We start from the raw sequence: 60,948 nt of genomic DNA on the forward strand, positions 1-60,948 counted from the left end.
CTATGGTTTGGGCAAAAAACTATCACTTGCAAAGATCAAATGTGACAGCCAGTTTCAAAATCAGGCCAAGGTTTTCATGAGTAAAGAGCAATCAGTCAATCAATCAATCAATTTTTTTATATAGCGCCAAATCACAACAAACAGTTGCCCCAAGGCGCTTTATATTGTAAGGCAAAGCCATACAATAATTATGTAAAACCCCAACGGTCAAAACGACCCCCTGTGAGCAAGCACTTGGCACAGAGATGAGTCCACTGTCCGAGGCCATAAGAAGATCATTTGTAACCTTCACTAATGCTGTTTCTGTACTATGATGAATTCTAAAACCTGACTGAAACTCTTCAAATAGACCATTCCTCTGCAGATGATCAGTTAGCTGTTTTACAACTACCCTTTCAAGAATTTTTGAGAGAAAAGGAAGGTTGGAGATTGGCCTATAATTAGCTAAGCTAGCTGGGTCAAGTGATGGCTTTTTAAGTAATGGTTTAATTACTGCCACCTTAAAAGCCTGTGGTACATAGCCAACTAACAAAGATAGATTGATCATATTTAAGATCGAAGCATTAAATAATGATAGGGCTTCCTTGAGCAGCCTGGTACGAATGGGGTCTAATAAACATGTTGATGGTTTGGATGAAGTAACTAATGAAAATAACTCAGACAGAACAATCGGAGAGAAAGAGTCTAACCAAATACCGGCATCACTGAAAGCAGCCAAAGATAACGATACGTCTTTGGGATGGTTATGAGTAATTTTTTCTCTAATAGTTAAAATTTTGTTAGCAAAGAAAGTCATGAAATCATTACTAGTTAAAGTTAATGGAATACTCAGCTCAATAGAGCTCTGACTCTTTGTCAGCCTGGCTACAGTGCTGAAAAGAAACCTGGGGTTGTTCTTATTTTCTTCAATTAGTGATGAGTAGAAAGATGTCCTAGCTTTACGGAGGGCTTTTTTATAGAGCAACAGACTCTTTTTCCAGGCTAAGTGAAGATCTTCTAAATTAGTGAGACGCCAATTCCTCTCCAACTTACGGGTTATCTGCTTTAAGCTACGAGTTTGTGAGTTATACCACGGAGTCAGGCACTTCTGATTTAAAGCTCTCTTTTTTAGAGGAGCTACAGCATCCAAAGTTGTCTTCAATGAGGATGTAAAACTATTGACGAGATACTCTATCTCACTTACAGAGTTTAGGTAGCTACTCTGCACTGTGTTGGTATATGGCATTAGAGAACATAAAGAAGGAATCATATCCTTAAACCTAGTTACAGCGCTTTCTGAAAGACTTCTAGTGTAATGAAACTTATTCCCCACTGCTGGGTAGTCCATCAGAGTAAATGTAAATGTTATTAAGAAATGATCAGACAGAAGGGAGTTTTCAGGGAATACTGTTAAGTCTTCTATTTCCATACCATAAGTCAGAACAAGATCTAAGATATGATTAAAGTGGTGAGTGGACTCATTTAATTTTTGAGCAAAGCCAATAGAGTCTAATAATAGATTAAATGCAGTGTTGAGGCTGTCGTTCTCAGCATCTGTGTGGATGTTAAAATCGCCCACTATAATTATCTTATCTGAGCTAAGCACTAAGTCAGACAAAAGGTCTGAAAATTCACAGAGAAACTCACAGTAACGACCAGGTGGACGATAGATAATAACAAATAAAACTGGTTTTTGAGACTTCCAATTTGGATGGACAAGACTAAGAGACAAGCTTTCAAATGAATTAAAGCTCTGTCTAGGTTTTTGATTAATTAATAAGCTGGAATGGAAGATTGCTGCTAATCCTCCGCCCCGGCCCGTGCTACGAGCATTCTGACAGTTAGTGTGACTCGGGGGTGTTGACTCATTTAAACTAACATATTCATCCTGCTGTAACCAGGTTTCTGTAAGGCAGAATAAATCAATATGTTGATCAATTATTATATCATTTACCAACAGGGACTTAGAAGAGAGAGACCTAATGTTTAATAGACCACATTTAACTGTGGTGCAGTTGAAGGTGCTATTTTATTTTTTCTTTTTGAATTTTTATGCTTAAATAGATTTTTGCTGGTTATTGGTAGTCTGGGAGCAGGCACCGTCTCTACGGGGATGGGGTAATGAGGGGATGGCAGGGGGAGAGAAGCTGCAGAGAGGTGTGTAAGACTACAACTCTGCTTCCTGGTCCCAACCCTGGATAGTCACGGTTTGGAGGATTTAAGAAAATTGGCCAGATTTCTAGAAATGAGAGCTGCTCCATCCAAAGTGGGATGGATGCCGTCTCTCCTAACAAGACCAGGCCTAACAAGAGGCAAACAAAGTCGTCATTCTCTCTGCAGGTGAAGCCGCATGAGTTTACCTGTATAATGGTGAGCCTGATCAGGGAATAGATGTTCTCAGGTATGAGAAATTCTGGGTGAAAGTGGCTACAACCAGAGTAATGGTGCAACCTGGTTCACTGCCTCCTACATCAGCATCACTGAAATACCACAACCTGAGAGTGTATCACCAGATCCAGGGATGACATTGAAATGGCTCCTGTGGGCTGGAAAGTGTTGTGTGGGCCGCTGAAGAGGAGGTACTGCTGGCCCACCACCATCAGAGGGCGCCCTGCCTGGAGTGCGGGCTCCAGGCACCAGAGGGCGCTGCCGCCTTATGGGAGCAGCCTGGGTGACAGCTGTCACCCATCACCGGACACAGCTGTTCCACTCAGCACAGAGGTATATCAGGAGGACGGCGTCTCCACCTGAGTGCCGAGATATCGCCTTTAGACGAAGGTAACGTTCTCTGCATTTATATTCTGACTAAATAGCTAACAGATTTGTTAAACCTTTTCAGGACAGCTGAATTGCTTAGATAAGTACTCACCTGCCTGTCATACTGTAACTGGAGGTGGAGGCGGCTTCTCCCCTCTCCGTTGCTGGGTGCTGTCGCATCCACGCCTGTGTTGTTGCTCTCTCCCGCCAGCAGTACCGGATCCGACGAGCGGAGGCAGTGGCCACCTGGGAATTCGGGACTTGGCGGTTCCAGTATTTCCAGGGTTCGGTGGCAGAGGAGATCTGGGTGGTTTCGGTTCGACTGAGACGGACGTCTCCTACCTTCGAGCCTGCCCACACGACACCAGCGGATTCGACCCCAAATTGTGATTGTTGTATTCATTGTGCTCGTTTCACAATAGTAAACCTTGTTATTCACCTTCCTCCATTGTCCGTTCATTGTGCCCCCTGTTGTGGGTCCGTGTTCCTACACTTTCACAACAGAAAGTTTGTGCAGGGAAGTTACTGCCCATCATGACTGATCTGCAACCTGCTCCTCAGAAAATCCTGGAAGTTATTTGTTGTGGTTGCAGGTCTGGCTTCAATACCCTGCGCTGTTCGCGTCGAAAGCATGGGATGCCCTGTTCTACTGCTTGTTCAGAGTGTAGAGGTGTGTGTGCTCATACAGCAAATGACTTTGACGTTGACTCTAATGAGGATGACTGATACAACTGTACCTTTGAAATTCAGATAAATATGTCATAGCACCTAAGAACACTGCATAGATGACTGTACATATAGATGAAACTTTGCTGATGTAAAAGCTTAAATTCATTACAACTCTCTTGAATAATCTAAAATTGTTACGCACAAATACTAAATGACACAGCTAATGTGACGGGTTTCACAACAGTAATGATGTTAAAGCATTTTGCATTTCATTGTATTCTTTGGAAAAACATTTTGCAGTTCCATTTTGAGTATCTATGTTACTTTCACACTTATGTATATGTACTACATGTATATGACATATACATTTGTCCTGTTTGAATATTGATCACGTGTTTATTATGCAGAGGTGTCAAAATAGGCTTCAGAAAGTAAAAAACCCTCCCATGTGTTGCTTCTATCTGTGCACCTAAAACAGGTCATCTCAATAATTAGCTCATCCACCTGCCTGAAGAGCTGAACTAATTACCTTCAGCTGGTTTACTGGGAAGATGGAACAAATATGTGGCTGGACTTTTACTTTCTGAAGCTGGATTTGACACCTATGCTATTATGTCTCATTTTAGTAAGTAGTGTGTGCCGTGTAAAATTCTTCAGTCTGTGTTTGTAATCAGATATTAATGTGTCATACCTTGGAAATACAAATAATTATCTGTTCTCATGTTGTTCAGTGTTATTTTACAAAATATATCATCAAAGCCCACATAACACTTATTGACATTAAATTAATGTTTATTAAGACAATATCACAGAAATCGCCAGGCATCTGTATACGCAAAGCTGAAACTGTTTCCCCCCTCTAAAAAATGGTGGTCCACTAATTAGATTTTGGGAGATTTTTGATGTGTTATTGAGCTCACTAAGAGCTTTCATTTGGTATATGACTCATTACGACTGCAATTTGTTTTGGGTGCCACCCCCCCCCCATATGGCACAGATTTGCTGGGCTATTTCCTGTCTCCTGTGGTGAATGTCCAGTGTCTCTGTCCATGGTGCTGAAACTGTTTGACTTCAGTCACCTTGTTGCATCAATCTGTACTACAAAACACCAAATGTCTGTCTGATCCTGCATCACGCCAAAACGACTCATTCGATCGCCTTGATTTTCATTGTGTGTCATCTATGTAGACCCTGGAATAACATGGGGGGGGGGGGGTAACTATGTCCCAACTTCATAGTGGAACAAAGGAGGACTGTCAAACAAAAACAGAAAAGTCCAGGCTCGTCGCTCATGTACATTCTGGAAACCGTAACTGAATTTTCATACATTTAAAAAAAAAAAAAGTGCTTGTCTGTTCCCCTTGAGCAGGTGCCCCAGCGGTTATTGCGCTTGGTTTCAGTACAGAAGGTTCTTGGTTCAAAGCCCATTTCTCCATGTAATGTGGAGTCGCATCAGGAAGGGCATCCAGTGTAAAATTTGTGCCAAATCAACATGCAGCTCCACCTCAGACCTGCTGTGTTCCTCAGAACTGAGACACCTGGATCATGTCTCTATCACACATAAGACATGTCAAAAAGTGGGACTAGAAACATTAATTTTAGGATGTGACTGAGCATAAAATCCAAATGAAGCAGCACCGTTTGTCTTCGAACACTTTAAGGGTTCCTGTGATGTTCAAAACTTAACATATATCATATTTACCAACTGTTTTTATTATTTTGTCATTTAACCACTAAAATCTTTTTTAGAGGCCAGTTGTTTTAGTCCCTTTGGCTCATTAAGAAGTGTTTTGTTTCAACACACACATTCTGAACCATTTTAATGACTTTAAAAATGCTTTCTTTGTCCACATTTTTGTTTCCTTATTCTGCTTTTGTCATTCAGTCATTCGTTCATGTCCTAGTCCTTATCTGGGTCCAGGTTGTGGTGGCAGGAGACCAAGCAGCTCATCCCACACTTCCATCAGTCTGTGATGTGGCTTGTTTTCTGAAGCACTGGTGGACGTCCATGTGACACGTCCAAACAAGTCACAGGACGGAGACCTTTCCAGAGAAAAGTGACAGAAGATGAGCAGTAAGGGGCGTGGCCTTTCATGGTCAACAAACACGCTCATTACATTAACCGTCACTGTTCTGCAGTTGAAGTCAGAGTTTCTGTGTCCGTTATAAGATACAGGAAAAAAACAACCAAAAAACAGTCAGTGATGGTCAGAGGGCCTGTTGCCAGGTGACATTTGAAAGACATTTGACATCAAGTTGATAAAAACACAAAAGCTACAAGATCCATGTTTCATTTCAGAATGATTTTATTATTAAACACACAGACACACTCATCTTTAACAACTTATGTAAGATTTGGGCCGCGGGGGGCTGGAGCCTGTCCCATCAGTTGTGGGGCGTGAAGTCGTTTTAAGTCATTTTTTGGGGTTTCCAGCACTGTAGAATGTGGGGGTAAACCTGTGTCACGGCTGTGACCACACTGTCCACACTTGATCCTGAAAGATGTGTCAGAGAGAGAACGAGAGAGAGCATGAGATCAACATGTGAAAACTTTAAAAACCACAAGAAAGCACAGAAATACAAAAACTCAAGCAGATGATTGACAGTGTTTAGCTGATACATTATTTTACTGCGAGTAAAAACATTCCTCAAGGATTTCTTTTCGTCCGATGTCTGAGGGTTGTAAGAGACGACAAAAGTGTCTAACTGTGGCGCCCTCTACAGGAACCTCACTCCTGAACAAATACAGCTGTTTAACATTTCTGTCTTAATGACAAGATAATTATGACAGAACAAGTCACTTAACAGCACATAAAAAGATCAAATGCAAATCAGAGACAAAGTAACTACTCAAGCAAATTAATATAAAACAAAACTTTAGAATGTGGAAACTGTCGAAAAAATGTTTTGTTCCCCCCCAATTCCAATCTGCCTAATTTAATTAATTCAATGATTAATTCAAGTATCCGCTGATACTGAATTTCAATGTTGATGATCTCTGAGTGGATAAGGAGCTGCCTGCCAATATGTAGACCAGGGTTGAAATCCCGCTCACACCACCTGTCTGTGTCCCTGGACAAGACACTTAATCTGCATTCTTTCAATTCCCCCCAGCAGTGAATGGTGCTGGAGAAGTAACCTGCGTTGGACTGGTGTTCCATCCAGGAAAAGTTAGACTCTCGTCCGCTTGAGATAAGCACCGGCACCAACAGGCCTCAGAGTCCACACAGGGCTTAATTTCATCACTTCCACTTACTGCAGTGTTGTAGGAATATTCACTTCAAACAAAGGGGGTGTGATAATGATGTTTTTATTCTAACTACTAGGTGTCAGAAATGATCAGCCGCTAAATGTATGAGAAGACAGAAGAGACAGGAGGACCACACACTCCTATAAACACTACAAAAGAAGGAAAAGGTAACAGCAGAAGACAACTGGCTGAAGACAAATCGACACAGAAACATCAAGGAGTGAAGCACCATGTTTTAAAAATAGGCCCTTTTCATATATGAAGAGAAGAAGAGCGCTGTGGTTTTTAAATCTGCCGTCTCACTACTACAGCACTGAATGGAGACGTGAACATGTTGACATCTCTTCTGACACGGACCACAGACTGATTGGGGCGACTCGTGTTTAATTAACACAGTTATGATCCGTGCATATGTGTTTTGATGTGATTTGATTTTGCTCTTTGATGTCCCAAATTTAAAATAATTAAATGTAAAGCTCATTAATACTACTGTTATATTTATATTGCCATAGCAAGAAAATGTTTTTGGGATTGAATATTTTTGCAGAACGTCAGTTGACACCACGCTGGTTTACAGCCCCAACGTTGTGGAGCAGACGATGAATTAGTGTGTGTGTGTGTGTGTGTGTGTGTGTGTGTGTGTGTGTGTGTGTGTGTGTGTGTGTGTGTGTGTGTGTGTGTGTGTGTGTGTGTGTGTGTGTGTGTGTGTGTGTGTGTGAGTGAGACACACCAGTGACAGTGAGGGAGCCACTGGAGGGGATCCTGAGTGTAGCCCGTAGGTCTTCTATCCTCCACAGAGGCACTTTCCAGAACTCACTGTCATATCTGACAAACAAACATTAAAGAACATGTGAGGAAAAATATTGTATGAAACAGTGAAATCTATCTGAACTCAGAACAGCTGTTGAATAAAAAACTAAAGTATTTCAGACATGATGTCACCTTCAGCCTGTTCTACATCATCATATAAATACAAACTGCACTGTAACAAGCAGCTGTTGTGGTGAAACTGAATCACAGTCAACAAGCACAAGAAATGAAGCAGATGAAGATTCACAGCTGATGTCAAGGTGATCACCAGATTTAACGTCGTGCTGACTTACTTGATCCTGTCGCAGTTCTGCTGGGCAAAAAGAGGGATGTTGATGTCGAAGGGCAGGCGGCACACTGCCATCACATTTACCACCTTGTAGGCTGAGAACGTCACCTGGATAGAGAGAATAAGTGGAAGTCAGCTCCACACCCACTCACACTACAACCACTACAACCCCCTTATGAAGTCATAAAGAACTGAGAACATAAGATCAGGTATAGCTAAAAAAAATCTTCCTTGTCTCTGTGTGATCTCTGAAGTTCCCTGCATGCACTGGTGACACTGAGTATTCAGAATAGGACACACAGGACACACATCAGTGCTCTGACGTCTTTCATGTGAAATGAATTCAGTCCTAATCATGATATCTGAGTCATTATTCTCACCTTAAACCCGACCTTCAGCAGCTCGTAGGCCACTCCTCGAGCCTCCACCTTTGCTTTCTCCTCACTAAAAGAGAGAACATCAGGAATGAGAGAGTGAGATCCACACGGTTCAGCAAATACAAAGAAGATGAAAAAAGTCAGTGTCAGGTCACAAGTCGTTCATGACTCTGAAGCTCGTTGGCACGAGCAAAGATGGTGCTTAAGTCTGGAAATATGCCAACCATAAAATAAAATGTGTGATTATACAACCCCTGGCAAAAATTATGGAATCACCGGCCTCGGAGGATGTTCATTCAGTTGTTTAATTTTGTAGAAAAAAAGCAGATCACAGACATGATACAAACCTAAAGTCATTTCAAATGGCAACTTTCTGGCTTTAAGAAACACTATAAGAAATCAAGTAAAAAAGATTGTGGCAGTCAGTAACGGTTACTTTTTTAGACCAAGCAGAGGAAAAAAATATGGAATCACTCAATTCTGAGGAAAAAATTATGGAATCACCCTGTAAATTTTCATCCCCCAAATTAACACCTGCATCAAATCAGATCTGCTCATTGACATTGACCCTATGTGTCTTTTTGCAAGGAATGTTTTTGCAGTTTTTGCTCTATGGCAAGATGCATTATCATCTTGAAAAATGATTTCATCATCCCCAAACATCCTTTCAATTGTCCAAAATATCAACATAAACTTGTGCATTTATTGATGATGTAATGACAGCCATCTCCCCAGTGCCTTTACCTGACATGCAGCCCCATATCATCAATGACTGTGGAAATTTACATGTTCTCTTCAGGCAGTCATCTTTATAAATCTCATTGGAACGGCACCAAACAAAAGTTCCAGCATCATCACCTTGCCCAGTGCAGATTCGAGATTCATCACTGAATATGACTTTCATCCAGTCATCCACAGTCCACAATTGCTTTTCCTTAGCCCATTGTAACCTTGTTTTTTTCTGTTTAGGTGTTAACGATGGCTTTCGTTTAGCTTTTCTGTATGTAAATCCCATTTCCTTTAGGCGGTTTCTTACAGTTCGGTCACAGATGTTGACTCCAGTTTCCTCCCATTCGTTCCTCATTTGTTTTGTTTACATTTTTGAGACATATTGCTTTAAGTTTTCTGTCTTGACGCTTTGATGTCTTCCTTGGTCTACCAGTATGTTTGCCTTTAACAACCTTCCAATGTTGTTTGTATTTGGTCCAGAGTTTAGACACAGCTGACTGTGAACAACCAACATCTTTTGCAACATTGCGTGATGATTTACTCTCTTTTAAGAGTTTGATAATCCTCTCCTTTGTTTCAATTGACATCTCTCGTGTTGGAGCCATGATTCATGTCAGTCCACTTGCTGCAACAGCTCTCCAAGTGTGTTCACTCCTTTTTAGATGCAGACTAACGAGCAGATCTGATATGATGCAGGTGTTAGTTTTGGGGATGAAAACTTACAGGGTGATTCCATAATTTTTTCTTCAGAATTGAGTGATTCCATATTTTTTTCCTCTGCTTGGTCTAAAAAAGTAACCGTTACTGACTGCCACAATCTTTTTCTTGATTTCTTATACTGTTTCTTAAAGCCAGAAAGTTGCCATTTGAAATGACTTTAGTTTTGTGTCATGTCTGTGATCTGCTTTTTTTCTACAAAATTAAACAACTGAATGAACATCCTCCAAGGCCGGTGATTCCATAATTTTTGCCAGGGGTTGTAGATGTGTACATTGATGGGTTGTGTGGAATGTGAACCTTTTTGCTCTGACACACGTGACCTTCCCAGAGGCGTAGATTTTGGCCAAGATTCTGGGCTTCCTCAGCTGCATTGTGATGTGCTGAAATCAGAGTAAAATATTTACTCATTCAACTGTTAATTACTAAACATGTATTCATTAAAAAACAAGTTACTCAAATTCTGAATAGCAAATAAGGTAAACACATACAACTGTGACAGTGAAGACATTAACAATGCATTTTAGAAAAGCATTTTCATCGGGGGAGATGAAATAAAACTTGAAATGCTGTAAATTTAGGAGCATAAAAAAAGTGCCATATCTTTACTGACAGGTGCACACAGTCTGTATATATAAGTGAGGAACTCTGGTAATAATTACTTTACAACACCTCCCCATTTAAAGCCCAAACTGAAGACTGTATCATCATTCACTCATCTTCAACCCCAGACTTCCCTTTCCCGGGCCACATTGACCACCTCTGACTGGGGGATCCCAAGGCGTTCTCAGGCCAGTGTGGAGATATAACCTCTCCACCTAGTCCAGGGTCTTCCACGTGGTCTCCTCCCAGATGGACGTACCTGGAACACCTCCCTTGGGAGGCGCCCAGGAGGCATCCTTACCAGATGCCCGAACCACGTCAGTTGCCTCCTTTCAACGCGAAGGAGCAGCGACTCTACTCCGAGCTCCCCACGGATGACCGAACGTCTCACCCTATCTCTAAGGGAGACACCAGCCACCCTCCTGAGGAAGCCCATTTCGGCCGCTTGTACCCACGATCTAGTTCTTTCAGTCATGACCCAACACTCATGACCATAGGTGAGAGTAGGAACGAAGACTGACCAGTAGATCGAGAACAGGACTGGTGACAAGGTGCAGCCATGGCGGAGGCCCACCTCCACCTGAAAGGAGTCCGACTTACTGCTGAGCACCCGAACACAGCTCTCGCTTTGCGAGTACAGAGATTGGATGGCCCTGAGAAGGGACCCCCTCACTCCATAGTCCCGCAGCACCTCCCACAGTATCTCCCGGGGTACCCAATCATACGCCTTTTCCAAGTCCACAAAACACATGTAGACTGGGTGGGGATACTCCCAGGCATCCTCCAGGACCCTTGTGAGAGTATAGAGCTCGTCGGTTGTTCCACGACCAAGACGGAACCCACATTGTTCCTCTTCATTCAGAGGTTCGACTATCAGCTGAACCCTTCTTTCCAGCACACTGGAGTAGACTTTACCAGGGAGGCTGAGTAGTGTGATGTCCCTGTAGTTGGCACACACTCTCTGCCCCCCCTTTTTAAATATGGGGACTGTATCATCCAAGCAGTAATTTAATTATATTCGCAGTCGTTATTAAAAGGAACAGTCATGTCAGTGACTTGACATCTGACATCCGTGCTCTGGCACAGTGAGCAGGCACACAACATGTGGAATGTGCCCGAGCTCTGTATGGATCACTCAAACTGCTCAAACTAGACTTTGAGGGTCAAACGTGCTCTGGCACTGTAGGGATCGGTGAGTGTTTGTACACCGTTAGGAAGTCGCTCCATTCGGTGAGTGTTTGTACACCGTTAGGAACTCGCTCCATACTTTGGACTTACTTACCTGAAATTTTTGTTTTTCCTCTACATTCTGTTGTGTGTTGGGGGGGTGTGGCTGGACGTTTTGGTGTTCTTTTCTTTTCTTTGCTCTCCAGGTGGTATGCAAACTGATTTATTGTCTGTGGAGAAGGTGCTGGCAGAAGAGTCCTTCATCCTAATCAACATGATGTGCAGCACCTGTGTATGGTGCTCACGTGCAACCTTAAATACTTTCAGCTGAAGCAGATAATGAGATGGCGTTCTGCATTTAAGTCATGTGTGATTCAAGCAGAATTGCCGGGAACTTGACCTTGTGATGTTCGTTTGTGAGACGCTGAGGACCGCGCCTGGGTTTGACACATCGTGCCTGTGAAGGAGGAAGGGTGAGGGACACATGCTGTCAGCACACATCAGAGGTGATTGATTATCTGAATAATTGTTAACAGTAACTTGGTATTTTGTTACGCAGTATATTTGAACTTTGATGAGAATTGTGCAGCTCGCTTCTCACTGCCGTGGCATGCAGACTGATGATCCTCCACTTGTTGTGAGAAGCTGCTCATTTACATAAAGCTTAAATTCAGACCTGAATGTGTTGCTGATAGTGTGTGTTTTTTGAAGGATATTAGTTGTAGCTGCTGACTTACCTCACCTTTTCTATCCTTCGCAGAGTCGGTTTGTCGTGTCCACCTGGGGGGTGTTTGGCGGTGAACGTGGGTCCAGAAGCGCCGGGCTTCGATCCTTTTGGGCGCTGGAGAGCGTGCCGTTCTTCACTCCGCCAGACCGACGCAGCTTTTGTTTGTACACTTTGTTATGCACCAAAGGGTGGAAAAATAAATTGTTTTGTTATTGGAACCGCTTTCTGGTTGTTTTAGCGCTAGGTTCCGTCAGACGCAGGTCCGCTCCTCAACCCGCGTCGACACATAACAGTAGTTCCCGGCCATTCCATAATGGACCCAGCGGCAGAGGCGGTTCCATTCGCCAAAAGAGTTCAAGAACACTTGGAGAAAATATGGGAGCAATTACAGCATCTCGCAAACCAAATTAAACAAACAGACGCCCGTGTTACGGAGCTTGCAGCGCAAGCCGTTCCGCTTCCTGCTGCTCCAGCTGCGGCACCATCGATACCGGTGCAGATGACTCCGTCACCCAGAGATTCGGCGTCCGAACCGATTATTTGTCATCCGGAGCCTTATGCGGGAGATGTTGAGGCCTGTGCTTCGTTTTTGATGCGATGTTCTCTGGTTTTTGCTCGGCGACCGGCTTCTTTCTCTTCTGGTGGTGGCCATGTTTCATATGTGACAAATTTGCTCCGAGGTGTCGCCTTAGCTTGGGTCACAGCGTTGTGGAGTAATAACTCGCCATTGTTAGGATCCTTTAAGGATTTCTCCCCGGAGTTCCGACTGGTTTTTGACCATCCGGTGAAAACGAACACCGTTGCCCAACGGTTGCTGAATCTCAGGCAGGGGAGGCGGAGTGCGGCGGAGTATTCCGTGGATTTCCGGATTTTTTCTGCTCAGTCAGGTTGGAACGCCGCAGCTTTACGAGGAGTGTTTGTAGATGGGTTAAATGAGTCATTAAAAGACGAGCTAGCAGTCCGTGACGAGCCAAACGATTTAGATGAGCTAATATCGCTGGTGATTCGCCTAGATGATCGGATGAAGGAGCGTGGACGCGAGAGAGGGCGGCCATCAGAACGTTTTTTTTTTGTCTCGGGGCTTTCCCCGACACAGATCTGGGCCGCCTCTTCTTCGCCCCACTGAGGCTCCTCCGACGGGACCTCTGGCTCCTCTTGCAGATGAGCCCATGCAGCTCAGACGAGCTGAGGCCGCTGTATTGCCCCGTCATATAAGCGTCAAGAAAAATAATGGTGACGTATCTCCAGGTGTTCTGGGACAGGCAAAATAATACACACACACACACACACAAAAAAAAAAATTGTATGGGCTAATGTTTTGTTTCTTTGAAAGGGGTTATAACTTGTTTGGGGAGTCAGAGGCGTGTCTGGTGGAGTGAACGACAGGCGGTTAGAAGCCCGTCTGGACTCACTTGATCGTTGTTTTTTTTTTATGTCTTTAGGTATTTTTTGTTGGGTTCTGGGGTCGTTTTGTTTTGTTGTTTTTATTATTTCCCTACTTCCCTAACCCCAACCTCACTCGCCCCAAGACCGTTCGTCTTGTGGGCGGTGGGGTGGTGCAGGTTGGTCACGCTGAGCGTTCTCAGAAGACCTCTGCACCTAGGGGGGGGTTGTTAGGGGCGTTTTTTTCTGGTTTAGTTAGGGCCCGGTTTCACTCCAGCCTCGGTGGGCCTTTGTACCGTTCGTCATTGGTGTTGCCGGGGTGTGGTGCAGCGGGAACATATCTCAGTCGGAGGGGTGGGCCGATCTGTTGCCGTTCGCCATTTTGGTAGTTCCACCCCTCCCGATAGGCTGGGGTATGGTCGGGTTGAGACACCGGACGTATTTCCGGTTTTCCGCTGCGCCTTGGGGTTGGGACCGGGTTAGTTTTTCCTGTTCCCTTCCCCGGCTTGATGTTTTGTGCCGTTTGCCAAAATTGAGCCGCCGAGGGGCTCTGGGAGGGACCTGGGGTCTTTCGGGGTGCCGGGGAGGGTAACAGGGCTTATCGGTTGTTTTATTTGCCCCCGGGGTTGTTTAAGGTAGTCCTCCGGGGGTTGGACTTTGATGTTTTTTGTTTCCTTCCAGGTTCCACCTCCAGGGTTGATGGGACGGTCCTCTGGGGGGGAATTGGCTTGTGGGGCCGCCTAGCCGAGTGTGGCCGGGTCTGGGGTTCCTGGGTTGTGGGGAGGGTGCCTCCTGGGGTTTGATGGTACGGTCCTCTGGGGGGCGCCGTTTGCTCCATGTGTACCTGGGGACCTTTGTGGGATCCCGGTTTTGGCTATTCCTCCTGGAACCGGCGGTATAGGCCTTCTGGGGGGTGTTTGGCTCTGCAAGTCGTTCTGGCGGGGTTGTTTGTTATTTTTCTTTTGTGCATTTGTGTTTGTATTGTGTTTGTGGGGCTGTGTTGGGTTTTTGCATTTGGGAGTTTTTCTTTTCTTCCCGGGGTTGGATGGGACGGTCCCCTGGGGAGGTTTTGGGTGGGTTTTCTGTTTTTTCTTGTATGTTGGGTTGTATTTGGGACTGTTTTGGGGTTTTTGTTTGAAGCCGGCCGGCCTTCCAGCTACGGTGCCCTGTCCTGCTGTCTGTGGTGGACCTTGGGAACGTTACGCTGTCTGCTTCCTGACGTGGACCCCGGAGGGAGGTGCTGTTCTCGGACCTGGTCTGTTCGGTCGCCGGGAGGCTTCCCGTTAAAGGGGGGGTACTGTTGTGTGTTGGGGGGGGGGGTGTGGCTGGACGTTTTGGTGTTCTTTTCTTTTCTTTGCTCTCCAGGTGGTATGCAAACAGATTTATTGTCTGTGGAGAAGGTGCTGGCAGAAGAGTCCTTCATCCTCATCAACATGATGTGCAGCACCTGTGTATGGTGCTCACGTGCAACCTTAAAGACTTTCAGCTGAAGCAGATAATGAGATGCCGTTCTGCATTTAAGTCACGTGTGATTCAAGCAGAATTGCCGGGAACTCGACCTTGTGATGTTCGTTTGTGAGACGCTGAGGACCGCGCCTGGGTTTCACACATCGTGCCTGTGAAGGAGGAAGGGTGAGGGACACATGCTGTCAGCACACATCAGAGGTGATTGATTATCTGAATAACTGTTAACAGTAACTTGGTATTTTGTTACGCAGTATATTTGAACTTTGATGAGAATTGTGCAGCTCGCTTCTCACTGCCGTGGCATGCGGACTGATGATCCTCCACCTGTTGTGAGAAGCTGCTCATTTACATAAAGCTTAAATTCAGACCTGAATGTGTTGCTGATAGTGTGTGTTTTTTGAAGGATATTAGTTGTAGCTGCTGACTTACCTCACCTTTTCTATCCTTCGCAGAGTCGGTTTGTCGTGTCCACCTGGGGGGTGTTTGACGGTGAACATGGGTCCAGAAGCGCCGGGCTTCGATCCTTTTGGGCGCTGGAGAGCGTGCCGTCCTTCACTCCGCCAGACCGACGCAGCTTTTGTTTGTACACTTTGTTATGCACCAAAGGGTGGAAAAATAAATTGTTTTGTTATTGGAACCGCTTTCTGGTTGTTTTAGCGCTGGGTTCCGTCAGACGCAGGTCCACTCCTCAACCCGCGTCGACACATAACACATTCATGCCATTTCACGCAATGAACTTGAGGTCCAACTGGCACCTGGTATTAAAAGTCACCACCACGTTGGTGATGGTGACATCAATCGCCCCCATGGAATAGGCCTCCTCCGTGAGGTATTCCATTGTACTACGGAAGCTGAAAAGAGAAAAAGAAAAATTACTGTACATTCATGTAAAATCAGACACCTGACAGATGTTCTACTCCAGTGTTCTATTAAATTTGACTATTACAACAAGTAATAGGTGACATGAAGGTGATAATCTCATAAGCAAATGTAAAATAGCACCAGACTGACAGGATCTATGATTCAAACACATTATTCACTTCAACATCAATTCCTGAAACTACAATTTCATGTATCATTAAAATGAGGTTGATTTCATTTGTGTTGACCTCTACTTTCAGAAGAGAACAGCTCAACGAGTTATGAAAGAATAAATGTCCACGATGGGATAAAAGCCATTACTGCATGAGTTTGAATATAATTAAATAAATATAAATATAAATAAATATAATTGAATATAATAAAAAATAATATAATTCATCATCATTTCATAACTTTTAAGAAGAATGCAGCTGGACTGCACAGAATATAAAGGGTGGGGGCCGGACACAGCAAGTTCAGACCAGACCAAAGTCACGTGTACAAAGAACCCTAGTTCTTATCCCCAGAACCTTAACTCAAAGATCAAATCCAATATATTAAGAAAACTACCAAACACACTCAGCAACCAGCTTCGCAATGACAAGTTTAACAAACATGACTTATCTGAAGAAAACTGGCTGTGAGTAGAGCTGCAACGATTAACACATTATTAACTGAGTATTATATAAAATGACAACTATTTTAATTATTAACAAATCATTTTGCATCTTTTGATTTAAATAGCCAATCTTATTTGTTACTTTACTTCTATCCAGCAGTGAATTTCATATGTTTGAGCTGGGATCAAAACAAGACATCTGAAGGCATCATTTTTGGATCTGGATATAAATGATAAACTTATTTTCAGCTATTTAAAAAAAATTATGGACAAAACATCCAATTAATTATTTCAGAAAATAAGTGTTTAATCAATAATGAAAATAATAGCTAGTTGCAGGGTTTTGAATTAGGAAAAAAATAATAATGAGGAAAAAAACACCCTTCACCATGCCACATTTAAATTAATAATAATTTTAATAAGTTAAATTCCATTAAAGCTTGATGTCACAGGAGACTGAAAATACAGGTTTGGGGAAAAAATGAGGCAACCCAGTGAAGATAATGTTAGTTTTTTCATCTCAAAATGGAAAATATTAGTTCCAAATCTTACCTCATCAAAATATCAGTTCCTAACTACTCAAAGTTACAATAGTTCTTACAGTATATTGCTGCTTGCTGTTGTACTTGAGTAGAGTGATCTGTTTTAGCAAATAAACTAATGTCAGGCAAGATTGGTTTTAGACACAGAGATCACGATCCCACATCACAGCACCATGGCAACGCACCTAGCAACATAAACAATAAAAAACTAACGCTTCTTAAAATAGATTTCCAACGTGCAATAAAACGCAGCATCACAGACACGAATAAAAGTGTGCAAAAGCTCTTTGTTTACAAATGAAATATTGGTGGCTAAGCTAACTTAGGAGGCTAACTAACAACTCCCAAGTTTAGGGCAGACTTACCTTCACAAGTGGTAAAACTCTTTTATTTTTGGTAAAACTCGGGACTGGATCCACAAAAAATATGTGAGCTATAATTTTTATTGCACAATCTTAATAATTTCTTTGTTACTGTACTGACCAGTAGAATACCACACAGTTACAAATGATCATGCAATGTTAAAATGACTGTAAAATACGATGACTCATACTTTAAGTTGCCTTATCCTGAAAATAGCTTATATACAGGAAAAATCACACACATATCGATCATATCGATTATTATTACAGCTGACAATTCATGACACATTTTATTAAATTATGAGTATTTATTGGGTTTTCATAATTGTAATGTTTTTATGATGCACTAAATGTGCCGAAATCAGTGCTCTCTCTATAAATTTATGCAATCCCAATTCCAATGAAGTTGGGACGTTGTGTAAAATGTAAACAAAAACAGAATACAATGATTTGCAAATCCTTTTATACACCACAACGACAAGATATTTAATGTTCAAACTGATGAACCTTATTTTTGTGCAAATACGAGGTCTATTAGAAAAGTATCCGACCTTATTATTTTTTTCAAAAACCATATGGATTTGAATCACGTGTGATTACATCAGACATGCTTGAACCCTCGTGGGCATGCGAGAGTTTTTTCACGCCTGTCGGTTACGTCATTCTCCTGTGGGCAGTCTTTGAGTGAGGAGTGGCCCACCCGCTCGTCGATTTTTTTCATTGTTTAGGAATGGCTCAGAGACTGTTGCTTTGTTTGATAAAAATTTTTTCAAAACTGTAAGGCACAACTGAGTGGACACCATTCAATAAATTCAGTTGGTTTTCGGTAAAAATTTTAACGGCTGATGAGAGATTTTGGTCTGGTAGTGTCGCTTTAAGGACGGTCCACGGTGCCTGACGGCGATCTGCGCTTCGAGGCGGCAGCGTCTCGCCGTTTCAAGTTGAAAACTTCCACATTTCAGGCTCTGTTGACGCAGTAAGTCGTCAGAGAACAGAGAACTTTCAGAAGAAGTCGGCATGAGGAGTTTATTCGGACATTCCATTGTTAACGGTCATTTTGTAATGAAAGAACGTGCGGGCAGAGTCGCATGTCGGGCCGGACCCGACCGCGGGGGGTCGCGGCAGGAAAAACACCTCCGTTGGAAATCTTAACGGGCAAGTTGGAACATGCCCAAGCTGTTAAACAATTTCTCAGTTACTCACTTGTTGAAAGCCATTAAAAGCCGCCTGAATTCTACAAATGGTTTTCAACACGGAGGTGTTTTTCCTGTCGCGGCGCACACAGATTTGCCGAGTCGTCACGGAAACGACTCGGCGAATTTGCGCGTACGTCTTTCATTAAAATAATGTCCTTAAACAGTGGAATGTCCGCATAAATTCCTCATGCCGGCCTCTTCTGAATCTTCTCTGTTCTCTCACGATGTCCTGGGTGAATTAAGCCTTAAATTAGGATGTTATCAGCTCGAAACAGGCCGACGACAGCGCCTGGAAGCGCTGCAGGACGTCCCGCTCCGTGGGAAGTCCTTACACCGACAGAAACACCCCATAATCTCTCATCAGCCGTTAAACTTTTCACAGAAAACCAGCTTAATTTCTCGAATAGTGTCCACTCGGATATTCCTCACAGGTCCAGAAAAAATTTTGATAAAGCAACGCGCGCCGTCTCGAGCAGCGTGTGAAACAAAGGAATTCAGCCGAGAGGGCGGGACCACATCTCACTCAAGGCCTGCCCACAGGGAAATGACGTCACCGACACGCGTGAAAAAACTCACGCATGCGCACGAGGGTTCAAGCATGATTGGTGTAATCGTATGTCATTCAAATCCATATAGTTAAAAAAAAAAATAAAAGGGTCGGTTTATTATCTAAGAGACCTCGTATTTGCTCATTTTGAAATGGATGCCTGCAACATGTTTCAAAAAAGCTGGGACAGTGGTATGTTTACCACTCACTGTGTTACATCACCTTTTTTCCTTCTAACAACACTCAGTAAGCGTTTGAGAACTGAGGACACTAATTGTTGAAGCTTTGTCAGTGGAATTCTTTCCCATTCTTGCTTGATGTATGACTTCAGTTGTTCAACAGTCCAGGGTCTCCGTTGTTGTATTTTGCGCTTCATAATGAGCCACACATTTTCAATGGGCGACAGGTCTGGACTGCAGGCAGGCCAGTCTAGTACCCGCACTCTTTTACGACGAAGCCACGCTGTTGTAACACGTGCAGAATGTGGCTTGGCTTTGTCTTGCTGAAATAAGCAGGGACGTACCTGAAAAAGACGTTGCTTGGATGGCAGCATATGTTGCTCCAAAACCTGGATGTACCTTTCAGCATTGATGGTACCATCACAGATGTGTAAGTTGTCCATGCCATGGGCACTAACACACCCCCATACCATCACAGATACTGGCTTTTGAAATTTGCGCTGGTAACAATCTGGATGGTCTTTTTCCTTTTTTGTCCAGAGGACACAACATCCAATGATTTCTAAAAACAATTTGAAATGTGGACTCATCAGACCACAGCACACTTTTCCACTTTGCATCTATCCATTTCAAATGAGCTCGGGCCCAGAGAAGGTGGCATTTCTGGATGTTGTTTAACTTGCACTTGTAGATGTAGTGATGAGCTGTGTTAACTGACAATGGTTTTCTGAAGTGTTCCTGAGCCCATGCGGTAAAATCCTTCACACAATGTCAGTTTTTAATGCAGTGCCACCTGAAGGATTGAAGATCACAGGCATTCAAAGTTGGTTTTCAGCCTTGCCACTTACGTGTAGAAAGTTTCTCTGAATCTTCTGATATTATGGACTGCAGATGATGGAATCCTAAATTCCTTGCAACTGAACGTTGAGAAACATTGTTCTTAAACTGTTGAACTATTGGACTATTTTTTCACGCAGTTGTTCACAAAGTGGTGATCCTCGCCCCATCTTTGCTTGTGAATAGCTGAGCCTTTTGGGGATGCTCCTCTTATACCCAGTCATGACACTGACCTGTTTCCAATTAACCTGTTCACCTGTGGAATGTTCCAAACAGGTGTTCTTTGAACATTCATCAACTTTCCCAGTCTTTAGCTGCCCCGTCACAGCTTTTTTGAAATGTGTTGCAGGCATCCATTTCAAAATGAGCAGATATTTGCAAAAAAAACTAAAAAGTCTATCAGTTTGAACATTAATTGATTTTGTTGAACAAATTACAAATGCAGTTGTGAACAAGCAATACACTGGAGGGATTTTCTTTGATTTACAGAAAGCATTTGATACTATAGATCACACTTTAATGTTGGATAAACTACAGAAGTATGGTATTAGAGGACTAGCACATGACTGGATAGTTAGCTATTAACACAACAGGTATGTGTGTCCATATTGGTGGGATAAATTCTGAATTTTTTAACATTACACATGTGGGGTGCCCCAGGGTTCAGTCCTTGGGTTGTTGTTGTTTCTGTTATATAATAATGATATATGTTGGGTTTCAAAGTCTGTGAGTTCTATTTTGTTTGCAGATGATACAACAGTGTTTTGTAGTGCGGATCATTTCGGACAGCTCTTGCACATGATGGAGAGGGAACTATTAAATTTCAAACAATGGTTTGATTCAAACAAATTATTGCTTCATTTTGGTAAAAGAAAGTGTATTATATTTGGAAATAAGGCCAGGAATGTAAGAAGAAATGTATTATTAAATAATGCTGAAATTGAAATTGTAACTGAAACCAAATTTCTTGGAGTTTTTATTGATGATAAATTAAGATGGAAAACTCATATTAATTATATTAAATCTAAAATCTCAAAAGCCATTGCAATCCTGTGTAAAGCACAAGACTTCCTCTCCCAACATCCATTAGTTACTTTATATCATTTATTACTTGTCCCATATATGACCTATTGCATTGAGGTTTGAGGAAACACATACAAATCCAATATTTTTACTACAAAAGAAAGCTATAAGAGTTATCAGTAATAAACCATATCATGAGCCAACAAACCCACTATTTGTCTGTTTACACATGTTGAAATTCTGGGACTTGGATGATTATGTATAATATTCACATATGAAGTTAAAAATAAACTTTTCCTTCAACACATCCAGGATCTGTTTAAAATGAGGGAGTGCACCTGTAACACTGGTATACAAATATTTAGAAGTTGTCTGCTTCAGAAATAAAATGTGCTATTATGCTATGGATCTTGGCATGTTGAATTCAAATATGACAATAACAATGGCTAATTGGCTACTGTTTCCAAGATATACAGGTGCTGGTCATATAATTAGACTATCATGAAAAAGTTTATTTCAGTAATTCTGCTCAAAAAGTGGAGTGTGAGATCGATAGACGGATCGGTGCAGTGTCTGCACTGATGCGGTCACTGTATCGGTCTGTCGTGGTGAAGAGAGAGCTGAGTAGGGGGGCAAAGCTCTCGATTTAACGATCGATCTACGTTCCGATCCTCACCTATGGTCATGAGATGTGGCTCATGACCGAAAGAATACAAGCGAGTACAAGCGGCCGAGATGAGTTTCCTCCGCAGGGTGGCTGGGCGCTCCCTTAGAGATAGGGTGAGGAGCTCGGTCCCTCGGGAGGAGCTCGGAGTCGAGCCGCTGCTCCTCCACGTCGAAAGGAGTCAGTTGAGGTGGCTCGGGCATCTTTTCCGGATGCCCCCTGGATGTCTCGCTGGAGAGGTGTTCCGGGCACATCCCATTGGGAGGAGGCCCCAGGGAAGACCCAGGACACACTGGAGGGACTACATCTCTCAGCTGGCTTGGGAACACCTTGGGGTTCCCCCGGAGGAGCTGGGGGAGGTTTGTGTGGATTGGGAGGTCTGGGCGGCTTTGCTTGAGCTGCTGCCCCCGCGACCTGACTCCGGATAAAGCGGAAGAAAATGGATGGATGCTCAAAAAGTGAAACTTATATGTTATATTCATTCAGTACACACAGACTGATATATTTCAAGTGTTTCTTTTAATTTTGATGATTGTAACTGACAACTAAGAAAAACCCAAAATTCAGTATCTCAGAAAATTAGAATATTGTGAAAAGGTTCAATATTGAAGACACCTGGTGTCACACTCTAATCAGCTAATTAACTCAAAACACCTGCAAAGGCCTTTAACTGGTCTCTTAGTCGAGTTCTGTGGGCTACACAATCATGGGGAAGACTGCTGACTTGACGTCTTGCCTGAGCTAAAGACAAAAAGGACTGGACTGCTGCTGAGTGGTCCAAAGTTTTGTTCTCTGATGAAAGTAAATTTTGCATTTCCTTTGGAAATCAACGTCCCAGAGTCTGGAGAAAGAGAGGAGAGGCACAGAATCCACGTTGCTTGAGGTCCAGTGTAAAGTTTCCACAGTCAGTGATGGTTTGGGGTGCCATGTCATCTGCTGGTGTTGGTCCACTGTGTTTTCTGAGGTCCAAGGTCAACGCAGCTCTCTACCAGGAAGTTGTAGTGCACTTCATGCTTCCTGCTGCTGACCAACTTTATGGAGATGCAGATTTCAATTTGCAGCAGGACTTGGCACCTGCACACAGTGCCAAAGCTACCAGTACCTGGTTTAAGGACCATGGTATCCCTGTTCTTAATTGGCCAGCAAACTCGCCTGACCTTAACTCCAAAGAAACTCTATGAGGTATTGTGAAGAGGAAGATGTGACACGGCAGACCCAACAATGCAGAAGAGCTTAAGGCCACAATCAGAGCAACCTGGGCTCTCATACCACCTGAGCAGTGCCACAGACTGATTGACTCCATGCTACGCCGCATTGCTGCAGTAATTCAAGCAAAAGGAGCCCCAACTACAAATTGAGTGCTGTACATGATCATACTTTTCATATTCGTACTTTTCAGTTGGCCAACATTTCTAATAATCCTTTTTTTGTGTGTGTTGGTCTTAAGTAATATTCAAATTTTCTGAGATACTGAATTTGGGATTTTCATTAGTTATCAGTTATAATCATCAAAATGAAAAGAAATAAACACTTGAAATATATCAGTCTGTATGTAATGAATGAAAATAATATACAAGTTTAACTTTTTGAATGGAATTACTGAAAGAAATCAACTTTTTCATGATATTCTAATTATATGACCAGCAACTGTATGTCTATCAAATTTACCACAGAATAAAAATAAGTTCTTTCAGTGTTTTGTTCAGGGTCACCAGAGTGGATCAGATGTGGATCTGCATGTTGACTTAAGTTTTATACCAGATCCCCAGTCTGAAACCATGAACCATCATCTGGCCTGCTGGATGCAAATTGTCTGTAAAATTAATGACTTTGTTGTGTTATAGTCAAGGTTTCACACAATTTGGTCTTCAATTATTTTGGATTGTTTATTTTGTATTACGTTGTAGAAATATATGTTTACTGTGAGATTAATGACTGTCATGATTGAGCACAATTGTAACATAATATAAATTAAATATAGCGGAACCCAAATTTACTTTGAAAAATTCATGGCATTAAAAGAGAAAATACAAAAATTTAAATGTGAAAAAAGTCAAGAATGTCTTTCTGCAATTTCTATATCCACTGTGAGTTGAGACACGGTGAATCCACAGAAGATAATGAATCAAACAATCAAGTTAAAATCTTAAAAGAAACTATTTGTAGGGGGAGGTGATGGTCGGGGGAGGTGATGGTCTAGTGGTTAAGGTGTTGGGCTTGAGTCCAGAAGATCATGGGTTCAAATCTGCGCCTGACTGGAAAATCACTAAGGGCCCTTGGGCAAGGCCTTTAATCCCCTATTGCTCCTGGTTTGTAGTGGGCGCCTTGTATGGCAGCACCCTGACATTGGGGTGAATGTGAGGTGTAACTGTAAAGCGCTTTGAGCGTCTGATGCAGATGGAAAAGCGCTATATAAATGCAGTCCATTTACCATTTTAGTCTGACAGTGTTTGTCTTGTGTGCTGGGAGGCAGCCACAGACAAACCAACAGGAAGTGGGAAGAATTTCATGGTAACAACAGTTAACTCCTGGAGGAACAGTGACCTTTGAACACAATTACATTTACCTTCACTCTGATGGTTGATGGGCTCTGGAATGACCCTGGTAAGGTCAGCTAAAGGTCAAATGTGTGTCAAGCTTGGTTTACTGTCAGCGAGCCCCATAACAATCTGTTTAATATTGAACAGTGCACATGCAGAGGGATCTAGTTTGTGACGAGGCAAAAATACCAATTTTGGTGTAAACTGGAGTGAAAATCAAAATTTTGACCTTTAACCCCAACAGGCCTTGTCTTACCTGAACTGAACCCTTTATGTAAAACACCAAGGTTGACCTGCATCCAACCAAATACCGGGTTTGGTGCAGCTGATGAAAGGACATTGAAAATACTGCTTAAATGATCGTATGACATCTACTGAATTTCACAGGCAGCTGGAACTTTGTGCTTTTTTAAAAGTCCTGTTCTAAATACATATTCGTAGTGTTGTGGGTTACTTGAGTCCCGACGAGGGTCAAGCAATTAATGAGCTGTTTGACTGTGAGTTTGCCAACAGGAAACCTTTAATTAAACCTTGTTTATTATTTCTAATTTTACACAACAATCCTCACCTTTAGATTATGTTCATTTATAGAGAATAAAAATGAGGTAATTTTGCACAAAAAACACTGCTGGATCAGGTCTTCATGGGTTTGATTTTCAATCTTCTTGGTTGTTTCGTAGAAGATATTCAGCCTGCAGAAACAAATCCAAGATGTCAAAGGTTCATTGTAGAAATCCTGTCCTACAGATACGACTCCCTCAGAATCAGGAGGAGAAGAGCTGCTGTTTAAACTCTGAAGGAGTACCAGAAAGTCCGCGGGGTCCTCTGCTTTGATCCTGCAGCACTCCACCATGGCCTTGGTAAGTGACGGCATCACGTGCGTCATCAGGTAGTTCCTCACAGGAAGTGAGCGAGCTCCCAGCAGCTCCTGCTCCTCTTTCTGCACCTCTGACAAATTCTTCTTCTAACAAATTAAAAGTATCAGATCACACGGGAGCCGGTCGGGTTCTTACGTCTCACATTTCAGAATCAAAGCAGTGATTCTCTGTTTCTAGGCCCTGATGCCATGATCGCTGGGATTTTAGTCTGACCACCTTACCCCTTCTTCATACTGAGACCGTGAACTTGCCCAGCTCAGCCTCCTTCCTGCGCCTCCTCTCTGCCTCCTCTGTGGCCACTTCCTGCCTCCTTTCTGCTTCAAGCCTTCTGTCCTCCTCCTGCTGCTCCTGTGGAGTCAAGCCGTAGTTCTTGGGCGTCCCCACAGTCTGGGTGATCATCTTTAAAGCACATCTGTACTCAGGATCATCTGTACTGATGTCTGGAGAGGAACAAGGTAAAGAAGAGAAAGCAACGGACTTTAGTTAAACAAAGCCCAAAAAACACAACTATTATTTAACTCTAACAGCCGGACAAAAAAGTCCTGAACGTAAACCTGCTCCTACTGCTTCACTCACACACAGGAATGAAGTACAAAGGCACTCAGAGCGTAGGCCTCTGCCTGAACGCATGCATCAGAATTACTGTATTTTCTGGACGATCTTTTTTATCATTAGTTTAGGAGGTCCTGCAAATGCATTCATTAATCATAGTAATTAACTTATGTAAGGCTTTCTCACAAATCAGAGCAGTAAACAAAATAAAATTCAGTAATATAAGAATAAAAATCAGTAATAAAAATACACTACCACAATGGGCAAAAATCCCAAATTAAATGTTTCATTTAAAAAAATAAGAAAAATCAAATGGAGTCACTTTTATTGTTTCCAATGCTGTGGACCAGCAAACCAAGTTCATCTGTGTCAAATATCATTGTACGTTATCCAATTTATTCATCCATCTTTTGCTTATTTTTAGAATTTAAAAATGTTAAGTAACAGCACACTCTGTGGTGCACACATGTGCAACCACGTCTCTGCATGTTGATAAAGTCGTCCCCAGAGAAACACTGTGCTAAACTGTGAGTTACACATCCAGAAACAAAGTGTTAACTTATACTCTGAAAATACAGTATCTAGATTTTTTGTCTGTGTGTGTTTCCTGGATTACCTGATGTGTTTAATAAAAATAATTTTCTGTTGAAAACATTTTGTCGCGAACACGGTTTTCATAAATCACGTTCACTACACTGCTTATAAGTCTGAATGCACGTCTTCTCCTGCTTTGTTCAATGCAGAAGCCAATGAACAAATCCTTAGGCCCCGCCCACCAGCTCTGTGGTTGGCCCGGTCCATATATAACACAGAAAACTCTGCTCAAGCCGTCATTTTAAGAAACTCAGATTTCAGGCAGGTGTAACATCCACGGTATTACACAAATAAACACTGTGTTTGCATTCTGTGGGGTTCAGGGCGTTACCGATGTGTTCCGCGTGAATCTCCAGCTCATCAAAGTAGTCGAGCACCGTTATGTCCGCGGTGCTGTGATTCCTGTATCTCCTCAGACGAGGGACAAATTCGTCCTGGGTGCAGCGCCGTTTCTCTGCCACATGCTGTGGAAGTTCTTGTGCTCTTTTTATCAGAAAATCATCAGAGGCTTGTAAGACAAAAACGTAGTCTGCAAAATATCCACAAAAAGTGAGACGAGTCAAACCTGAACCAACATTTGTTTCTAGAAGAACTGAAGTCAGATGTGAGACAAACCCGGAGCGATCGTCTTGTTGTACGTTGGAATTTTAGACTTTGAATCCTGGTTTTCTGCTTCCTCGTCTGAACATCCCAAGGATACAAATGAAGAAATTAAACATTAAAGTTAACAGAAGACCAGTTTGATTACTATCAGAAACCCACCGAAGAAAATCAGCTTTGCCTGCTGGTACGTCTTTGGGAAGCCGTCCAGAACAAATCCCTGGTTGCTACACGGCTTTGAATTCAGCTTTTCTCGCAAAATGGCACAAAGTATTTGTTCAGACAGCGGACCTAAAGGAGGAAAGACACATATAGGCTGAATCTCAATTCTAGCCCTTGGCCCTCCCCCTCCATTTTGTGCGGGTACGAGAGACAGAGGGGTGTCTCAATTCTCTTTTTGGAATGAGGCGGAGGGGTAGGCAGAGGGCTACAAACCCCTCCAAACGGAGTGATCTGGATGCACAGTCCGTTTGGAGGGGGAGGAGGAGCTTACGGCTGTCTCCAAAGAAACAAACATGGCACCGAAAGAGTCGCACAAATGTAAGTGGCTTTCATTACAAATTACACTGTTTAGAAAGTTATAACTTGCCAAAAAACTTTACAGGCAATTGCCTATGACAGCAATGTATGCTGCTGGATGTATATTGCGTATATTGTCGTTCTGAAGAATATTGTAACTTCACTTGTGTGCTTGCGTTATAATGAATATACACACGAACGCTACGATAAGACACTTTTTATCTCACAATGGAGAAAATCATTGATAAAAGATAAGCACGTACGAGGGTCTGTCCATAAAGTATAGGTCCTTTTTATTTTTTTCAAAACTATATGGATTTCATTCATATGTTTTTTACGTCAGACATGCTTGAACCCTCGTGCGCATGCGTGAGTTTTTCCACGCCTGTTGGTGACGTCATTCGCCTGTGAGCACTCCTTGTGGGAGGAGTCGTCCAGCCCTCGCGGAATTCCTTTGTCTGAGAAGTTGCTGAGAGACTGGCGCTTTGTTTGATCAAAGTTTTTTCTAAACCTGTGAGACACATCGAAGTGGACACGGTTTGAAAAAATTAAGCTGGTTTTCAGGTGAAAATTTTAACGGCTGATGAGAGATTTTGAGGTGATACTGTCGCTTTAAGGACTTCCCACGGTGCGAGACGTCGCGCAGCGCTCTCAGGCGCCGTCGTCAGCCCTGTTTCAGCTTGAAAACCTCCAATTTCAGGCTCTATTGATCCAGGCGTCATGAGAGAACAGAGACGTTTCAGAGAAGTCGGTTTCAGCATTTTATCCGGATATTCCACTGTTAAGGAGATTTTTTTAACGAAAGCCGGTGGACGGGTCTGCGCGTCGGGACGCAACGGCGCGGTGCGGCGGCACAGGAAAAACACCTCTGTGTTGATACCATTTGTAAAATCCAGGCGGCTTTTGATGGCTTTCAGTGGAGTGAGTATATGAGAAATTGTTTAACAGCTGGGACATGTTCCAACTTGTCCTTAAGGCTTCCAACGGAGTGTTTTTCCTGTGGCGGAGCGTCGCGGCGGCTGCGAGCCGACGCTGCATCCGCCCGCACGTCTTTCATTAAAAAATCTCCTTTAACAGTGGAATATCCGGATAAAATGCTTGAACCGACTTCTTCTGAAACTTCTCTGTTCTCTCACGACGTCCTGGATCAATAGAGCCTGAAATGTGGAGGTTTTCAGCTTGAAACAGGCTGACGATGGCGCCTGAGAGCGTTGCGCGACGTCTCGCACCGTGGGAAGTCCTTAAAGCGACAGTATCACCTCAAAATCTCTCATCAGCTGTTAAAATTTTTTACCGAAAACCAGCTTAATTTTTCGAACCGTGTCCACTTCGATGTGTCTCACAGGTTTAGAAAAAATTTTGATCAAACAAAGCGCCAGTCTCTCAGAAACTTCTCAGACAAAGGAATTCGACGAGGGGCTGGACGACTCCTCCCACAGGAGTGCTCACAGGTGAATGACGTCACCGACAGGCGTGGAAAAAACTCACGCATGCGCACGAGGGTTCAAGCATGTCTGACGTAAAAACATATGAATGAAATCCATATAGTTTTTGAAAAAAATGAAAAGGACCTATACTTTATGGACAGACCTCGTACATACAGGTGCTGATCATATAATTAGAATATCATGAAAAAGTTGAGTTATTTTCAGTAATTTCATTCAAAAAGTGAAACTTGTATAATGTAGACATTCATTCCACACAGACTGATATTCAAGATTCAAAGATTCAAGATTCAAAGAAATTTTATTGTCATATGCACAGAAGAACATGTTCCCTGCACAATGAAATGTGTCTACTGCATTTAACCCATCCTAATTGCCAGTAGGAGCAGAAGTCGCCATTAGGCGCTCGGGGACCACCTCCAGATGTACATCCCTGCCTTGGTCAACAGCAGGGCTGAGCAAACCAACACCGACCCATAACAAACAACACACACACAACACACAGGCCGGCCCGGTACATAAAACATATATATGAAAGCAAAACACGAGGGAAAAGGAGAAAAAAAAAGCAACCCTCATAGCCGCTGCATTACACAGCAGCAATGAGGAAAAAAATCCCCATCAGCACAGAAAAACAATAATCACACAGACAAAAACAAGGACACAGGACGACAACCGAGATTTGAAAGGACCACTTTATCAGAACACTCCGGAGGCAGCCTGTTTGGCGCCGTCAACGGCCTTGTCCGACAATCCTGGAGGGGGAGGGAGCAGCCCTGCGCACTCTGAGCAGTCCTGAACAGTTCTAACACAGTCAACGTCAGAGCTGGAGAAGCTGAGGGGAGGGGGGAAGACCAGGGAGCGAGGCTTAAGTGTTGATCTTCTGAGGAGGTTTTATCACAGCGACCTTGAAGTGCAGCTGTATTTGGGGAAGCCAAATGAATAGCCAGATTAGCAGACGCCTGAAAGATTCCACAGTTCTGAGAACAGAGTGGCTCTCAATGCATCTGAATGTAGAATGTGGTCTTCACAGACGGTCAGAGCGGGTTTCCAGGGCTGCAATCCTGCTCGAGATGTTTTCCAACGCACGGTTAACCCCCGCCGACTGCGCAGCCACTGCCTTCCCAATCGAATCAATCATGTAGGGCAGCCTGGAAGGACCAATCAAAGCTGCTTCCACTTCTTGATTTTTCCGGTAAACCAGCAAAGTGCCGCTCCACACATCAGAAAGCCGGTCACCACCAAGCCGAATATGTACACATCTTCGACGTCCTCCACAGAAAGCATGTAAAGGCACATGACCTGCCATCTCCTCCACGAGTCCATCACATAACCCATCACATGCATCCCAGCAGGACAGGTCGTGTCCTCCGCCCCCGAATGTCTTGTAGAAAAAATAGTGTCAATTGCGTTCAGAGACCACTTTAACAGATCCATTTTTGTCGTTTTCCAGAAGAGCAAAGCTGCAGCCTCACAGACAACACGCCACAGAAGCAGGAAAGATAAGGAGGGAGGGAGAAGAGAAAAGTGCGTCCGTCTCGGCCGAGTGCAAGCTGGCAAAAAAATTATGAATATAAATATATAAATATATTTCAAGTGTTTCTTTTACTTTTTTACTAATTAATTAATTAATTACTACCAATCAATCATTAATCAATTAACAACATTAAGTATTACTATTATTAGTGAGTAATTATTAATTATTAGTATTCTTAACATTAATTACTGACTAATTAATTAATTAATACTAGTAATTATTAATTACTAATTAATTAAATTATTAATACCACAAAATTCTCCGACATGATTGCAATGCGTCAAAGAAATCTGCGACTCCTAATCTTTGTACTGACGCAGAAAGGCGAGGAAAATAAAAAGAGCAAACAGGCTACTGCAACAAGTTGCACTTCGGTTGCCATGTTGACAAACAGTGAAGACGGCACTTTAAGCGATGCAACATGATGACGTCAAACTCAAGACACGGGCAGCTTTTTTCCCCAAGGGGGAGGGGTGTCTCAATTCATAGGGCTAGAGGCATACCCCTTTGCCTTACCCCTTGTTTAAAGGGGTGGACGTAGGGGTAGCGCCAAGGAGAAGGGGAAGGGGTACAGAAGAGAACTGAGATTCGGCCATAAACCACAGGTGAAGCTTTTTTTAAAAGCACCAATCCATCAAGAATCCAGTGGAAATTGGAAAGTGTCTCCCAAAACATCTCCTCAGCACAACACAAGTGTTACTGCGAGTTTCATCATTTCAGTGATGTTGTAAGATATCAGTATTTTAGGTGCCAAATCCAGGTCAGGGATCTGCAATAAGAAGCTCCTGCAAAGAAAAAAACAAACACAAACAAACAAAAAAACAAACCTGTGGTGTCGTCTTAAATGGTTTCATCTAACCAGAAAGCATTTCCTCCACAGACCAATGAAAACCTGCTCTAAAGTGCAGCAAAGCGAACCACAGGACCACGAAACAAAACTGAAAACTGAAATTAAAATAAAAATGAAAGAACGGAAAAACACTAAAGTTTATTCACTCTGCACTGAAGCATTTATGTTTTCTTCCAGACTTTAAAGATGGTTTGAAATAAAAAACCACAGACTGCTGATAATAACTGATTAAAATGTGTAACTATGTCTTACACTAAGAACACCAAGTTTAACAGGAAAAATCAAAGCTCACTCACTCCATCCACTGTGACAAAGGAACTGTTACTGAGGGAGACTCTGGTCAGGAGGTTCACTCGGATTGTGAGGGAACCTCAGCTATGACATTTTGGCCTTGTGGCACATGTCTCTGGGCCTGATCCAGCACACAGCAGCTGGAGAAGGCCAAAGCCACACCACATTTCACCAGGCTGTGGTAGATAGATGGTTACTTTCAAAAGGTGGCGATGGACCGGTTGTTTTCTCTGGTATTTGCTATCTGGGATCCAAGGCAGTTCCATAGTGTGGTGGATGTGAGAGGAAGCCCCAAGTCTGAACATTGACCAAACTGAAAATTAACACATGAACTTTAGAAACCACTGGAGAAATAGAAAAAAATTATCACACATGAAGAAGGTATTAATGGACCATGTCTGGCCATCTAACATGGCAAATACATGATCCAACGATGTCCTCGGCACAGGGTCTGTAGAGTGCACTGATTATTTTATTTTAAATTTGCTGTTTTGGCTCTTTGGTTCCGTGATGTGGGGATGGTGCCACCAGCAGATGCTCCTTGACCTGTTGTTTCTTCTTTCTGTCTTTCAGCAGCTTCTTCGGTACGTTTTATTCCTGTTACACTCGATACATCAGATAACATGAAAGACTTTCACCTGTACAGACACACAGTTTGTCGACAAAGTAGCTCGTTATCAAACCTCCATTTGTCTCTATGCTTTCCTCCAACATGTCCAACTCTTGCATTGCAGCCTCGATGACTTCTTCGCTGACATTTTCAGGATCTGCTGCATTCACTATATCCTTCTGTTAAACACAAATAAACAAAATGTAACATGCACAAAAGGCTGGTTTTTAGCCCCAAACTCCATTATGAAGGTAAAACAGTTGATAATTCTAAACAGTCCATCTAAAACAGTGTTCTCAGGTTAATAAATCCATTTTTGTTTCCACTAACCAGGTCTGAAATCTTCTCTTCAATGACCTCTTTGATGCTGATGTGGTGGATTCTGTAATGACGGCAGAGCTTCTCTGTAACGGTGCTTTTTCCCACAGCCGGAGGGCCAGTCAGGTAGATTTTAATCGGCTGCACAAATGAATGAAAGAAGTGTAACTGGTTCATGAGTTTTAACTGCTCAGAGACTTCATGCTGGTTCCTTCATGGATCAGTTTCAAAGCTTCACATTCTCACTCACAACTCATCACATATCAGTTCCACTTATCATCAACCTGCACTGGGTACCAGGTTAACATACAGCGGCCTCATTTCTCTTCAGAGCTAGATCACCCGAACCCGTCAGAGTTTCTGAATAACAGTGTACAAAAACTATGATTATTACTCTGTTGTAACACAGCTTAAAGAATGTGATCACTTACAAGTAGCTGCCTTGTATCTTTGTATTCTTCCACAATTTTTTCCATGTTTTCAACCATCCCATGTTGAGACGTCCAGTGCAGGTCAAAGGTTTCTTTTAAAAGAAAAGCATCGAGGCGCAGGTCAATACTGAGGTATTCCAGGTCTCCAGGCTGAAATCAGACACATGAAATGTTAAATTTAAATTTTTAATATCAAAAATGTAATTTCATATTACATATAGTGTTTGAACAGAAAACACTACAGGGAGCCTAGAACATGCAGAGTTTACTAACAGTCAGTTCATGTTTCGTGTTGTCAACCCCTCTTTACTTCATTAACGTTAATCATTAAGAACAGCACACAGTATGGTCGTGTACAGCAAATCTATGTCAACTAAGTTCTCAAATGTTGAGTAACCATGCTAGGAGACTAGTTGAGGGAAGACACCGAGAGAACTCTGAAGGAGTTATAGGCTTCTATGGTTGTGGCTGGAGAAACTGTGCACAGAGTAACTTTTGTCTGTTCCATCGCCAGATACACAGCTTCATGATGAAGTGCAAAAAAGGAGGACTTTATTTATAAGGTGAAATTTCAGTTGCAATTTGGCAGAAGGCTTATGGAAAACCTGAGCCTAGATCTGATCTGTTTTCCTCTTGTACACTCCAACATAAAGCTGTGAATGGGGATGCAACAAGCAAATGTTGCTCCATTCCCAGTTTCTCTGCTCACATCCACAGAAGCTTGGAATTCTTTAAGAACTGTCATGGTTGTCTTGGTGGCTTCCCTCACATGGTTCTTGGTGGTTACTCAATTTTTAAGAACTGCTTTCTTGACACAGATTTATCATACAGTACCATACTGTTTGTGTTCCTTGATGATTGACGTAAACTACATCCAAGACACATTTGGTACCTTGGAAATGTTCAAGTATCCATCTTCTGAAATGTCTCAGGAAAAACTGATTTAATCTTTATATTTTGAATAAATCAGCCCTGTACCATGTTTTTTTCTGGAATGTGTAGCAGGCCTTAATGTATAACATAGAGGTGTAAAATATCACTATGATTGGGTGTTTTATGGTAAAGGCACCAAACTTTGCACAAACATTTTCTGATATCTATAAAACAGAAAAAAAAAACAAAAAAAAAAACAACTGATACCATCCCTCCATGTGGACCACAACATAAAAGTGCTACAAGGTATGGACCTGACCTTCCTAATCCTTCCATTAATTCCACTAATGCACGATGGTAGTGAACAGTCTTCACACATTCTATCGCAGTGGAGGCAACACACCTAACAAACTGTTTACCTCAGTTTATGTGTCCTCTCAAAAGCAAACAGGACTTGGACACACACCAAATGCATTGATGCTGCTTGTTATGCACCTGTCACCAAGATAGGGCCCTAAGATCTAGGCTTTCAGTGATAACCTATACTCAGCCCTCAGCAACGTGTCTGTATGTTGTCATAGTTTCAAATTCATTCATGTCTCTGGGAGCTCGGCCTGTTATGCTCAGAGAATTCTGGGAAAAGTTTATGGAATCAAGAGGTATCTAGGCAGAGATGTATCAGGATGAAGGTTCAAGTCTTTAGATTCCTGATGTTTCTGGTATTACTGGAGGATTTGTGAGTCCTGGAATCTAACCAGTGTTCTAAGGTGGTGACTGGATGTCTGTGGTACTCTGTCTTTCCATGGAATCCCTGGGTACCACGAGCACGACATTGTATCAAATGGACGGTTACTCATAGAGAGGCAACTGGGTTATTCCATGTCAAACTGCCATATCTAGTGCATTTCTTTGATTTTGAACAATGAAAATATATGAACGACATGTCAAATTTTGGGCTTGCTGCCATTTTCAGCCCTTTGTGGAAACCAGATCATATAATATAGACCAAAACATACTCAATCTTAACACTCTCCACAAAAAGTAAGCACAGGGTCTGTGAATCTAATAACAAGTGATTTATTAAAGTGTAAAATTGGGACAAACATTGTTTTAAAAAAATGTGAAAATTAAAAACAAAATCACTGAAATTTCTTCTGTAACTTTAAAATTTTTGAAGATACAGACCTAATATTTGGCATTTCACTGTAATTTTGTAACTGGAATAACATATCAAATTGGCTCAACAGGGCTGAGGGGTGACCTGGGAGCCTTTGGGTGATTTCAGATGGAATAACTCAACTTCAGCCACGACACTATGTGGCACGTTTTCCTGTTGAACATCATCGCAGTGTCACTGCTGAGGATCCCAGCTACAGAACAAGTCGAGTGGTCGCCCGACACATAACCTGAGTGTAGCAGATCAATGGGTTCACGAGCTGAGGGTGAACCGCTGGTATGACCTGGTGGTTGCAAATTGGGACCCAGAGTGGTTTGGGAAGGTCATGTGACAACCTCACCTGCTTCATATCAAATCCAAATACTTTCCCTTCTTTTTCTCAAGACCATCAATCTGTCTTGTGACTCGGCACTGAGCTTGTGTTTTTCACGTCTCTCGATATTCACACAAACAGTATGTGTTCTATGTCTGTTGTTGACATTCTGCTCATGTCTGTCCTCAGATTGGTCCGTATTCTGAGGCTTGCTGGAATTCAGAGCTACATAAATAAAACTGAATTTCATTTATGTTGAGTGATTCGTTAAATTTTAGTTCTGGGTCACTGGATAGGAAGCTCACTTTAGGATCATGATGGTAATAAATAAGAACATGACAAACTGAGCCTGACAGACGACATGCAGACAATCCTGACTGGACAACAATTTACATGTAGAACTGAGAAAGTACGTACTGTACCTTTAAATGCTCCATGAGTTTTGCCTCTTCCTCTGGTACTTTGCAAATCTGTCCTGGTCCAAGCACACTGCTTATCATCTGAAGGATAAAGAGTCAAAGATCAACCTTTTGTTCATAATCACATGATCTTTGGTCAAATTCATAACAAAGACTCTTGAGCCGTGTTTTTACACAAAAACATTTTCCTTTTATTTACTGTTACAGACATGTTACAGTCTCATTATGACAATATTACCTTTACAACATCTTCCAGTGTGCTATTGGACTCATCCACAGCAAGAATGTACTTGGACTTGGGTTGAGCTTCAATGATGTTATAGATCACTCTGAAAGCCAACAGTCAGGTCAGCAATGGACAGACCTTGATAAATTAATCCCAGGACAGTCTGATAACAAGTGAACTTAATCACGTTACCCTCCAAGGTCATAGACGTGAATCATGGGAATGTAATTTGTGCCTTCTCCAAACACTGGAACCTTCGTCTGCTCCATTAACCAGGACACCTGTGACCAAAGATAACTGGAAATCAGACACGCAAGAGACACACTGACAAAACCAAATGACTTCATAATAAGTTCACATCTACCTTAAAAAAGTAGTGAAAGAGGTTTTCTCCCTTTCCATACTGAAGGCCAGCAGCCACAACATAACCGCTCAGCTTGGACTTTTTCTGTAGAACAGCAGAAACAGACAATTGTTGTGTGGGCCGCTGAAGAGGAGGTACTGCTGGCCCACCACCACCAGAGGGCGCCCTGCCTGAAGTGCGGGCTTCAGGCATGAGAGGGCGCTGCCGCCTCACGGGAACATCCGGGAGTGACAGCTGTCACTCATCAACTCATGACAGCTGTCACTCATCTCCACTTCATCAACCGCTCCATAAAAGCCGGACGATCTCCACCCCGCTGCCGAGATATCGCCTACCATTAGAGGTAATACTCTCAGCCAGATATTGTGCCGTATTGCACGTAATCGTTTGCTTAATCTTTTCAGAAGGACCTGTTTGCTTGTGTCAGCGGGAGGCTGATTCAGTCGTTGACGGCAGGGTGCGGGATCACACCCTTCACGACTCGTAAGACAAGCAACTGGTTGAGTGTAGCGGATTGACTGTGTTCAGTATTGCGGAGGGGGAGGTGCAAATTCCCACCTGCTTGACTGACTGTGTTACTGGGTGTGCACACACCCACACCTAACTGTTTCTGCTTCCTGCCAGCAGTACCAGATCCGACAGCCGGAGACGGTGGCCACCTGGGGACTCGGGACTTGGCGGCTCCAGTATTCTCCGGGTTCGGTGGCAGTGGAAATCGTGTGGGATCCGGTTCTTCTCTGGATGGACGTCTTCTATCCTCGAGCCTGCCCACACGTCACCTCTGTAGATTGACTGCATACAAATTCTGTAACCGTCTGTATTTCGTTGTGCACATTCACTACAGTAAAGTGTTCTATTTTCGGCTCATTCATTGTCCATTCATTTATGCCCCCTGTTGTGGGTCCGTGTCACTACACTTTCACAACAAATAATGGTGCGTTCCATTTGTACTTGGTGGCCAGAATTTCCCAGTTACACCAGTTACAACCCCCCAGGCCCGGAGGCTGAAGTCAGAAATCCAATGTGTCAACTCCTTTGAACCCCACATACTCCAAGTTCACAATCCAAGATGGCTGCTCCTAATGTCAACAGTCGGAAAAGCTGTTTTTTTTTTAAAAATATCACTTGTGTATTTTTTGCGTCCAATTTAATACATTGTGCACACAGTGATGTCTTACTGCTGTCTGTGGACATGCTGCTGAGGCTTCCATCTTATTTTTTGAGTTGTGGTTGTATGTGAAAAATGGAACACGTGTACCTCAGGTGTGATGTCATTCCCAGTTGTGACTTCCGACTTCTGAGGTAAATGCAATGCTGCATTTACACATAACAACGGTAAGTCACGAAAACCACAAAGTATACATTCTTGGCCACTGATCACGAATGTGATGATTTGAGGCAGAGGTGTCAGGTGTCCTCAGGAACTGCTGCAGCCTGTTACCATGCGTTATGATTAATGGCACGTGTTGGTGGAGAATTACTGGGAACCATTACGCACGGTCTATTGCGCGCTGTCACGCATAACAGCGCATCGTTACATTCTGTCACGTTGTGAATGAGGCGAACTGTCTCCACACATACCCATATTCATTCTACCATCAGTTGCTGAACAATTTAGATCGCTCCAGTCTGCTCCTCAAAATCCACAGCAGAAGAACTTTGTGACTGCATGCTTCATTGGGCTCTGTGCCATGGAGTGGTGCAGAAAGGAGGAGGAGACAGAGAGAGCCAGATGTGTGGCTCCACACAGCTCTCGTCTCGCTCATTTTCCCAAACATCAGGCACATACAGCATGTGGAAAACCTGCAGGAGTGCGCTGAGGAGCATTGGAACAAGGTTTTTAGCCGACATGGCGTCACTGTCCTTCTTCAGCATACTGCAGCAATGAAACTGAATATGGTGCAGCAGGATTTAATTGTGCACATGTCAGAGAAGAACGCTGTCATGCTCCTTTAAGGATCACCACAAATCAAGACAGATCAACAGGCTCAGGTGCGAACTCCACAACATGAGGTGAAATGAGGGTGGTGCGTGACATTCGTGGAAGATTTTTTGACAGCCAAAAACATGCTCCACGAAAGTCACGAATATTACGGACGAACACACACAATTAAGAAACCTATTGAGATGCATTAAGTCACATTAAGAATGTCAGGAATGTACCAATATGACATTTATAACATGTCTTGCCGATGTGTAAACGCAGCATAAATCCACAAAGTTCAAAGTAATTTTTTTCAGGCTGTTCGAGGACAAGACATTTCATCTGCTTTATCCCAGTCCACCTGCTGTTAATGGGCACCAGAATATTTGGGAAAGTAACATGAGTGGAACTCGTGTCCCGTCCAGGGGGAATTATAGACTTTGATCCACTTCACAATAAAGAATCCAAGGATAAGCACCAGCACCAAGGGGCCTTGGGTTTGTATCAGACTTATTCTACTTGTAGATTTTCTTCTTCTATTTTGCTCTCCCTGGTTCCTCAATGTCACCACGGGGGGATCTGGTAGAGATCTGCATCAGGATTTGGCACAAAGTTTACACCAGATGCCCTTCCTGACAACTCCTTCTTTCATGTATCATCATATGTCCAGCATTGTGTCATGTCACCAACTCCTGTTGGCTACACGACACAATGCTCTGTGTAGACAAGTCCTTTTCTACACAGAGAATCACAGGTACAGCCCGGACATTCCTAAATTGTCTCCAAGCCAAAAGACCTGCTTAACTTCTGAGATCTGTCTGGATCAGGTGTGAACAGAGAGCCAGGCTACACCTGCCTCTACTATATTAAACATCAATTTTCAGACTGTAAAGTTTTGTACTTTAAGGTCCAGTTGTCTTTTACATATGCTGGATTACACTGACCTTTTCATAAAAAAAAATCCACTTACACCTTGACCCAGTTTAAGGACAAGTTTCTCCAGATTGTTGTGGTTTTTGAAATTGGGATGTGGTCTTCTTCTTCTATAGTCTTCATCAGTCAGCACAGCATCATCATCCTGAGAAGAGACATTAGAATGAATTTATATCTAATCCACACAGGTCTGGTGTCAGCGTCATTTTTACCAAACTCACCAGATCTTGTGGCTTGGTTTTTACCCAGGTCATCACTGTGGAGATGAGGATGAACAATTTCTTGGAACTGAAGTTCTCCATTTCAGCGTGAAGTGCTGCAGGAAACAATTTGGTCAACTTGATTGCTGCCACACATTTTTTTAAAACTAATTTCAGATAGCGGCCCTCACAAAGCCAAATGTTACCTGTGATGGCCCATGTTGCTTCTTCAATCTGCTGTTGCGTTACATTTTCTGAGATGTTGTACACGATGACATCACATTTCAGCAGGTGTTCAAGAAGCTCATCTGCACTTGGAGACTATGAAGAGTCGAAAACATAAAAGGGTGTTTAATTTTTTAAATGGTTTGACCTATCCTTAATTTTTTAAATGGTTTGACCTATCCTTACAAAAAAGTTCATCAAAGTTTACTAGCAGGATACCTCTTTTCACACTCAAAGTACATGAGTGTACTTTCAGTTTATTTATGCATTTATCAGTCACATACTTAATAAAGTGTACTCAAAGTATACATTGGTTATACTGACAAATATACCAAAATAATCTATGTACTTGGCATATACTGACAAATATATAGAAAAGTCTAAGTATAATTTGGCAAACCGACAACTATACGAGTACTGTCTTATACTTGTAGCTGTCAAAAAAACAAAAAACAAGTGTCTTTAGGTAACTTATGAAGCTGGCTTTCATGGTCTCTGGGTTATGGAGGAAGACGTGACCAGAGTATGTGGTATGTGTACTTTCATGAACTAAAATGTATGCTACATGTATATACTTACACTGTAAACTAAAACTAGCTGAGTACTTACAAGTATCCAGTGCGTCCAGAAAGTATTCACAGCACTTCACTTTCTCCACATTTTATGTTCCAGCCTTATTCCAAAATTGATTAAATTATTTTTTTCCCTTAATTCTACACACAATACCCCATAATAACAATGTGAAACGTTTTATTTTTTACATTTTTGCAAATTTATTAAAAAAATTTGAAAGCTAAGAAATTCCACGTACAGAAGTGTTCACAGCCTTTGCCATGATGCGCAAAACTGAGCTAAGGTGCCTCCTGTTTCCACTGATCATCAATGAGATGTTTGTACAGCTTAATTGGAGTCCACCTGGGGTAAATTCAGTTGATTGGACATGATTTGGAAAAACACACACCTGTCTACATATAAGGTCCCACAGTTGATAAAACATGTCAGAGCACAAACCAAGCATGAAGTCAAAGGAAATGTCTGTAGACCTCCGAGACAGGATTGTCTCGAGGCACAAATCTGGGGAAGGGTTCAGAAACAATTCTGCTGCTTTGCTGCTCCCAGTGAGCACAGTGGCCTCCATCATTTGCAAATGGAAGAAGTTCAGATCCACCAGGACTCTGCATAGAGCTGGCCGCCCGTCCAAACTGAGCGATTGTGAGAGAAGGACCTTAGTCAGGGAGGTGACCAAGAACCCGATGGTCACTGTCAGAGATCCAGCATTCCTCTGTGGAGAGAGAAGAACCTTCCAGAAGGACGACAATCTCTGCAGTGGTCCACCAATCAGGGCTGTATGGTAGAGTGGCCAGACGGAAGCCACTCCTTAGTAAAAGGCACATGGCAGACCATCTGGAATTTGCCAAAAGGCACATGAAGGACTCAGACCAGGAGAAACAAAATTCTCTGGTATGATGAGACAAAGTTGAACTCTTTGGCGTGAATGTCAGGCATCATGCTTGGGGAGAACATGCAAACTCCACACAGAAAGGAAGTGATCCAACAGCCGTCTTGCTGTGAGGCACCAGTACTAACCGCTAAGCCACCATGCCCCCACAAACTGGGCCAATTTACTCCCAAGAAGTGTTGGAAAAGTATATGATAAAGTAAAGTTGAGGTTTACTAAAGTTCATTTAATAAATTATACTTTTTGGGTAAGTGCACAAAAAAGTCCAGTTTTTTTTACATGAACAACTTATGCAAAAAAAAAAAAAAAAAAAAAATTCACACAGAACCTTTCAAGAAAAGGATCCAGAAGTCCTTTACAATCAATAGCAAAATCTTTAAATGGAAGAACATAAAAAAAAAAAACATTGCCAAAGGTCAGATTATGATATGAAGGATTTTTAAACATTTCTGTTCATTTGTCAAGATAAAATAAGGTCTGAATTTCAATCATAATAAATTAACACAGTTTTCACCCATTTCTCTGTTAATATATACTGAGAGGTACAATCAGGTTCATAAGTATATGGACAGTGGCACAAAATTTGCAGTTCTGCATCTGTACACTAACATAATGGAAAGAAAATTCAACAATCAAGATGCATTTGTGGTGTTGACTTTCAGCTTAAACTAAAAGACTTAAAAAAAAAACACTGAATGAACCATTTAGGAATTACAGTCATTTTTTATACACAGGCCTCCACTTTCAGAGACCAGAAGTAATTGGACAAATACTACCGACAACAGAAATCATCGCGTTTACAGCCAAATTTCTTGAGACAACATGGAAAAACTCTGCAACTTTTATCTGTTGCACCACCACTTACAGCGTCGCGGTGGAGCGCCATAAAGGCGGCACGCTACCACAAACTGTACATGAAGGAAACACTGCAGCCACTTGGAAATGCTCATGTATTCATCCACTGACTTGTCTAAAGAAAATAGACTGTAAGTGACCATTTGTATGAACTAATTCTTATATTTGGTTTGTCCAATTATTTATGGCCTCTGAAAATGAAGGAAATCTGTTGTTCTTATTCTTAAATGGTTGTTGCAGAATTTGTGTTAAACACAGTTGTTTCATTTCAGCACCACTGTGGTGGCATAAAAAGGCAAATTTACCAAAACCTGTCTAAAAACTTCTGGCCCTGACTGCAGGTGATCCATATGTGGAGACAACGGGTATGACAAAAAACGACAGGAGCTAGCGGGAACCAAAACACACCAAGGATGTAATAAAATCATCAGCGTTTATTTATTTATTTGTCTGTCTGTCTGTTAGCAGGATTACGTCAAAACTACTCCACGGATTTGATGACATTTTCACCACAGATACATATTAGGACATGGAAGACTCAATCAATCAATCAATTTTTTTATATAGCGCCAAATCACAACAAACAGTTGCCCCAAGGCGCTTTATATTGTAAGGCAAGGCCATACAATAATTATGTAAAACCCCAACGGTCAAAACGACCCCCTGTGAGCAAGCACTTGGCTACAGTGGGAAGGAAAAACTCCCTTTTAACAGGAAGAAACCTCCAGCAGAACCAGGCTCAGGGAGGGGCAGTCTTCTGCTGGGACTGGTTGGGGCTGAGGGAGAGAACCAGGAAAAAGACATGCTGTGGAGGGGAGCAGAGATCGATCACTAATGATTACATGCAGAGTGGTGCATACAGAGCAAAAAGAGGAAAGAAACAGTGCATCATGGAACCCCCCAGCAGTCTACGTCTATAGCAGCATAACTAAGGGATGGTTCAGGGTCACCTGATCCAGCCCTAACTATAAGCTTTAGCAAAAAGGAAAGTTTTAAGCCTAATCTTAAAAGTAGAGAGGGTGTCTGTCTCCCTGATCTGAATTGGGAGCTGGTTCCACAGGAGAGGAGCCTGAAAGCTGAAGGCTCTGCCTCCCATTCTACTCTTACAAACCCTAGGAACTACAAGTAAGCCTGCAGTCTGAGAGCGAAGCGCTCTATTGGGGTGATATGGTACTACGAGGTCCCTAAGATAAGATGGGACCTGATTATTCAAAACCTTATAAGTAAGAAGAAGAATTTTAAATTCTATTCTAGAATTAACAGGAAGCCAATGAAGAGAGGCCAATATGGGTGAGATATGCTCTCTCCTTCTAGTCCCCGTCAGTACTCTAGCTGCAGCATTTTGAATTAACTGAAGGCTTTTTAGGGAACTTTTAGGACAACCTGATAATAATGAATTACAATAGTCCAGCCTAGAGGAAATAAATGCATGAATTAGTTTTTCAGCATCACTCTGAGACAAGACCTTTCTGATTTTAGAGATATTGCGTAAATGCAAAAAAGCCTACATATTTGTTTAATATGCGCTTTGAATGACATATCCTGATCAAAAATGACTCCAAGATTTCTCACAGTATTACTAGAGGTCAGGGTAATGCCATCCAGAGTAAGGATCTGGTTAGACACCATGTTTCTAAGATTTGTGGGGCCAAGTACAATAACTTCAGTTTTATCTGAGTTTAAAAGCAGGAAATTAGAGGTCATCCATGTCTTTATGTCTGTAAGACAATCCTGCAGTTTAGCTAATTGGTGTGTGTCCTCTGGCTTCATGGATAGATAAAGCTGGGTATCATCTGCGTAACAATGAAAATTTAAGCAATACCGTCTAATAATACTGCCTAAGGGAAGCATGTATAAAGTGAATAAAATTGGTCCTAGCACAGAACCTTGTGGAACTCCATAATTAACTTTAGTCTGTGAAGAAGATTCCCCATTTACATGAACAAATTGTAATCTATTAGACAAATATGATTCAAACCACCGCAGCGCAGTGCCTTTAATACCTATGGCATGCTCTAATCTCTGTAATAAAATTTTATGGTCAACAGTATCAAAAGCAGCACTGAGGTCTAACAGAACAAGCACAGAGATGAGTCCACTGTCCGAGGCCATAAGAAGATCATTTGTAACTTTCACTAATGCTGTTTCTGTACTATGATGAATTCTAAAACCTGACTGAAACTCTTCAAATAGACCATTTCTCTGCAGATGATCAGTTAGCTGTTTTACAACTACCCTTTCAAGAATTTTTGAGAGAAAAGGAAGGTTGGAGATTGGCCTATAATTAGCTAAGATAGCTGGGTCAAGTATGGCTTTTTAAGTAATGGTTTAATTACTGCCACCTTAAAAGCCTGTGGTACATAGCCAACTAACAAAGATAGATTGATCATATTTAAGATCGAAGCATTAAATAATGGTAGGGCTTCCTTGAGCAGCCTGGTAGGAATGGGGTCTAATAAACATGTTGATGGTTTGGATGAAGTAACTAATGAAAATAACTCAGACTGTTGGGAAAGTGTAGGTACACGGACCCACAACAGGGGGCGCAAATGAACGGACAATGGAGGAAGTCAAATAACAACACTTTACTGTTGTGAATGGGCACAACAAATACAACAGATTACAACAATGGACAAAAAGCCAAATCACAAAAGGTGTCGTGTGGGCAGGCTCGAAGATAGGAGACGTCTGTCCAAAGCAGAACCGGAACCACACGATTTCCTCCGCCACCAGACCCCGGGAATACTGGAGCCGCCAAGTCCCGAATTCCCAGGTGGCCACTGCCTCCGCGTGTCGGACCTGGTACTGCTGGCGAGGAACAAAGAAACAATTAAATGTGGGCGCGTTTGCACCCAGCAATCCGCACGGCAGGAAAACTACCTCCACCTCTCGTTGGAAAAGGAGTCTGTTATACAACGCACAAAAGTCACAAAAGGTTACTGTTACACAGTTAGCTGAGAATGTTACCTTCCAGGTAGAACGATATCTCGGCAAAGAGGTGGAGACGTCGTCCTGCTGATGTACCCCTGCTGATCAGATGATTGGTAACAGCTGTTGCAGGTGATGCGTGACAGCTGTCACCCTGGCTGCTCCTGTGAGGCGGCTGCGCCCTCTGGTGCCTGGAGCCCGCACTCCAGACAGGGCGCCCTCTGGTGGTGGGCCAGCAGTACCTCCTCTTCTGGCGGCCCACACAACACAGACAGAACAATCGGAGAGAAAGAGTCTAACCAAATACCGGCATCACTGAAAGCAGCCAAAGATAACGATACGTCTTTGGGATGGTTATGAGTAATTTTTTCTCTAATAGTTAAAATTTTGTTAGCAAAGAAAGTCATGAAGTCATTACTAGTTAAAGTTAATGGAATACTCAGCTCAATAGAGCTCTGACTCTTTGTCAGCCTGGCTACAGTGCTGAAAAGAAACCTGGGGTTGTTCTTATTTTCTTCAATTAGTGATGAGTAGAAAGATGTCCTAGCTTTACGGAGGGCTTTTTTATAGAGCAACAGACTCTTTTTCCAGGCTAAGTGAAGATCTTCTAAATTAGTGAGACGCCATTTCCTCTCCAACTTACGGGTTATCTGCTTTAAGCTACGAGTTTGTGAGTTATACCACAGAGCCAGGCACTTCTGATTTAAAGCTCTCTTTTTTAGAGGAGCTACAGCATCCAAAGTTGTCTTCAATGAGGATGTAAAACTATTGACGAGATACTCTATCTCACTTACAGAGTTTAGGTAGCTACTCTGCACTGTGTTGGTATATGGCATTAGAGAACATAAAGAAGGAATCATATCCTTAAACCTAGTTACAGCGCTTTCTGAAAGACTTCTAGTGTAATGAAACTTATTCCCCACTGCTGGGTAGTCCATCAGAGTAAATGTAAATGTTATTAAGAAATGATCAGACAGAAGGGAGTTTTCAGGGAATACTGTTAAGTCTTCTATTTCCATACCATAAGTCAGAACAAGATCTAAGATATGATTAAAGTGGTGGGTGGACTCATTTACTTTTTGAGCAAAGCCAATAAAGTCTAATAATAGATTAAATGCAGTGTTGAGGCTGTCATTCTCAGCATCTGTGTGGATGTTAAAATCGCCCACTATAATTATCTTATCTGAGCTAAGCACTAAGTCAGACAAAAGGTCTGAAAATTCACAGAGAAACTCACAGTAACGACCAGGTGGACGATAGATAATAACAAATAAAACTGGTTTTTGGGACTTCCAATTTGGATGGACAAGACTAAGAGTCAAGCTTTCAAATGAATTAAAGCTCTGTCTGGGTTTTTGATTAATTAATAAGCTGGAATGGAAGATTGCTGCTAATCCTCCGCCCCGGCCCGTGCTACGAGCATTCTGACAGTTAGTGTGACTCGGGGGTGTTGACTCATTTAAACTAACATATTCATCCTGCTGTAACCAGGTTTCTGTAAGGCAGAATAAATCAATATGTTGATCAATTATTATATCATTTACCAACAGGGACTTAGAAGAGAGAGACCTAATGTTTAATAGACCACATTTAACTGTTTTAGTCTGTGGTGCAGTTGAAGGTGCTATATTATTTTTTCTTTTTGAATTTTTATGCTTAAATAGATTTTTGCTGGTTATTGGTAGTCTGGGAGCAGGCACCGTCTCTACGGGGATGGGGTAATGAGGGGATGGCAGGGGGAGAGAAGCTGCAGAGAGGTGTGTAAGACTACAACTCTGCTTCCTGGTCCCAACCCTGGATAGTCACGGTTTGGAGGATTTAAGAAAATTGGCCAGATTTCTAGAAATGAGAGCTGCTCCATCCAAAGTGGGATGGATGCCGTCTCTCCTAACAAGACCAGGTTTTCCCCAGAAGCTTTGCCAATTATCTATGAAGCCCACCTCATTTTTTGGACACCACTCAGACAGCCAGCAATTCAAGGAGAACATGCGGCTAAACATGTCACTCCCGGTCCGATTGGGGAGGGGCCCAGAGAAAACTACAGAGTCCGACATTGTTTTTGCAAAGTTACACACCGATTTAATGTTAATTTAGTGACCTCCGATTGGCGTAACCGGGTGTCATTACTGCCGACGTGAATTACAATCTTACCAAATTTACGCTTAGCCTTAGCCAGCAGTTTCAAATTTCCTTCAATGTCGCCTGCTCTGGCCCCCGGAAGACAATTGACTATGGTTGCTGGTGTCGCTAACTTCACATTTCGCAAAACAGAGTCGCCAATAACCAGAGTTTGATCCTCGGCGGGTGTGTCGTCGAGTGGGGAAAAACGGTTAGAGATGTGAACGGGTTGGCGGTGTACACGGGGCTTCTGTTTAGGGCTACGCTTCCTCCTCACAGTCACCCAGTCAGCCTGCTTTCCCGGCTGCTCGGGATCTGCCAGGGGGTAACTAACGGCGGCTAAGCTACCTTGGTCCGCACCGACTACAGGGGCCTGGCTAGCTGTAGAATTTTCCACGGTGCGGAGCCGAGTCTCCAATTCGCCCAGCCTGGCCTCCAAAGCTACGAATAAGCTACACTTATTACAAGTACCGTTACTGCTAAAGGAGGCCGAGGAATAACTAAACATTTCACACCCAGAGCAGAAAAGTGCGGGAGAGACAGGAGAAGCCGCCATGCTAAATCGGCTAAGAGCTAGTAGCTACGCTAAGCTAGCGGATTCCTAAAAACACGCAAAGTGAATAATGTGTAAATAATTTAGAGGTGATTCAGCAGAAGGAGTGCTTTAGTTAAGGCATGTAAAGATTACACTGGGAAACAAATCGTAATCTAGATAACTAGATCAATCTAACTGTGCAGATTAAACAGCTAACAGATACAGAAAACACTGCTGTGCTCCAGAACAGGAAGTGATACAATACCGCAGTGAGAGCCAACCACCAGTAGAGGCAAGCAAGAGACAAAGAAAAGCGGACATCAGAAATCTCAGATTGCTCTTGTTTGTCGTGTTCTGAGTAAATGTGCCAAGTTCTTCAGATTTTGTATGAACATCAGAGGAGCATAAAAAGTTATAATTTGCTTTTGATGCAGTGGTTACAGATGTAATGTGTGTACAGATAAGCACAGTGTGCCAGGATGTGGATTCCAAATGAGTGATATTTGCTCTGTAATAAACCAATGATGCATCAGGAACTACACTTCATAGCTTCGTTGTTGCATAAGAAGTGCATATGGTATGATGTCAAACAAACCTCACTTTCACTCTCAGTTTCCCAACACAACAAACATGTGCACAGAATCAGCAGGTATTAAAATCAGGGTTCCCAAACAGGTTTTGACGTCTGGAAAAGGTTTGCAATTTAGTTCTGGCCTGAAAATGACAGGAATAAATAACCATTTTGTCTGGGAAACATAAACGAGTGGAATTGTTACTGAATGTGAAGTAATGCATATTTAACATCATGCTTATGTGGATAAAACACAATTTTCTGCATTAAAATTCATGAGCTCAATGAGTTTGATACTTGGGAAAATATCAAGACTGACACCACAGGATGAGCCAGAAACACGAAGGTGGCCATCCAAGTGCCCACCCATTGATAATGTCATTACTGTGAAGAGATAAACACAGGCGAAGGAGGTGTGGATTATTTGCCTGAATTTCAGAAACAAGAGAATTCTTTAAATTGCCATGGATTATAATAAAGACCAACGATTAAATTGTGTTAAGGCCCTGTCACACCTTGACGATTTAGCCAATTGAATGAAAAAAAACACTGGCATAAGTCTAATAAGTTAAGGGTAAGTTTTTTAAAAGTTAAGAGCACGCTGAAACATGCTGAAGCTCACTCATGTATGTCCTAATAAGATGAGCTCCTCAAACAATTTTGGGTATGCTGAAAATTTTCAACACATGCCAGTGTGTGACTCATACGTCCCGCACATGCGGGACATGAGTTGTAGGTAAGTTATGTGATTGTTGGCACACGATTCTTGTAATATACTCATAAGTCTAAATTTATCCATTAATGCTGGCCACTGATTGGCTGAAAGCTGCAGTCCTCATCTGGACAGACCGTTTCATTCAGATGGAATAAATTTGACCTTTCATTTCAGTCCAATTCACCATGACAGACGGACATGAATCCACATAAAGCTCCAGATTTTTGAAAATGACGTATGAAAATACTTTCATTCGTGGCTGGAAATGTAATGTTTTAAAGCAAGTCCCTCTGTGGTTTTTCTGCTGCAGGTGCATTTATCATGCCAGTTTTGAACTCTGATCACACAGAAGTGCTGTGGTGATTTAAACTTTTAAAGCGCCATCGCTGTCTGTGTGATGATCAGACGACCCTGATAGATCGATCAGGGTGATCACACCTGATTAATGCGCTGTTTCAACATTTAAAGCATCGTTGCTGTCAGTGATGACCTCACAGCACTTCATTCAGATAACACTTGATCGCGCTCGGTTGGTGCTTTAAAAGTATAACTCATCACAGCCTTTCATTATTCAGGTCTGTGATGACCTGATCAGGAAGCAGTCAGTGCTTTAAACATTTAAAGAGACAGAAATTCATTAAATCATGGCAGTGTTTACTACAGCCAGTCGACTCATCAGCATTCTGTACACAACTAAAATTTTCCACCAAGATAAAAATTAAAATTATGTTAAATTACTCTGTTTCTGATGCGCACTACACTGTGCAGTATCAACCCGAACCACTGGGTGGAAACGGGGCTGTCGGCATACGCTAGATAATCGTCAAAGTGTGACAGCTGCATTAATTTATTAGATGTACAACAGCGTGTGCTAGTGTTTTTAATACGGTCGGCATACGCAGGCTAAATCGTCAAGGTGTGACAGGGCCTTTAGTTATGAATTAAAAGACATTTAGCAAAAAAAAAACATGCAGGCTAGTCTGTTCTTTATTCAGAGTATTCATGCAGACATTGTCTAATAGTAAGTCCCTTCGGCTGCTCCCTTGTTTGCACTCGGGGTCGCCACAGCAAATCCAAGGTGGATCTGCTAATATGTGTTTAAATACCAAACTCCCTCAAATACAATAAGATGCAGGGACAAGTTTGAAAATCATTCTCATCTTGTAAAGGAATATAATCAGCATACATTATTTGAGATGAGAGGTGGTGTGAATAACATATCATCAAATAGAAAAGCTAAACAAATAATATGGTGAAACTCTGTGTTACACCGGTACATGCAATAGGTTATATGGCAATAATTAGAAGAACATTTTGTCCCGGTCCCTAATATCCTCCATGTTGGCATGACCTCTTTAATGCACAGAAGCCCTCATGCTGAGAGTCTATCCCGGCCCATAGGAGACTTAAGGTACGTTTTGAGTATTCTCAAGCATGAGAATGACCTCTCTGCTGAACAAGATGTGGCAGGTATAGTTGCCATTGAGTCTGCGGTACTGACAGCAGACTCTCACCGGGACATGCAGCACTCACTGCCCTCCGCAACAACTGACCACCGAGGTAAACTACTTCTACGCTTCCGTGATCATGAAGATTAAGGCTAAATGAATGTAATCATAATTCATATGCACACTTACAAATGTCACAATCCATCTGCCCGAATTTTAGCAGTGTGCCGAACCCATATTTCTACGATTTACACTGAATATCAACTCTTGTTCAGAAGGTTCCGGGTTCAAATCCCACCCCTGCCACATTTCTCCATGTAATGTGGAGTTGCGTCAGGAAGGGCATCCGGCGTAAAACTTGTGCCAATTCAACATGCAGATCCACCTTGGATTTGCTGTGGCGACCCCAAGTGCAAACAAGGGAGCAGCCGAAGGGACTTACTGATCATCAGAATAGTGTTGTGTGTTGGGGGGTGTGGCTGGATATTTTGGTGTTCTTTTCTTTTCTTTGCTCTTCAGGTGGCATGGAAAGTGATTTGTCTGTGGAGAAGGTGCTGGCTGAAGAGTCCTCACCCTCATCAACATCATGTGTAGCACCTGTGTCTGGTGCTCACATGCAACCTTAAAGACTTTCAGCTGAAGCAGATAATTGGATGGCGTTCTGCATTTAAGTCATGTGTGATTCAAGCAGAACTGCCGGGAACTCGACCTTGTGATGTCCGTTTGTGAGACGCTGAGGACCGCGCCTGGGTTTGACACATCGAGCCCGTGAAGCAAGGAAGGGTGAGGACACTTGCTGTCAGCACACATTAAAGGTGATTAAGTGTTCGACTAATTGTTGATAGTAACTTGGTGTTTTGTTACGCAGTATACTGGAATTGTGATGAGAATTGTGCAGTTTGCTTCTCACTGCTGTGGCGTGCAGAATAAGTGATCCTCCACTTGTTGTGAGAAGCTGCTCATTTGCATAAAGTTAAAAAATACAGACCTGAATGTGTTGCTGATAGCGTGTGTCTTTTGAAAGATATTGTTGTAACTGCTGACTTACCTCACCTCTTCTTTGCTTCACAGAGAGTCAGTTTGTCGTGTCCACCTGGGGGGTGTTTGTCTGGTGGTAGTGGGTCCAGGAACGCCGGGCTTCTATCCTTTTGGCACTTAAGAGCGTGCCAACAGTCACTCCACCAGAAGGACGTTGTTTTAGTTTTGTACACTTATCATGCACAGGTGAAAAATAAATTGTTTCTGTTGTTGGAACCGCTTTCTGGTTATTTTTTAGCGCTGGGTTCTGTCTGACGCAGGTCCGCTCCTCAACTCGCGTCGACACATAACAGTAGTTCCCGGCCATTCCATAATGGACCCAGCGGCAGAAGTGGTTCCTTTTGCCGAAAAAGTTCAAGAACACTTGGAGAAAATATGGGAGCAATTACAGCATCTCGCAAACCAAATTAAACAAGCAGACGCCCGTGTTACGGAGCTTGCAGCGCAGGCCGTTCCGCTTCCTGCTGCTCCAGCTGTGGCACCATCGATACTAGTGCAGATAACTCCGTCACCCAGAGATTCGGCGTCCGAACTGATTGTTTGTCGTCCGGAGCCTTGTGTGGTGATGCAATGTTCTCTGGTTTCTGCTCAGGCAGGTTGGAGCGCCGCAGCTTTGCGAGGAATGTTTGTAGATGGGTTAAATGAGTCGTTAAAGGACGAGCCGGCAGTCCGTGACGAGCCAAACGATTTAGATGAGCTAATATCGTTGGTGATTCGTCTAGATGTTCGGATGAAGGAGCGTGGACGCGAGAGAGGACGCCCATCAGAGCGGGTTTTTTCGTCTCGGGGCTTTCCCCGACACAGATCCGGGCCGCCTCTTCTTCGCCCCACTGAGGCGCCTCCAACGGGACTTCTGGCTCCTCCTGTTGACGAGCCCATGCAGCTCGGACGAGCGGAGATTACTGTATTGCCCCGACATGTAAGCGTCAAGAGAAATAATGATGACGTATCTCCAAGTGTTCTGGGACAGGCAAAATAACACACATAAAAAAAAAAAAAAAAAATCTAGCACGGGTAAATGTTTTGTTTTCTTTAAATAGGGGTTATAATTGTATGGGGACTCAGAGGCGTATCTGGTGGAGTGATTGTTAGGCGGTTAGAAGTCCGCCTGGGCTCACTTAATTGTTAATTTTTTATGTGTTTTTAGGTATTTTCTGTTTGGGTTGTTGGGTCGTTTTATTTCGTTGTTTTTTATTTCTCTACATCCCTAACCCCAACCTCACTTGCCCAAGACCGTTTGTCTTGTGGGTTGTGGGGTGGTGCAGGTTGGTCACGCTGAGCATTCTCAGAAGACCTCTGCACCTAGGTGGGGGGTGTTAGAGGCGTTTTTCTTGGTTTGGTTAGGGCCTGGTTCCACTCCAGCCTCGATGAACCTTTGTACCGTTGTCATTGGTGTTGCCGGGGTGTGGTGCAGCGGAGACTTACCTCAGTCGGAGGGGTGGGCCGATCTGTTGCCGTTCGCCATTTCGGTAGTTCCACCCCTCCCGAGAGGCTGGGGTATGGTCGAATTGGGGCACCGGACGTATTTCCGGTTCTCTGCTGCGCCTTGGGGTTGGAGCTGGGTTAGTTTTTTCCTGTTCCCTTCTCCGGCTTAATGTTTTGAGCCGTTCGCCAAAGTTGAGCCGCCGAGGGGCTCTGGGAGGGACCCGGGGTCTTTCGGGGTGCCGGGGAGGGTAACAGGGTTTACGGTCGTTTTATATCCCCCCGGGGTTGTTTTTGGTAGTCCTCCGGGGGTTGATTTTTGATTTTGTTCTGTTTCCATCCGGGTTCCACCTCCAGGGTTGATGGGACGGTCCTCTGGGGGGGAAATTGGCTTGGGGCCAACTAGCCAAGTGTGACCGGGTCTGGGGTTCCGGGGTTGTGGGGAGGGTACCTCCTGGGGTTGATGGTACGGTCCTCTGGGGGGCGCCGTTTGCTCCATGTACACCTGGGGACCTTTGTGGGATTATGGTTCTGGCTGTTCCTCCTGGAACTGGCGATGAAGGCCTTCTGGGGGGGGGGGTTGGGCTCTGCAGGTCATTCTGGGGGGGGTGTTGTTATTTTTCTTTTATGCATTTACGTTTGTATTGTGTTTGTGGGGCTGTGTTGGGTTTTTGCATTTGGGAGTTTTTCTTTTCTTCCCGGGGTTTGATGGGACGGTCCCCTGGGGAGGTTTTGGGTGGGTTTTATGTTTTTTCTGTGTGTTGAATTGTACTGGGGAATGTTTTGGGGCTTTTGTTGATGCCAGCCGGCCTTCCAGCTGCGGTGCCTGTCCTGCTGTCTGTAGTGGACCTTGGGAGCGTGGTGCTGTCTGCTTCCTGACGTGGACCCCGGAGGGAGGTGCTGTTCTCGGGCCTGGTCTGTTCGGTCGCCAGGAGGCTTCCCGTTGATGGGGGGGTACTGTTGTGTGTTGGGGGGTGTGGCTGGATATTTTGGTGTTCTTTTCTTTTCTTTGCTCTTCAGGTGGCATGGAAACTGATTTGTCTGTGGAGAAGGTGCTGGCTGAAGAGTCCTCACCCTCATCAACATCATGTGTAGCACCTGTGTCTGGTGCTCACATGCAACCTTAAAGACTTTCAGCTGAAGCAGATAATTGGATGGCGTTCTGCATTTAAGTCATGTGTGATTCAAGCAGAACTAAATTGTGTTATAAACTAGTCACCATTTGTTTTATTATACATCTGTGCAGTTAATAAATAAAATAATCTTCACGGACGATTCTTTTGCGTGCACACGTAAAAAAAAAAAATGTCTGCCGCTCCTGCCACTCTCCCCTCAAACTCTCCCCAGAGAGGGAGAGTCTGACACATCAGAGAAGGAGTTTTAAGGTGGATATAAGACTGACTTTTGGTTGTGCAAGTAACTTTTTTTGGTGCAAGTTATTTTTTGTTACTAGCACCAGTGCAAGTAGGTTAAAACAAAATATATTTCAAACCCTGTTGAGGCATTGCAGGGTTCTCGCCAGGACAATTGAGCATATGCTGTGACTCAACCAGCATCGGGGGCTTTTCTGTTTTTTTTTTCCCCTTTTTAAAAAGACATGTCGCATGTTATTTAAAGGAAAAGAAAACCCACTGATAATTTACTATTGGGTTGGTAGATTATGATACTGAGAGCCATAAGAAAAGTTGTTGGCATATGGGTTTTTTTAGGCTTCTGGGACAGCAAGGAAGGAGATGGCAGCATAGCGCTGAACTCCTGAGTCAGTTCGAGAACAACCCCTCTAAAATATGGAAGGACTGATGATGTGAATTTAAACCGACAAAAAAATGAGACGTTGGAAGAGAGGGAGAGACAGAGATTAAAGACTTTAAGTAAATAAATCTGATTAGAATTTAGAGATGAAATTTGAAGCCAATTATTAAGAAAAATCTTAAGCAAACATATGAATATGTTTAAAAGGAAGCCACTTTTCCTGTAACCTTTAACTGGGTCACGTAGTTGACACGATGAAGAGGTGGTTCGGAGGGATCCGTCCGTCCGTCTTGCTCACTTGGGTCAAGGGATTAACTCAGCAGTCTCCCCAGGCGATGCTAAAGGCTTCTGGCTGCCTTTACCGACAGGTTGGCTGATGGTTTGAAATCAGCACCGTTGTCAGCTTGGCCTGTGAACCCATGCGAAGTACTCCTCCAAGGCATGTACCCACCAAATATGAAGTTTCTGCGAGCAATAGGTGCGAAGCTACGTTGCGGCGAAGAATTTGACAGTTGTGACCACTGCTGAGCTTGAAAAGTAGGTCAATACCACTGGCCTTCGAACCCATGCGAAGTACTCCTCCAAGGCAAGGCAATAGGTGCCAAGCAACGTTGCGGCGAACGAATTGCGGCCGGACAGACGGACAGACGGAAGGACTGACGGACAATCCGGATGCTATATGCAAGTGCCGCGTGGGGCATAAAAACTGCGTCGCCAACTGGATGCAGTAACCATAAACACAACTGAAATATGGAACACTGTGAAAGGTATAAGCTGGAGAAAGAAAAACAGATTTTGAGCTGGTTTGCATTCGATGATAGATTCATACTGGGGACATATGATAAAGGGTTTAAACAATGGTCACAAAAAGGAATTACAGCGATATGCACAATGATGGATCAGGACAAACTACAGAATTTTGAAAAGTTGCGGGATAGGTTTGGACGAGAAGAAAACGAACAATATCAATACCCACAAATATAGGATTATTATGAGAAAGAGATAAAAGTGGCTGCCAACAATGAAATTATTGAGGTATTTCAGAAAGCATACAGAGGGGGAAAAAAATGCAGAGTAATCTCAGTTCTATGTAGAAATCTGATGTTGTGTAATAAGTCCTCCTCTTTGTATATTAAAGAGAAGTGGGAAAAATAACTGAATGAAGAAATAACTGAGGAGGAGTGGCATAGCATTTGTAAGACACAGTGCACAACCACTAGCTCCAGGATCTGGAGGGAATTCAATTGGAAAAGTATGGTCGGGGTTTTCATAACTCCAAAGCTCAGAAAAGCAATGGTCTCTACACAGCAACAGTGCTGGAGAGCATTTGGACACATAGACGCAGACCATATGCACATATTTTGGGCTTGCCAAAAGATAACAGGAGAGCCACTGACCGAGAGGCAGTGGGTGTGCACTGTGGAAGAATTTTTTGTAATGGAGAAACGTACACATAAAGCCCCTTTCACATTGGCGTATTCATAGAGCTGCTCATTGCAGCGTATCGTCTACGCTGCAATAAGCAGCTCTCCGCCCACATTACGTAGAGTTTTGTCTCAATACGCAGCAGTATGTTGAGGGCTACGCGCGTACGACGGAAGAAATTAAACATGTTTAATTTTCTTCGGCGTACAGCACAGCATGGAGCCTTCACACGAGTACACGCAGCGCCGTGCTACTGTCCGCTACTGTGAGCCCGCCCACGCCGCAACACCCTACTGTACGCCATTTCACACCTCCCGCCGGGCTCCACTGTTCTTCTGGAGCTATAAATCCTGCAAGATCGTTGCGTCACTTTATCATACTGGACTCATTACATGAGGACTGTTCACCGTGTCGCAAAGCTGACTGTTGTCGTTTCATAAAAGCGCTCTCTCGCACTCACTCTCTCTCTCTGTGTCTGATCAGACTTGTGACTTTAAAATAAAAGCGCTCTCCCTCACTTTCTCTCTCTCTCTCTGTGTCTGATCAGACCTGTCACTGTGACTTTAAAATAAAAGCACTCTCTTGCGCGCACATGCTCTCCCTCATGCTCTCTCTCTCTCTCTGTCTGATCAGACTTGTGACTTTAAAATAAAAGCGCTCTCCCTCACACTTTCTCTGTGTCTGATCAGAGCTGTCACTGTGACTTCAAAATAAAAGCGCGCTCTCTCGCGCGTGCTCTCCCTCACTCTCTCTCTCTCTCTCTCTCTCTCTCTCTGTGTCTAATCAGACCTGTGACTCTTTAAAATAAAAGCGCACTCGCTGCATGTCGGTGCGATCATCAGACGACCTGATCAATCAGTTCTGATCAAATCAGTGGACCTGATCGGAGCAACCGGAGGTTTAAAAGTTTAATGAGTCACAGCGTTTCGTTCAGGGCAGCCTTTACCACAGCCAGACTCAGCAGCATCTGGACACAAAGAAAGTGATCCACCAAGACAAAATAAATAAATAAATAGCATATTTCACCCTTATTGGCTTATCTTCATTGGCTCCCTGTTAATTCCAGAATAGAATTTAAAATTCTTCTTCTTACTTACAAGGTTTTGAATAATCAGGTCCCATCTTATCTTAGGGACCTCATAGTACCATATCACCCCAATAGAGTGCTTCGCTCTCAGACTGCAGGCTTACTTGTAGTTCCTAGGGTTTGTAAGAGTAGAATGGGAGGCAGAGTCTTCAGCTTTCAGGCTCCTCTCCTGTGGAACCAGCTCCCAATTCAGATCAGGGAGACAGACACCCTCTCTACTTTTAAGATTAAGCTTAAAACTTTCCTTTTTGAAAAAGCTTATAGTTAGGGCTGGATCAGGTGACTCTGAACCATCCCTTAGTTATGCTGCTTTAGACTTAGACTGCTGGGGGGTTTCCCATGATGCACCCAGTGTTTCTTTTAGGAGGTCGTTTTGACCGTTGGGGTTTTTCTGTAATTACTGTATGGCTTTTGCCTTACAATACAAAGTGCCTTGGGGTGACTGTTTGTTGTGATTTGGCACTATATAAATAAAATTGATTTGATTTGATTAAATAATGTTAAATGGCTCTGTTTTTGAGCCGCACCACAACCTGCAGTAGAGAACAGAGCACAACTGTGTGCACACATTAAAAAAGGGAACACACACAGCTGCAAGTATGAAACGAACACTGAAAAAGGCTGAGTACGTATGTATTTCAGGCGTATTTAAATGAAACACAACACCGCAATGAGCAGCTCTATGAATACGCCAATATGAAAGGGGCTTAAACTGAGATTGCAAGAAGCGCAATTCGAGACCAAATGAGGGAAATGGACTGATTACAGGAGAAAACAAGAGGACACCACCACTATAAACTGACAACAAGGACATTGATGAGCGCTTGTTCGCAAAGATATGTGGACGCTTGAATGATGCATCCTGACTGGGTGATTGTGTACCAGTTTGATTCCTTTTTGTTGTTCTCAATAAAAAAATAAGTTATATGTAAAAATAAATTTAAAAAAAAGTTAAAAGCATTTTTGTGTGGCTGGTCTAAAGCCACCAGCAGGCGGCTATGTTGGCTGCTATTCACCTTATTTAGCCACGCCCACTTTTACAACAGAGGCATTTCCGTTTTGTCTGAGGACTTCCAGTTCCACTTCTTTTGATGGAGGAGGGAACAAATTAAATGCTCATCCACACCACTCAGATATCTCCTTTCCATGTTCAAAACATCGTTCTGAAAGTGATAGTTTCATCTTCTTCCAGTTGTTGTGGCACCCACGAACTGAACAATTAATGCTGCTCATGTCTGGACACTTCTCACGTACCGTGTTCCAACGTAGCTAATCATTAGACGCAGTGGCAAACCGGAGGTTGTTTGACAAAATGGAGCTGCCCACCCTGACTTCCTGAATAAGGTGAATAACAGTGCTGCTGTGATGTCACATGGGCACAGAAAGCCACAGGTGGCTAACAGGTAGGTACTGATGTAAAAATCCTCTCTTCCTCTCTCTCCCTTTCTCTGTCTCTCTCTTGTCTCCCCCCTCGTTTATCTGCTGAGCAAACACGAAGCCTTTCTACTTTAAAATAAACTAAATTCTTCAACTTGAGGGTAAACACTAAAGTATTTTGTAGTTCTTTCCATTCAGCGGGACAATGTCATACCGTGATCAGCTGTTCGCTGCAGCCGTGCTTCGAGCTGCAGCGAACAGCTGATCAGAGCGGTTTCGGCTCAGAACGCTGCAGCTTCACAGCACTGTGTTTGTCAGTTCAGTCCATTTTTTTCAGTTTTGATTTTTCTGTGGCACAGAGAACCACTGAGTTTAAGTTAAAACTCGTCTCTCATCCTGCGCAAGACAACAGCTGCTTGAGTGGGAAACCTCCCCACCCCTCCTCCTCTTCCCATCTCCTGCCTTTAGCAGTAAACAAACTCTCTCCCTCACAGAGGTTTTACAGACGTGTTTTCTCTCCAGGACCACAAGATCCCACAGGTTGAATCAGGAAATATCGATCCACGAATTACGTCCGGGAACGATCCGGAATGTTGATTGCCGTTTACATCGGCTGTTGCTTCACACAGCTGAGCCACGGCTGAGAGAGAGAGGGAGAGAAGGAGAGAGGATTTCTTCATCAGCGCCTGTGCACCACCTGTGGCTTTCTGTGCTCAAACTACATCACAGCAACGCCACAAGCGATCCAGGGTTTTTTTCTGATTGGTTAAAATTGTGTCAATGGTGGCGTTCATGAAATCATCAAATTCTGCTTAAATGCTTACTTTCCAGTCGAATATTTCAGTGGTGAAGAGCTCCTTTTTTTCAATGATACACATCAATTGTTAGTTTATAGCACAGTCTATCTTCACAGCTGTATTTTATCAGTGGGTTCTCTTTTCCTTTAATGAAACTGGTCCTTAAAATGCAAAAAATAGTGTTTCAAAGGGTTAAAAATTTTTTAATTTGCGTTGTGTTAATTTGTGTGTGTGTGGGGGGGGGGGGGGGGGGTGCCCTGGATCCTACAATACTCGCACCTGCAATGCTTGTCGCATGGCTATGCCCCACTAAGTTCCCCCTATGCTGTGAAAAACTCCTGGTGAGAACCCTGCATTGGTACTTGTTTAAGGGGAAACCATTATACTGTATACATACTTTGGAGACTTTGGGAAGGTGTTTGACTACCTAAATCGGTATGCTCTATATTATAAGGTGATTAAGAGGGGCATTAATGGTAAACTACTGAAGCCAGTACCGATATGGCACTCACAAGCCACCATTAAAAAAGCAATTTACAACATTTTACAGCAGTAATAATGGATCTGGGACTGTGTACATTGATAATGTTGATTTCAGTGTTATTCATACGTAGTTAAAAGGATTTAAGCTTCCCACTGGCTCCTGTCGGTGTTTATTCGCACCATGGAGACGACCATCAGTCTTGGCTGAGGTTTGTGCGCTCTGAGTGCTCTTTTGGATGACATTTGGAAATATTTTAATATTTTTCCTGGAGTGCATGCTTGGGGAAAAGCCTCCAGTTATGACTGTATAATATCACAGTATTTGTATGATGAACTTTCAGTCTTACTGTGTATTTTTCCAGCAGAAAGTCGAAGTTTTTCTCCTGACAGAAAGAAGAAACACTTCCTACAATATGGAAGTTAGTTTGTCCAGCAGCAGAATCCTCAGAGAGCTCTGAAGCTCTGCACGTCCACACAAACTGTTGGAAACGATGAGAAAATTAAAAACCATCAGACTGACGAATAATAAGCTTCGACACACGAGCACTTTGAGTTTGACTTTACCTGAGCGATGTTCTTGGACGAGTAGCTGTCGACGTCGCTGACAAAGACACGCTTCGAACCTCCTGCTTCTTTATTTGCCATCTTCAAAATAAAACTGTCTGCTCTTGTTGCTTTGAGATTTTGAGTTCTGTTTTTAGAACAATAACGAATGATTTTACCTCGGACACCAAGGCTTCAAAGCTTGTGCCGAACTCGTTTGTGCTCTTAATGAAGCAGTGTGTCGAGCTTAGCTTCAATCAAGTGACCGACGCTTCGTCATTTGTTCGTTTCTGTTCAGCGAAGCAGAAAGTATTTATAGCACTGAGTATTTGATTTAATTTGAAGAAAAAACTGACTTTTCAGTAATTAGATGGTATAATTTATTTGATTGAGAAATCTGGCACACTTCATAGCTTTTAGAAAAATATTCTAATTTTCTAGTCTGGGTTCAAATCACAAGTGGAATCAATCAGAAATGAAATTTTCATGAAAAAGATCACGTTGGAAACATGCACACTACATCCGCTTCTCCAGCAGGCGGCGGAATGAATGAACCTATCCCTATTGAAACAATTTTCGATCTTTAGTTCAAATGTCTCATCACTCGCCCCTCCGTTACTACAGACTCACTGCGGTTTCTAAGGGCTCAGCCAATGAAATGCTGCAAAACGTCACAACATCTATGTGGAGCAAAATAAATGAGCATATTAAGTTGAACATATGAAAATACACTGAGTACACTAAAAAATAAAAATATGTTGTGAGTACATTAAACAAATAAATATGTTGAGTATTTACTTATCAGGTCTTTGACACAATTTA

The 60,948-nt window shown here is 42.9% G+C and overlaps 1 protein-coding gene across 1 annotated transcript; it reads right to left on the reverse strand.

The window, feature by feature from the left end:
* Nucleotides 1–24,897: 24,897 nt before the first annotated feature.
* LOC117522102 (adenylate kinase 7-like) lies at nt 24,898–60,334 on the reverse strand. The gene is given in 19 exon segments (XM_034183476.1): nt 24,898–24,986; nt 25,100–25,258; nt 25,394–25,423; nt 25,425–25,612; nt 26,650–26,847; nt 26,934–26,999; nt 27,081–27,209; nt 32,244–32,349; nt 32,501–32,629; nt 32,920–33,069; nt 35,705–35,782; nt 35,940–36,030; nt 36,120–36,208; nt 36,292–36,375; nt 39,186–39,293; nt 39,370–39,464; nt 39,555–39,669; nt 59,931–60,062; nt 60,148–60,334. Coding segments are annotated over 19 exon segments (2,064 nt in total). The 5' UTR covers nt 60,229–60,334; the 3' UTR covers nt 24,898–24,950.
* Between the last annotated feature and the right edge of the window lie 614 nt (nt 60,335–60,948).

This window comes from Thalassophryne amazonica, chromosome 12, assembly GCF_902500255.1.
Source record: "Thalassophryne amazonica chromosome 12, fThaAma1.1, whole genome shotgun sequence".
NCBI classification, from domain to species: domain Eukaryota; kingdom Metazoa; phylum Chordata; class Actinopteri; order Batrachoidiformes; family Batrachoididae; genus Thalassophryne; species Thalassophryne amazonica.